Here is a 72,089-nt window from a genome sequence, read left to right on the forward strand (position 1 = left end):
CGGGGCCATCCCTTGGCAACTTGGGTTACGTCGGTTCCTATATGCTTCGCTTATCTGGTGTTGCCCTGAGAACGAGATATGTGCAGCTCCTATCGGGATTGTTGGCGCATAGGGCGGTCTTGCTGGTCTTGTTTTACCATTGTCGAAATGTCTAGTAAACCGGGATTCCGAGTCTGATCGGGTCTTCCTAGGAGAAGGTATATCCTTCGTTGATCGCGAGAGCTTATCATGGGCTAAGTTGGGACACCCCTGCAGGGTATAATCTTTCGAAAGCCGTGCCTGCGGTTATTGGTAGATAGGAATTTGTTAATGTCTGGTTGTAGATAACTTAACACCAGATCTGAATTAAAACGCATCAACCGTGTGTGTAGTCGTGATGGTCTCTTTTCGGCGGAGCCCGAGAAGTGAACACGGTTTCTGGGTTATGTTTGACGTAAGTAGGAGTTTAGGATCACTTCTTCATCATTGCTAGTTGACGACCATTTCGTTTGCTCTCTTCTCGCTCTTATTTGCGTATGTTAGCCACCATATATGCTTAGTCGCTGCTACAGCCTCACCACTTTACCCCTTCCATTCCCTTTAAGCTTTGCTAGTCTTGATACCCATGGTAATGGGATTGCTGAGTCCTCGTGGCTCACAGATTACTATAACAACAGTTGCAGGTACAGGTTCATGGGATGATCTTGACGCGAGAGCGATGTTTGCGTGTTTTGGAGTTCTTCTTCTGCTTCTTCTTCGATCAGGGGATAGGTTCCAGGTCGGCAGCCTGGGCTAGCAGGGTGGATGTCGTTTGAGCTTCTGTTTGTGTTTCATCCGTAGTCGGATGTTGCTCTCATGTATTGTGATGCTGTATTCGTGTGGCATTGTATGCCTCTTGTATGTATCCCCATCTATTATGTAATGTTGATGTAATGATATCCACCTTGCAAAAGCGTTTCAATATGCAGGTCTATCCTTGGTGGGACCTTCGCGTTCCTTTTGTATAGGGTCGCATATTGGGCGTGATAAGTTGGTATCAGAGCCTCGACCGACCTTAGGAGCCCCCTTGATTGATCGTGTAGTTTGGCCGTTGTCGAGTCTAGAAGAAAACTGTTTTTCGGAGTCTAGTTATATCGGAGAGTAGGAATTCTTTTTACTCCTCAGCCCCTTCATCGCTCTGGTAAGGAATCTTGACGTAGGTGTTTTGGATTAATCCTCTTCCCCTTCAAATTTTTCGTTAGTTTCACGCAATTGGTTTTCCGATCGTTGGTTCTCAGCTCTTTTCATCCGGTGCATTTCTCGTCAAGTCGACTCGAGCCTCTTCGCCTTTGCCAAGTTCAATCCTCAGTTCGCTCTCAACGAAGTTGTTTCTCTATCCTCAGTTGTTTTCTTTCCCACCCGCCCTCCCTGTTCTTCTTCTCGGAATCGGAGTCCGTAATCGAGTATCCATCCTACTCGTGCGAAGTATTGCCTTCTTTCCTCAATGATTTCAACCGTTGCTTTCTCTTCAAGATATTCGTTGGTTCTCCCTTCCAAGTTGCCTTTGTTTTCCCGCCCTCCCACCCTCTTCTTCCCGGAGCTTGAATCTCTTTCGACCATCTATCTCATTAGTGCGGAACCTCTTCAGTCTTTCGTAAATCATTTCAACCGGTGAATTCTCGTCTAGTTCATCATTCTCCATCTCTTTTTTTTCCGGTGGATTCAATTCAAGTTTTTCGGTGTTGATCGTATTTTTTCCCTCAGCTCAAGTGTTTTCCGTGCTCGTTCGCCTCTCGCCAGTTTATCCTTCCAGAGTGTTCAAGACATCTCAGGAGATTCTTCTGTGTTCGAATTAATTCGAGGTTGTCACCTCATTCAAACATTTCAATTGTTCTGTAGATTTATCTATCTGTTCAACAATTCTTTCCAACGGTGTTATCTCTTCAGTGGGCCCTAACCCACAGGTCTTTTCCCAGGATCATACCTGACTCTTTTAATTCCCCCGGAGTTATTCTCAATTCTTTTCAAGTGTGGCGTAAGAATGGATTCCATCAGTCAGATGCCTTTCCAAGATCGTTCTCAAATTCTTTTCATGGTTGCCTCAACCTCTTCGTTTTTTTTCATTCTCCCGGAGTATCTCAGCAATTTTGGTGGTGTTTCTCATTGTCAGTTGAAGACCGAAGAAGAGTTTTCCTCTAAATCTTGCCCATTATCTCGATGATTCGTGGTTCTAGCTTCAGGTTATCCTCTCGAATTATTCCATTCATCAGATATTCTTTTCTTACCCATCCGGAGTATGTCAGAAGTTGTTTTCCCGTTTCGTTTCACCGGAGGCCATCATTCCAGCTATCATTCTCTAATTTATCCCGGTGCTTCGTTCAAGTGTTCTTTAATTAGCTCATGATCTCTTTGTTCTTCTGAATCTATATCCTCTCTAGCATATTGGTTCTTCTAATTATTCGATATGATTAAGTCTCTTTCATCAGTCATTTTTGAATTCTAACGGTGGTTCGTTCAAGATTCGTTTTCTTTGATTATCATTTTAATTCATTCGTTCTTTCCAATCCTACCGGTGGTTCATGAAGACTTTCTCAAGTTTTGCGTCATATTCCTTCTCAATCCTTTTTTCAAGAAGAATAAGTAGTATGAAAAATCCATGGTTGGTCATCAATTTAATTTGATGACGGATAAGCATCAATAAATCTTATTCTTTTTTTCCTCAAGGTGATTCAATCCTTTTCTTCGGAGTTTGTTCTTAATGAATAAATTCTAGTTCCAAGTGTTTTCATCTTTTTCTTTTCCGGAGTTCAATTTCCTCGGTCATTTCGTCAGAACCTCCATCTAAATCATCGCAATGCTCATCTTATTCTTTCATCCTTCAATTTTATCTCATCATCCTTTTGTCACCGGAGTTCTTCACGGTGGTTCTTCATGATTCAATTCATTTTTCAAGTGTTCATCAAGATTCTTGTTGGTGGAGTTCAAGTATGTTTTCTTCTCATCTCGAAGTGCAATTAAGTCTCCGTATTCTTTTGAAGTGGAGTTTTGCATTTCTTCTTTCTTCCCAGTTATCCAATCTTTTCCGTTTGCGGCTGGTTATCACCTCATAATTTCTGAGATGTTGTCCATAAGTCCACAACAAGCTTATTCTTTTCGTCGTTGATTCTCTCAACAACTTCGTTCAACCCTTCCTTCTAAGCTCATTTCATTCCATTCTTTTAATTCTTCCAGAGGCTTTGCGTTGTTCATCTCATCAAGTGCCATCCCATCGTGTGAAGTTCTTGATCTATTAGTTCCTTTTTCAGCCGGAGTGCTGCCTAAATCCATTCAGTGTTATTCGTTTCGTATTTCGTTCTAACCGGAGTGGTTTCATAGTCTATCTGATTCCGTGAGCTTTTGATTCTCGTCATTCTCGTCATTCCTCTCTTCTTCTCGAGTGCTCTCGATTCTTTGCTTCTTCTCTTGAGTTCTTGCTTCACCTATTCCTTTTTCTCTTCCGTCTCGGTCCTAAGATCTCGGGACGAGATCTCTTATTAGTGGAGGAGTGTTGTAACGCCCCGGATTCGTTGCGCCAGGTGTCCGCCAGTTATTCGCTGTCTTTTCCATGTCATTTGATTGCGTGTTGCATTTTATCATGTCATCATGTGCATTGCATTGCATCGCATACGTGTTCGTCTCATGCGTTCGAGCCTTTTCCCCGTTGTCCGTTTTGCAATCCGGCACTCCTATGCCCTCCGGCGTCCCCCTCTTCTCTCTTTTCGTGAGTGGCTGTTAAACTTTCTCGGAATGGACCGAGTCTTGCCAAGCGGCCTTGGTATAGCACCGGTAGACTGTCTGTCAAGTTTAGTGCCATTTGGAGGTCGTGTGGCCCGAAACCCCTCTTTCTCTTTGCAGCCCAACATCCTTCCAAACTGGCCCAAAACCCATCTAACTCCCCTCCATGCTCTCGGTCGTTCGATCACGATCGTGTGGGTGAAAATTGCTCCTCATTTGGACTCTCCTAGCTCCCAGAATCTATATATATGTGCCTCCCGTCCAAATTCGCGGACAGAATCCCCCCTAACCCTAAAAAAATATCCTCCCCGCGCCGCCGGACACGTCCACGTCGCACCGGGCGTGTCCGACCTGCGCCGCCGCCGCCGCCCGTCCAATCCAGAGCCGCCACCTGTCCGCCGCCGTCGTCCCCGCGGCCGCGGCCCACTGAGCCCATCGCGGGCCCGTGCGAGCCCGACCGCGCCCGCCGCCGCGCCCCGCGGGCCCGAGCGCCCCACCGCCGCTGCTCGGGTGCCCCGCCGCCTCGCGCCTCCCGCCGGCCGCCCCCGAGGGCGCCGCCCCGGCCGCGCGCCCGCGGCCGCGCGCCCCTCGCGGGCGCCCCTTGCCGCCCAGCTCTGCCGCCGCCTCCTCGCCCATCTCGCGGCGCCGCCCGTCGCCCGCCTCCCGCTGGAGGAGCCCGGCGCGCCCACCCCCGGCCGCCGCGGATCTAGCGCCTCCGGCCGCCAGCCTCGTTCTCCGCGCCGCCGGAGGAGGAAGAGGCGGAGGACGATGGGACGACCGAGGCCCTTGCCAGGAGTGGCGTGACCGACCTCGCAAGGATCGCTGGCAGGACCAGCCTCGTGAGGGAGCCTGGAGGGATCAACCTCGCGAGGACCGCCTGCAGGGCAACGCATGCATTCCTCCTTTGCCACCACCGCCAAGGAGGAAAGATGAGCACCAACAGGATGAGGAGGCTGGGGGCTTCCAGGAGCCGCGTGCTATTGCTTGCATCCTGGGCGGTGCCCAGGCCCCAGCCTATCAGCACATCTTCAAGCAGTTCGCTCGCGAGATGAATGCAGTCCTCCCCAAGCTCGAGTCCACGCGCCCTCTCAGGTGGTCCACGTGCGCCATCACTTTCAGCTCGGCAGATCAAATCAAGTGTGCGGCTACAGCTGGCATCCTCCCAATGCTTTGTTCCCCAGTCATCAGCAAAGTGCAAGTCACCAGGACCCTCATCGCTGGCAGCGCAGGACTCAACGTTCTGTCCGTTGAGATGTTCAACAACCTTCAAGTGCCATATGACCAACTTCAGCCTACCAAGCCTTTCTCGGGAGTCACTAACGGCTCCACTACCCCAATAGGGCAGGTCCGCCTCCCTGTCCTGTTCGGACAGCTTAACAACTACCACACCGAGCTCATCGACTTCGACGTCGCCCACATTCGCCTGCCACACAATGCCATCCTCGGGTATCCAGCCCTTGCCAAGTTCATGGCGGTGACCCACCATGGCTACAATGTCCTCAAGATGCCAGGAAGCGGCAGAATCATCATAGTCCCCTGCGAAGAGAAGGATGTGATGTGCTCACTCGAGCGCGCCTTCTAAGCTGCATTAATCGAGGACTCAGACAGCAAGGGCGAGAACCCTCCTGAGGCAGTTCCCAAGAAGAAGAAGACATCGCCTAGCTCAAGGCCTCAGGAGGTTGGTGTCGCATCAGGATCTCCGCCCGTGCAAGGGGCGCCTCCCTCCATCGCATAGGAAGGCGCGCCCTGTAACACCTCGGATGTAACTTTCCATATTTGTAACTCCAACGCTTGCCATTCTCGGCTATGTGATATATTATTTCCTTCATGGTTGGGTTTTTGTCTTTTGTTTTGCATTTTGTTCATGTCATGCGTCTCATCTCGTAGCATCAGGTGCATTGCATCGACATTGTTTTCCTAAAACTTGCATCCGCTTGTATTTGTCGCTCTGCGCTTCTCTCTATTGCGTTCATTGACCGTTTCGAGACCAACCGTGTGTTTTGTTTCCCTCTTGTCAAACCACCTAACCTCTCTACAACCACCGACCCCCTCTTCAGTGCGTCCGAAAACTTCCCCGAACCCGACACGGGCTTTCATTACCGATGGGTTCATATCATCCCCAAACATCTATAGAACATCTCCGTTTTCTTATTTGAACTCCCTACGTATTTATTCTTGACCGCCCGATTACGATCCGACGGACCCAGTAAGCCCTCACCTACTATATAAGCAGCCTAACCCTAGATTTTAGGCAGGCTGTCCCATCCATCTCATCGCCACCGCCACTCCACCAAATCCCCTCGAGATCCCCCTTCTCCTCATTTTCCTCCACCTACCAACCAGCCTCCACCATCCCCTCGATCCATTCCACGCCCGAGCTCGCAACCTCCTCTGATTCCCGTGCGCCTGCTGCAAGCAGCAGCACCACCAGGCCACCGTTTCCATGAACGCCCGCAGGAGCGCCAATGCCACCAAGCCGCTGTCCATCGTCCTTTGCTTCACGCTGCCTTCGGCGAGCAGAAGCCTCGTGCCTGCAGCCTCTCGTCCCGCAGCACGCCCGTCCTCAGAGCCCCATGCTAGGAGCTTCTCAACTTTGCTCTCTTCGACCCCGGGTTGCCGGAGACACCAGGGGATCTCCTCTGCCTCGCCCCGTTCGCCCGCAAGTTCCACAGCGCCACTGGAGCTCCCTCCATCAACGAGAACCACCTATAGATGAGCCTCACGCCACCCGTTCCTTCCTTTCCCGCTTTCTCTCTTCTCCCTCTCACATCTCTATCTCGTTTCCCTATTCCGTTAGAGAACCAAAGCCGGAGCTTGCCGCTGCCTCGTCCAAGCCGCGTCCTAGCCGGATCTCGCTGTCGTTGCTGCACCTCGACGACGGTGTGCTTCCGTGGTCAGACCTCGCCGGATCCACCTCGGGTGCCCGCTGTCGGGCCTCCCTGTGCCGACTCCCTCGCCGGAGTGAGCTCGTCCCGGAGTCCCTCGTCGTGCCGCTCCTCTGTTTTGTTGGAGCAGAGACGAGACGACTATGTCAGCCGCTGCCTTGCTTCCATTGACCGTGCGTTCGCCAAGTCCCGCTACTGCCTTCTTCGTCCACAGACGCACGCACCTGGGCCGCCTCCCCTTCACCTGTTCACTGCGGCCCAGCCCACACCTTCCCACCGCCCTGGGCCAGGCCCAGCTGGGTGAGCCTCCAGCGCCCATGCTCCCATCGGGCTAGTCAGATTCGGCCTGATGTAGTTTTTTCCATGTCTACAATTTTAGCTATTTTCCAGCGAGTGTTGTTTTACAGAAAAACCCTCATGCTTCATACATTTAATAACTCACAAATCGTGCATCATATGTAAATAATTTATATATGTAAAATGCTTAGTTTTTCATCTAGTATCATAATATTCCACTTTCATCCATGTTAAAAATATTTAAAATGATGTTTGTTTAAATTTTCTTAAATGCCATGTTAAAATGATTTATTTCATAACTAAATAACCGTGGCTCCAATTTTAATAAACTTCATATGTAATTGGGGTGGAATAATGCATAGTTTAACATGGTGGCATTACTTTTGCATGTTTAAAACATTAAAATTGTGTATAGGGCAGAACAGTACTAAATTCATAATATGCATATGAGGATTTTCCAGAATTGTTGTTTGTTGTTTTTGGCCTCATTTAAACTTGCCTAGCTAGGTAGTTTTATTATGCTTCACCCTTTGCCATGTTTAATAACATTTAATGTTGTTGGGTACATAAACGAGAGCGAACTAATTAATTGATTGTGGTGCTCTACCATGTCAATATGCAACTCGTTGCATATTGAGCTCCAATTAACTTGTAGTATTCTTTGTTGCACTTTGCCATGTCATGCCTCATTAAACCGGACATGCATCATACTTGGTTGTGCATCATGCCATGCTTATGTGATGGTTGTTTACCATGTTGTTTGCCACTTTCTGGTTTGCTTCTCTCGTTAGCTTCGGTTTCGTTCCGGAGTTGTGAGGATTTGTTCGACTACGTTGGTTCGTCTACTTCATGGACTCATTCTTCTTCCTTGCGCGATCTCAGGCAAGATGACCATTACCCTCGATATCACTTCTATCTTTGCTTGCTAGTTGCTTCGTTCTATCGCTATGGTGCGCTACCTATCACTTGTATACAATGCCTCCCATATTGCCATGTCAAGCCTCTAACCCACCTCCCATATTTTGGGGCTGTCGCTTTGTTCAACAATGCTGGGACTTCATCTGTCCAACAAGAACACCAAACCTGTCTGTTCTAGAAGCTTTCCAGGATCTGAAAGACAAGCTCAGATATCCATTCTACATGGAGATCATCATACTTGGAGCATGGGCTATTTGGATAACTAAAACAATAAGATTTTTGAAAACATTACACCATCATTTCAAGGCTGGAAGTACATTTTCATGGAGGAACTGTAACTACTAAAGTTCAGAATGAAGAAAAAGCATGAGAGACAATTTTCTGTTTGGCTTGAAGGCCTCCTGTAATCTTTTAGTTTTTGATTTATAGGTGTTTTTTTTTCTCTTCTTTTTCTTCTCTATTCCTTATTTTCTTTTTAGCTCTTTTTTCTGTTTTGGGCTTATCTCAAGGCCATAAAGACTAATTGGTACCTTGTTCCTTTAATTTTATAAAAATTGCAGTGGGGTCTTACCCTACTGTTTATAGTAAAAAAACACCTTTCTAGCAAACCGTTGTTTGGCTATGTTACCGCTTTTGCTCAGCCCCTCTTATAGCGTTGCTAGTTGCATGTGAAGTTGAAGATTGCTCCATCTTGGAACATGGTTATGTTGGGATATCACAATATCTCTTATGTTAATTAATGCATCTATATATTTGGCAAAGCGTGGAAGGCTTGGCCTTATGCCTGGTATTTGGTTCCACTCTTGCTGCCTTAGTTTCCGTCATACCGGTGTTATGTTCCTTGATTTTGTGTTCCTCACGCGGTGTGGTTTATGGGAACCCCTTGACAGTTCGCCTTGAATAAAACTCCTCCACCAAGGCCCAACATTGGTTTTCCATTTGCCTAACAACCTATAACCTCCCTTGGGGTCTGCAGCCCCGAGGGTCATCTTTATTTTAACCCCCCCCCCCCGGGCCAGTGCTTCTCTAAGTGTTGGTCCGAATTAGAGCCACTTGCAGCGCCACCTCGGGGAAACTTGAGGGTTGGTTTTAGCTGTACGTAGTGTTCATCCGGTGTGCCCTGAGAACAAGATATGTGCAGCTCCTATCGGGATTTTTCGGCACAGTCGGGTGGTCTTGCTGGTCTTGTTTTACCATTGTCGAAATGTCGTTTAACCGGGATTCCGAGACTGACTGGGTCTTCCCGGGAGAAGGAATATCCTTCACTGATTGTGGGACCTTGTGATGGGCTAAGTTGGGACACCCCTGCAGGGTATAAACTTTCGAGAGCCATGCCCGCGGTTATGTGGCAGATGGGAAGTTGTTAATATCCGGTTGTAGAGAACTTGACACTTGACTTAATTAAAATGCATCAACCGCATGTGTAGCTGTGATGGTCTCTTTTTGGCAGAGTCCGGGAAGTGAACACGGTCTTGGTGTTATGATTGTGCATAAGAAGTTTCAGGATCACTTCTTGATCACTTCTAGCTTTTCGACCATTCTGTTGCTTCTCTTCTCGCTCTTATTTGCGTATGTTAGCCACCATATTTGCTTAGTGCTTGCTGCAACTCCACCTCATTACCACTTCCTATCCACAAGCTTAAATAGTCTTGATCTCGCGGGTTTTGAGATTGCTAAGTCCTCGTGACCCACCAGATACTATCACAACGGTTGCAGGTGCCGACGATGCCAGTGCAGGTGATGCAACCGAGCTCATATGGGTGCTCATCGAAGATCTTGGTCGTTTCTATGTTTCGTTTCATGTTGATCAGTAGTGGAGCCCAGTTGGGATGATCGGGGATCTAGCAGTTGGGTTATCTTCTTTTCTTTTGGCTTTGTCCGTAGTCGGACTATGTGTGTGCTCTGAATGATGTATGAATTATATGTTCATTGTCTAAAGTGGCGTTTGTAAGCCAACTCTTTATCCCTTTCTTGTTCATTACATGGGATTGCGTGAAGATGATCCTACTTGCGACAAAACCACAATGCGGTTATGCCTCTAAGTCGTGCTTCGATACGTGGGAGATATAGCCGCATTGTCGGTGTTACAAGTTGGTAATCAGAGCCATCCCCGACTTAGGAGCCCCCTGCTTGATAGAATCGCTGACGTTGTTGAGTCTAGAACAAATGTTTTGAGTCTTAGGATTATATATATCGGAGAGTAGGATTCTTTTTACTCCTCACTCCCTTCGTCCATCTAGTGAGGCCTCCTGACGTAGATGTTTTGTCTTTCCTCTCCTCAATTTCACTAAAAAAATTTAGGATCACGCGGTATCTTGGAATCGTTCCGATAGTTTTGTGACGAGAACATTGTTCTTGGTGCTTCCTGACATTTAGGGGTTGTGGCTGTGTCCCGAGGAGTTGAGCTCCGAGGTGTTGTCGTCACAATTTTATCGTTGCAGTTCTGGAATACCTGAGTTTCGCCAACATCGAAAATCTCTTTTATGCAGCTAGTGGTAAGATAACCTCGACGCCACCCAGTACTGGGGAGTTCGGGAGTATTGCCATAGCTCGTATAATGGATGCTTTTCGAAGGTTGAGGTACACGATTTCCGGAGTTTTCTTGGTTATGTGTTGACGGGTCAATACAGCTAGATGTAGGGATTGTTAGTTTTGGGTGAGATATAAATTGCTTCCCCTATATCCCTAACACCAGATTGCATAACCAGAAAGTTTCAGGAGTTTATAGGTGGGAATTCAAGTAGCTCTTAGAATATCTTTCCGACAAATGCATGACATGGGAATGGGTAAATATCTATGATATGTATTTGTTCCGGCTTATTCTGCAAGACAAATCCTTTGTTTTGTTTTATTTGTGGTATTCAAGTTGCTTCGAAGTCAAATGTTGATTCCATACCTTCCCTAAATGGTGTTCTCATATTTCTATGGGAGTGCTAATCCTTCTTGATCACTGAGGTTGTTATGTTAATTCTTTCCCAACCGGTGTGCTTCTCTTCAAGTGGATACGATCATTTCAACATTCGCGAGATCAATTCTAAGTTTTATCAACGGTATCCACTCCATCTGCCCAAGTTGCCATTGTTTTCCCACCCTCTGTCGGAGTAATGGGCCACGGGTAGGCTAACCCGAGCCCCAGAACCTTTCAAAACATCGGGGCAGACTGCGCCCCTCAAGACCCCACGATGAAGAGCCGCCTCCTGGGAGTCGGCGGCAACTGCCCCTCACGGCCGAGTCCCAGGGACGACTTCGAGTTAAGCCGACTCTTGGCTGACGGCTTCGAGTTAAGCCGACTCTTGGCTGACGACTTCGGCATGAGCCGACTCTTGGCTGGCGACTCTGAGATAAGACGACTATGGGAGTCGGCCCACAACTCGAACCCTCCCCCCAGCCTTCGCCCTGATGGACGGGGCGATGTATGGTCACTGTGTGGTCGTCCCTGCCCCGCTTACGAAGGGCTGGCATGGCTACAGTGCGTCGTATCGCTGGAGATCTCCATCGTGGCACGGCACTGTTACCATGCCCGCCCTGACCTCAGCCCCCGTGGGCGGCGCACTGTACCCACGATGGCTTACCTGTACGGCCCGGAGACGGCGGGACCCGCCCGTCAGCGGGGGTACAGAAGAGAGCGAGAGCGCTACAAAGACAGACCCGTGGGAGTCGGCCCCTGGAGTCGGCCGGCCCCTCCCACGGGCCCCGCAGGCCATTAACCAGACAAGACAAGGAATGGCGACAGTGATCGTCCGCCAGGCGGCGGCACTGTTGCCACGACCCCATGACCGAGCCCGCGTCATTGGAAGCACGGCTACAGTACCAGGCCTGTCGGCGGGGCCCACCAGCCGGTGGGCCCCAGCAGTCGGCGGAGAAGACGGTGGCCTGAGAGACAGACGGCTGGGTCCCGCGCCCAGCCGGATTACCATTGTATCCCTGAGGGGTAGGCCTATATAAGCCCCCTGGGGCACCCATGCAAGGGGGATAGCTTCTTTAGCATTAGACCCGATCATATAGGAAGGAGGGAGCTAGCCTTGCCCTCTACTACCTCCAGAAAACAGCTCTAGGAGCAACCTTGTATTCACTTTGCCATAGTGATCATGCGGAGCCCCCACAGAGTAGCAGTAGGGGTGTTATCTCCTTGGAGAGCCATGAAGCTGGGTAAGATCCGCCGGCGTGCATGTCTTCGCCTCATCCCGTTTCCAGGCACCAGTGACGTTCTACTCGCTCCCACCATGATAAGCCATCCTTTGGCATATGTCGCACCCAACCCCCGACATTTGGCGCCCACCATGGGGCGAGGTGCACCGTCGTCCGGAGACCTGCTCTGGACGGGAACCCTATTCCTCCCTGGCGAGCACAGCTAGCCCGACACGCCAGACGGAGTCTGCGCCGACGTGCTGAACGGCGCTGAGATCGCCTGCATGGCCAGCTGCCTCGCCGAACTTGTTGGCGAGGTTCGCCTCTCCGACGAGTCTGCATCCGACGCAGGCACGAGCGGCCCCGAGAGCCTCCTCGCGGGTATCCTTGACCAACTCCACGTCGCCGGCGAGCCTGCCGTGGACCTGGAGTCCATAGGCTCCACTGACCCGATGCTGGTCGACTCCAACACCGCGTCGCTTGATGCATTCCCCACCAACGTGGTGGTCTACGACGAGCCGCTCCCTTGCGCAGAGAGCGGCGGAAGCACCATCACGGAGGTCCTCATCCTCGATCACGGCGAGCGTTCCAGCGAAGGAGCTCATGATCCACTCGACGCGGCCCTGCAAGACCTGACTGCGCCCATTCCGGGAGACGCTGACGCTGAGACGCTGGAGGCGCGCCGCCTCCAGCTCGTCGAGGGCGCGAAGAAGCTGGCAAGCATGAGACGCTTGTCAGAAGCCTAACAGCGTGAGATGGATTGCGCTGTGGGCGGCTCGCCGGCTCCAACTGGGACTAGCCGCCTAGGCGCGGTCCGGCAGCGTGGCGCGGCCATCGCCAACCTTTTCGGGGCCAATCGCCCTGTGTACGCCATGCCTGCGGAGAACATCCACGCCGCCCAGGCGGCGGCGGACGAGCTCGACAACTTTGAAGGTGAAGAGCGCCGCCTGATGACAGAGTGAGTTCAGCAGCTCCTCGATGCGGCTGCCGTGCAGAACGAAGCCGGCTGCTGCACGGAGGCGCCGCAACGACAAAATGACGACTTGCCTCCCCGCCGAGATCAAGGCGCGATGTCTCGGACACCAACCGGCGGTGTCCGCGGATGGAAAGACAAGGATCCGGCTGTCAGCCACAGTCGGACTCGCATCACCATCGAGCGCGACCAAGACGGCCGCCCCAAAGCAGTAGAACGGCGGGACGACTATCTGCCTCCTCCTCCTTGCAAAGAAAGGTGAGTCTCCCTGCCACCCGTTGAGCATCCGACTCTCGGCGACCGCCTTGGCAGCCAAGAGGGAGTCGGAGAAAATGATGCCCGCCACCGGATCGACTGACTCCACCGATCCCTGGCGCTGGAAGAAGAAGACGAGTTTGGTCCTCCCTGTTTCGGACCTCGCATCTGAGACGAGCCCTTTCCCAAAGGGTTCACGCTCCCCCGAGATACGCCCAAGTACACCGGCTCCGTGAAGCCGGAAGACTGGCTAGTTGACTACTCCACGGCCGTCAACATAGCAAACGGCAACAAGCGTGTTGCCGTAAAGTACGTTCCACTCATGCTCCAGGGCACGGCCCGGACATGGTTGAACAGCCTGAAGCCCCGCAGCATCAACAGCTGGGTCGACTTCAACGAAGCCTTCGTCCGCAACTTCACGAGCACATACAAGCGGCCTCCCAAGCCTCGCCAACTCTCCTTGTGCATGCAAGGCCCCAATGAGTTGACTCGCGACTACCTCACGCGCTGGGCTGAGCTTCGGAACTCCTGCGAGGGCGTGCACGAGGTGCTGGCTATCGAGTACTTCACTACCGCGTGCAGAGAAGGCACCCTCCTCAAGCACAAGCACCTCTACGACGACCCAGAGACCCTCGACGAGATGCTGATCATAGCAGACAAATACGCCAAGGCCGACTCCTCCATGAAGGCGGAGATTCAAGTTAGCGCGACTGGCAAAGTCGCCCCTCAGGCTCCCCGAACTCCGGCTGGGGACGCCAGTCGACGACCACAAGCGCAAAGCCCCACAGCCGGCTTCTAGCAGCCGCCAAGTTGCGGCGGTCGAAGATCAGCAGCCGGAGGAGCAGCCTCCGGCCAAGCGGCAGAAAGGCGGCAAGTCCAACTGGTTGCCGGCCTTCTCCTATGAGCAGACCCTAGATGGCCCCTGGAAGTTCCATAGCAGCACGAAGCCGTCGAACCACACCACCCGGAAATGCCACTAGCTCACCAGAATCACCAAGGGAGACGGCCTCCTACCTCCCCCCGCATGCTGGGCCGCCGCCTCCACCGCCGCCCCAGCAGCCGGCTGTCAGGCCAGTCGGCGCAATACAAGACGAGTACCCAGAAGAGCACGGAGCCTATGTGGTGTTCACCAGTGTGGCTGACGATCGATGCAGCAGGCGGCTGCAGCAGCAAGAGGTGAACGCAGTCGCGTCAAGCACTCCAGAGTTCATGCACTGGTCCGAGAAGCCTATCAGTTGGAGCAGAGCTGATCACCCAAAGGTGATGCCCAGTCCAGGGTCCTATGCACTGGTTCTGGGCGCCACACTCGCCACGGATAGGCGTGCCGCTCGTGTCTCGCGAGTGCTGATAGACGGAGGCAGTAGTATCAACATCATGTACAAGGATACCATGGAGAAGTTAGGAATCAAGCAAAGATAGCTTCAGACTAGCCGGACTGTGTTCCACGACATTGTTCCTGGCCTTTCCTGCTCGCCAATCGGCAAGATCCTGATAGACGTCCTCTTTGGGGACAAAGATCATTTCCGCTGAGAGCCAGTTTGGTTTGAAGTGGTGGACCTCGAAAGCCCGTACCATGCATTGCTTGGCCGACCTGCTTTGGCCAAGTTCATGGTGGTCCCTCACTACGCCTACCTCAAGATGAAGATGCCGAGTTCCAAGGGGATTCTAACCGTAGCCGGCGACTACAGAAAGTCGTCCGCTTGCACGGCTGAAAGCAGTCAGCTGGCCGAGTCCTTGGTGATCGCGGCTGAGAAGCGGCTTCTTGATCGGGTTGTGGCGATGGCCGGCAAGCAGCCCGAGATGTCGCCCGACTCCAAGGAGTCGGAAGCTGAAGGATCGTTCAAGCCGGCCAAAGAAACGAAGAAGATACCCTTGGACCCGGAGCACCCAGAGAGGTACGCTGTCATAGGTGCAAACCTTGACAGCAAATAGGAAGGCGAGCTCGTCGATTTCCTCCGTGAGAATCGAGACATCTTCGCATGGTCCCCTAAAGACATGCCAGGTGTACCGACGGAATTCGCCGAGCACAAGTTACATGTCCGGTCTGATGTGAAGCCCGTCAGGCAGCCCTTGCGCCGCCTGTCAGAAGAGAAGAGAAGAGTTGTTGGAGAAGAGATAGCCCGGCTCCTGGCAGCCGGCTTCATTATGGAAGTGTTTTTCCCAGAGTGGCTAGCAAACCCGGTCCTGGTGCTGAAGAAGAACAAGCAGTGGCGGATGTGTATCGACTACACAAGCCTCAACAAAGCTTGCCCCAAGGACCCATTCGCTCTGCCGAGAATTGATCAGGTGATAGACTCCACAGCCGGATGCGAGCTGTTGAGTTTCTTAGATGCATATTCTGGATATCACCAGATCAAGCTGAACCCAGCTGACAGACTGAAGACCGCCTTCATCACGCCGTTTGGAGCCTTCTGCTACCTGACCATGACGTTCGGCTTGAGGAATGCCGGCGCCACCTTTCAGCGTTGCATGCAGAAGTGCCTCCTCAAGCAACTCGGCAGAAACGCCCACGTCTACGTGGACGATGTGGTGGTGAAGACAGAAAAGCGCGGAACATTGCTGGAAGACCTCAAGGAAACCTTTGAGAACCTGCGCCGATTCCAGATCAAGCTCAACCCTGAGAAATGCGTCTTCGGAGTACCAGCCGGCCAACTCCTTGGCTTCCTGGTCTCTGAACGCGGCATAGAGTGCAACCCTGTAAAGATCAAGGCCATCGAGAGGATGGAGGTACCCCGCCAACTGCTAGATGTGCAAAAGTTCACCGGCTGCTTGGCGTCCATCAGCCGTTTCATCAGTCGGCTGGGCGAGAAGGCTCTCCCTTTATACCAGCTCATGAAGAAGACGACCTTTTTTGAGTGGAACCCCAAGGCGGACGAAGCTTTTCTCCAGTTGAAGAAAATGCTGACTACTCCCCCTGTGCTGGCGGCTCCGACTCCTAAAGAGCCCATGCTCCTATACATTGCCGCCACCAGTCGGGTAGTCAGCACAGTTATTGTAGTTGAGCGCAAGGAGGAAGGCAAGGCGCTACCTGTCCAGAGACCGGTATATTACCTGAGCGAAGTACTGTCGGCCTCCAAGCAGAACTACCCCCACTACCAGAAGATGTGCTACGGCGTGCACTTTGCCGCCAAGAAATTGAAGCCTTACTTCCAGGAGCATCCAATCACTGTGGTCTGCACAGCCCCACTTGCCGAGATCATCGGAAGCCGAGATGCTTCTGGCCGAGTGGCCAAATGGGCCATCGATCTGGCTCCCTACACCATCTACTACCAGCCCCGCACCGCCATCAAGTCGCAAGCACTGGCCGACTTCCTCGTCGACTGGGCCGAGACCCAGTACCTGCCGCGAGTGCCCGACTCCACCCATTGGCAGATGCATTTCGACGGCTCGAAGATGCGCACCGGCTTGGGAGCCGGCATCGTCCTCACTTCCCCCAAAGGCGACAAGCACAGATATGCGCTGCAGATCCATTTTGCCGCCTCCAACAATGTCGCTGAGTACGAGGCGCTCATTCACGGGCTCCGGCTTGCCAAAGAACTCGGCATTCGCCGGATCCTGTGTTATGGCGACTCTGACTTGGTGGTCCAGCAGTCATCTGGCGATTGGGACGCCAAGGATGCAAACATGGCGAGCTACCGCTTCCTTGTGCAGCAACTCAGAGGATACTTCGAGGGGTGCGAGTTCCTCCACGTGCCAAGGAATGACAACGACCAAGCAGACGCCTTGGCACGAATCGGCTCCACCCGCCAAGCAATACCATCTGGCGTCGCCCTTCGGCGCCTCCTCAAGCCGTCTGTCAAGCCTTCACCAGAATCAGACTCCATCTTCGTGCCAGCTCCACCCAAAGAAGTCGGATCCGACTCCAAGAACGCCGCAGTCGAAGCCGGCCCGGGGACTTCAGAACCCGGCCCGGGGACTGCGGTGACCAGTCCGAAGACTCTAGAACTCGGCCCGGGGACTGCTCCAGTCAGCCCGGGGACTTTGTCAATCCAGCAAGCGGCCGCGGACTCCAACCCGCCGCCTCCCAGCCCAGCCGCCCTCGTCCAAGTCGCAGTACTGGCAGTCGAAGAAATAGCAGCACCCTCATGGGCCCAGCCCATCCTCAAGTTCCTGGTGAGCAAAGAACTGCCAATTGATGAAATCTTGGCTCGGGAAGTACAACGCCGAGCGGCAGCCTACACCATAGTCAACAGAGAGATGGTCAGGCGCAGCGTCACTGGTGTCTACCAGCGTTGCGTCGAGCCAGAGCAAGGCCAAGCAATTCTCAGAGACATCCATGAAGGCGAGTGCGGCCACCATGCGGCTTCAAGAGCACTCGTCGCCAAAGCCTTCCGACACGGTTTCTTCTGGCCAACTGCCCTAGAAGAGGCCAAAGAATTAGTCCAAAAGTGCAAAGGGTGCCAGATGTTCCGCTCCAAACCACATCAGCCGGCTTCCGCACTCAAGACTATCCCCATCGCCTGGCCCTTTGCGGTTTGGGGCCTGGACATGGTGGGACCATTCAAAACAGCACGAGGCGGCCTAACTCACTTACTTGTCGCGGTGGACAAGTTCACCAAGTGGATAGAAGTAAAACCCATCAAGAAGTTGAATGGTCCGACTGCAGTAACTTTCATCGCCGACATCACGACTCGGTACGGCATACCGCACAACATCATCACCGACAACGGCACAAATTTTGCGAAGGTGCCTTGACCCGTTTCTGCGCGACTCAGGGCATCCGACTAGACTTAGCGTCCGTTTCCCATCCGCAGTCAAACGGCCAGGTAGAGCGAGCAAACGACCTCATCCTGTCTGGCATCAAGCCTCGACTGGTCGAACCACTGGAGCGTTCGGCCGGCTGTTGGCTTGACGAGTTGCCAGCCGTCCTCTGGAGTCTGCGCACGACTCCAAACAAGTCAACCGGCTTCACACCCTTCTTCCTCGTCTACGGTGCTGAAGCCGTCATCCCGACGGACATAGAGTTTGACTCTCCGCGAGTCACCATGTACACCGAGGAAGAAGCAGAAGAAGCACGTCAAGACGACATCGATCTGCTGGAAGAGGGCCGGCTGTTGGCACTCAGCCGGTCCAGCATCTACCAGCAGAGCCTGCGCCGATACTACAACAGGAAGGTCAGGCCGAGATCTTTCCAAGAGGGCGACCTTGTGCTCCGGCTGATCCAGCAAACAGCCGGCCAGCACAAGCTGTCGACGCCTTGGGAAGGCCCCTTCATTATCAGCAAGGTGCTGGGAAACGACTCCTACTGCCTGATCGACGCTCAGAAGCCCCGAGCACGCAAGAGGGACGACTCTGGCAAAGAGACGGAGCGCCCATGGAATGCAAATCTTCTCCGAAGATTTTACAGTTGATGCAGTATGTATCCACTACCCTTTGTATTAAAGTACCAAGACTTCGGGCCCCCCGAGACGAGCTCGGGGACTGCCCTTTTTGTTATCTGTATGATAAGAATTATGCCTTCGAGTATACTACTCCCTGTTATGCTGCTTGGCACCGGGCTCGACTAATCAGCCCGGGGACTCGCCGCCTTGCGCTATGAAATGCTTCCTGTAGTCGGACAAGTAGTGCGTGGCGCCTAAGCCGTCTCCTGTCAGAAGCCGCAGCTCGCATAGCGACTGATTGGTGGACAGGAGTAAGGAAGAATGGGTGTCCACACGAAAAATGGCTAAGGACTCAAAGCATAAGCATAGCTTAAGCCGGTTTCCTGCCTCTCTTACCAAAACCGACTCTTTAGTAGTCGGCCTGCCGCTTTCTATCCAACTTGTTAAGAAGGCTCTAAAAAATGGCCAAGTACTTGCCTTCCCAAAGTAACCAAGCACTTGATCTAGTGGCAGCCGCAGAACGGTTGTCCGACTGGCAAGGCAACAACTAAGGGAAGGCGGCAAAGGAAAAAGCCAGAGGAGCAATGAGCAAGGAAAGATAGAGCTCTGATAAATATTTACATAGCATAGGCCCTTGGCCGAATCTTCAAGAAGAAGTTCAAAATACACCCCGCGGGTGGAATTGTTCAAATTAACAAGTTCTTCAAAGACTACTAAAGAAGATAAAATGAAGGCAAGACGGCAGCCTAGGAGGTGGCAGACGGGTTCGGAGGGTCGGAAGAGACGGCGGTGTCGGGCGTCGGGAGGGTCGGCCGGACAGTCTCGGCTTGATCATCTTCGGTGGCGGTCGGCTCGGTCGGGCGCGGCTCATTGCTGGAGGCACTGTCGAGCTGAGGCTGGTCGCCCGCTCCACCTTATGGCGCCTCCGTCCTCCGCCTCGCCTTCCTCCTCAGCGCTGGAACCGATCACCTCCGCCGAGTCCTCGTCGTAGACCGGGTTCATCCCAAACCACTCCGGCGGTGCCTCCCTGCCGTCTTCAGCCCGATCAGGGATGAAGATGCTGGTGTCGGCATAGTCGGCGATCGCCGCGGCACGAGCGACGAGGGCGTCTTCCACAGCTACCAGCTCCGCCTGGGCCTCTGACCGGAACGCGGGCAGACGGTCCAGGTCCAGCCCTGGATACCACGCCTTGACGAATTCCAAGGCCTAGCGCGCTCCAGCCCGGGCCGAGGAACCCTTCCAAGCCTCAAGACGACCAGCTGTGACCTCCAGCCAGTCCGCAGTCCGACTGGCAGTGTGCAGAACTGGCATGTCTGGCCACAGGGCGGCAATGGCCTGGGCGCCGGCACCTTGAAGCCGGCGTAGCATCCGATGGGTCGGCCGCAGACGAGCCTCGATGCTCAGAAGCTGCTCGTCAAGGGTCCGGGGGGCATTGGCGGCAACCTCCGCACCATCTTCCCTCCGCGCCTCGCGATCTGCCTCGATGGCTTGAGTGGCCTCCTGCGAGTGACCAGGGAAGAAGTATGCCAAGACAAAAAAGAAGCAAGTCAGAATCAGGAGTCGGCCCGACCCACAGCCGGCGGCTCAAAGGAAACCAAGAAACTCACCGTCGATGATGTCCTCGATCTCATGGAAGCCGGAGGTCAGCTGCGCCTCCTTGTCGGTCCAGGAGGAGTGCCCGCTTTCGAACTCGGCCAGGAGGGCAGTCTCTCTCTTCTCTGCCTCGTCCTGCGTCTTCTTGAGCAGCTCCCTCTGCTCCGCCAGCTATGCGGCCAGCAGGTCGCGCTCTGCGGCGAGTTTGCTGCACTCCTCCCCCTTGGCACGCAAGGCGGTGTTGGCCTCGCCCAGATGCTACTGAAGAGTGGCGTTGGCCCCTGAAGAACAAAGGAAAAAGATGATAAAGTCGTCAGCAAAGAAGGTCGTCGGGAAGATCCGACCCGAGTGCTCAGCAGTTGGCCTGAATCTCGGGGACTACCGCCCGCGGGTGCGCCAGCGCGCCCCTGCGAAGAAGGAGGACTCACTCCGGCTCTCCGACAAGTCGGCAGTCCGCCTGCCCAGCTCCTCGACATTGCGGTTAAAGGCAGTGGCGTGGAGGTTGTGATACTCCTGAAATAAGAATTTTAGACAAGGAAACTCGGCAGAAGGATTTCCGGGCCTCCTGCTCAGCAGCCGGCCCGAAACTCGGGGACTACGCCCAGTGGGTGCGCTGGCGCGCCCGCACAGAGAAGAACAAGGAAAAAACAAAGTCAAAAAAGAAATCATACCCGGACGGCTAGTCGCGATGCCAGATGCGCCTTGGTGCAGGCCTGGATGGCATCGCCCTCGGCTCGCAGCTTCTCCTGAACATCCAGAAGCGCCTGGTTCAGCGGGCCCGTGCCGCCTCCTCGCACCCACCCAACGGGCGCGGCACTCGTCGCCTCGGCGTCTGGGATGGCCGACTGGCGGCGCCGGTCTCTAACGGGCGTGGCACCGAAGTCGCCTTCTCGATGCGGCGGCGCGCTGGCGAGGCGACTTGAAGGAGCAGCCTCGCCTCGGACTCGTCCGCAGTCGGCGGCACCGGCGGGCCCGCCGGCTGTTTACCTCGTGCGCTCGCAGACGGCAGCGGAGGCGGCGGACGCGGCGGAGGCGATGCGGCCATGTCCGACATGGATGCCTTGCCGCTTTCCTTCTCCATGATAGGGTGCTCGCCGCCGGCTTCCCCAGTCTGCCCCGTGAACTCTGGGCGCGGCGGCGCGGAGTTCAGCGGTACGACAAGCAATACTGATTGGCGGCGCGCGGCCTCCTTTTCTTGCCGCCTGGCCACATCGGCGCCTTCGGCCTCGTCCAGCTTCCTCTGGGCAGAGGCCGCCGCCTTCTCGGCCTCCGCCTTCTCCAGACGGGCGGCCTCGTCCTCATCGCGCTTCTCCAGCGCATTCCGCACCGTCGCCTCCCGGAGGTCGGCGGCGGGGTCAATCCACCGAGTAGTGGCGGACGTCTCTGCCGACCCCATGACGAAGGCGGTGGCGACCCTCTCAAAATTAAGGGGAGCCCTGAAGCGAGGAAGGCATGTAAATTATTTGAGCAAAATTCATTAGTAAAGGACAAGACAAAGGCGGAGGCACTTACGCGGAGACCAGTGGCGGCTTCTTCACTTCCTTACGGAAGCGGTTGGCCTTCACGATCGCCTCTTCCCGCTTGGTCGCGGCGGCCTCCCCATTGAACTTCTTCGACCGGCCGCGAAGCAAGCTCGGCCCGGCCTGACGCCACTTCGCACCGCCTTGACCATCCAAGCTGGCAGAGGAACCCGCGCCCGGATGGCCAACCCTTGGTTGGCGGCGCGGGACGACTTACCCCTCGGTGTCATCATCAGGCCAGTCGGCAAAGTTGGCCGACGGCCTGAAGCCTCCTCCTCCTCCTCCTCCGCCTCCTTCGACGTCGGCCTCCATCGCCGCGGCCCCCAAGTCAAGTTCGTCGACGTCGCTCTCCGCCCGATCGGAGACAAACTGATGGGTCAGGCCCGTGGTGCCGGTTGAGGGCTAGATGAGGGGGTTCTGACTCAAGAAAAACCAAAAAGATCAGAAGTCGTATTCGGCTGCAAAAGAAGACAGAAGAAAAAGAAATACGACTTACAGCAGGCGGGGGGTTGGCGCGCGAGTACGGCTCCTTGCCGAACTGCCAATCCGCCGTGAGACTGCAGTTCACGATGTAGTTCACCGTGTCCGCCACCTCCGTGTGGGGCATGTCCTTGGAGCACATCCGACTCGGGTCTCGGTGGCCGCTCATCTGACAGATCAGATGAGGTTGGCCTTGGAGTGGGAGGACTCGGCGCGCCACGAAGGCGGCCAGCAGGTCGGCCCCAGTCAGACCCTCCGATTGCGTCAGCACTCGGAGTCGTGCGACGGCGGCGGATCCAGCGGGAGTCAGCGTTTTAACTTGGTGGGACTAGCTGGGGAGCCTCCCAGCCGGAGCGCCGGCCTCGTAAGGCGGCAGATTGACCTAGTCGCCGTCTGGGGCGACGTTCTTCACGAAGTACGACCGCTGCCACATTTTCATCGACTTGATCAGCGGAATGGTGGGAAATGGGTTGTCGGCCGTCGATCTCCGCATCGCGATGAAGGCGCCACACTGGGCCGGCACACCGGCGACGTGCATGCCGAGCTTGGACTGGAAGAATTCCCCCTACAGCTTGATGGTGGGGAGAATGCCGAGGAAGCCTTCGCACAGGGTGGCGAAGGCAGCCAGCAGCACCACCGTGTTCGGGGTGAGGTGGTGTGGCTGGAGCCCGTGAAACTCCAAGAAGGAGCGGAAGAAGCCGCTCGCCGGCAGCCCCAGGCCGCGCATGAGGTGCGAGCGGAATACGACCCGCTCGCCCTCCTCCGGCACCGGCGATATTTCCCTTTCCGGCGCGGCGCGGGCTCGCACTAGGCCCACGCCGGGGAGGCGGCGCCTCTTGCGGAGAAACTCGATGTGGTCATTGTCCACCTCGGAGCCATCCCATACGCCGGAGTGCACGGCGGGAGGTGCGGCGGTGGAGGAAGAACTCATTGTCACAAGCGTGGCGTGGCTCGGTGCGGCGGCAGCAAGAGGAAGAAGAAGCGAGAAGAAAGCAAGGGGAGTAGGGAGATGGGCGCGCGTGCTTCGCCGCCGCCTTCCTCCCACCTACTTATAGGCTCACAGGCTAAGAAGCCGATGGGGCGGGCATGGGATTAACTGCGCCCCGGCCCCCACGCCCCCCCACGATTTACCACACGCAGTAACTGCGTGCAGTTACAGTGTGGGAAACCCAACCGTCCGCACGGCCGCAACAAATCCGCTCGCGTGCTGAGGCACGGTAGTGGCGGGCCCTGCCTGAGGTCCTGTCCCGTCGCGTGCGTGGGTGGGCAGACTGACCCCGCCACGCGGCGCCACGCGACGGACCCGCAACTGGCGGCTGCTCGGAAGCTTATCAGACACGCTGCATGGACCCCGCCGTGACGTTCAACCTCTCTAAGAGGCAAGACGGCTTTCTGCGAGTCCGACTCCAGCTAGTCGGCATGGAGGTAGAAGGCGAGCGAGGCCGAGATTCCACCCCCAGAGAGATCAAACTGTTGAGGCTCCCCGACATGTCTCCAGCGGCGCCTCACCAGCTTCGGGGACTACTATCAGAGTAATGGGCCATGAGTAGGCTAACCCGAGCCCCAGAACCTTTCAAAACATCGGGGCAGACGGCGCCCCTCAAGACCACACGATGAAGAGCCGCCTCCTGGGAGTCAGCGGCAACTGCCCCTCACGGCCGAGTCCCAGGGACGACTTCGAGTTAAGCCGACTCTCGGCTAACAGCTTCGAGTTAAGCCGACTCTTGGCTGACGACTTCGGGATGAGCTGACTCTTGGCTGGCGACTCCGAGATAAGACGACTATGGGAGTCGGCCCGCAACTCGAACCCTCCCCCCAGCCTTCTCCCCGATGGAAGTGGCGAGGTATGGTCACTGCGTGGCCGTCCTTTCCCCGCTTACAAAGGGCTGGCATGGCTATAATGCGCCGTATCGCTGGAGATCTCCATCGTGGCATGGCACTGTTGCCATGCCCTCCCTGAACTCAGCCCCCATGGGCGGTGCACTGTACCCACGATGGCTTACCTGTACGGCCCGGAGACGGATTGACCCGCCCGTCAGCGGGGGTACAGAAGACGGCGAGAGCGCCACAAAGACGGACCCGTGGGAGTCGGCTCCCTGGAGTCGGCCGGCCCCTTCCACGGGCCCCGCACGCCATTAACCAGACAAGACAGGGAATGGCGACAGTGATTGTCCGCCAGGCGGCGGCACTATTGCCACGACCCCATGACCGAGCCCGCGTCATTGGAAGCACGACTACAGTACCTGTCCTGTTGGCGGGGCCCACCAGCCGGTGGGCCCCAGCAGTCGGCGGAGAAGACAGCGGCCTGAGAGACAGACGGCTGGGTCCTGTGCCCAGCCGGATTACCATTGTATCCCTAGGGGGGAGGCCTATATAAGCCCCCCGGGGCACCCATGCAAGGGGGATAGCTTCTTTAGCATTAGAATCGATCATATAGGAAGGAGGGAGCTAGCCTTACCCTCTCCTACCTCCAGAAAACAGCTCTAGGAGCAACCTTGTATTCACTTTGCCATAGTGATCATGTGGAGCCCCCGTAGAGCAGCAGTAGGGGTGTTATCTCCTCGGAGAGCCCTGAAGCTGGGTAAGATCCACCGGCGTGCATGTCTTCGCCTCATCCCGTTTCCAGGCACCGGTGACGTTCTACTCGCTCCCACCATGATAAGCCATCCTTTGGCATATGTGGCACCCAACCCCCGACACCCTCCCACCATTTTCTTCAAGGACTCAGATTTCTTAAGCGGGTATCCATTTTATTGATGGGAAGTCTCTCCATTCTTTTTTGTCAATGTTCTTGTCCTGTGATTCTCAGGAAGATACTAACGGAGCTTCAAGTTTATTATTCTTTGTTCTATTTTCTTCACCGGTGGATTCAATTCAAGTTTTGTCGATCATATCCTTTCCCCGTTTCAAATGTTTTCCCATGCCGGTGCACCTCGTAATCTTTCACTTCTTGTTATTCATTTGTTCCGGAGTGCTTAAGATTTTCTCAGGAAGATTCGTGTTTCCATTCTCAATCCGTTCAAGTTATTTCGAGGTTGATATCTTGTTTAAGCCATCTAAATCAACCGGTGCAATCTCTCCTTAAGATTCAACGGTGTTTTCTCTTGAGTGGGCCCTAACCCATAGGTGTTTTCCAGGATCTTACCTGAATCTCCTAATTTTCCCGGAGCTATTCCCAAATTCATTTCAAAATTTGATGTAAGAATGAATTATCATCAGTCAAATGTCTTTCTCCAAGATCTTTCAAATTCTTTCGTCGTTGGTTCAACCTTTCTAATTTTCGTTCTGGAGTGTCTCAATAATTCATGGTGGTGTTTATTGTCGTCATTCTCGGATTTTGAAGACCGAAGAAGAGTTCCTCTTAAATCCTTACCCGTTCTTCCAGAGATTCATGGTTCTAGCTTCACGCCATCCTCATAATTGTTTTTGATTGTGACAATTCTTTTCTTACCATCTGGAGCATTTCATGAGTTATTTCCAATTCTTTCCTCCGAAGGCCATCATGTCATAATTACTAATTCTCAGCGTTCAACTCTCGTTCATCAAATCTCACCGGTGGATTGTTCAAGTATACTATTTAGTCAGATCATGATCTCTTCGTTCTCATGTACCTAAATCCCCTCAAGTATCTTCATTCGTTTTCCAATTCTTCCCGATGAATTGTGCCTTTTCTACTTTCATTTTCAATTCTTACGGTGGTTCGTTCAAGATTTCACTTCCTTCATTATCGTATCAGTTTATTCGTTGTTTCCAAATCCCACCGGTGGTTCCATCTATACCTTCGCAAGTTTACACTATATCCCTCTTAATCCTTTCTACGAGAATAAGTAGTATACCAAATCCGTTGCTTGTCATCAATTTAAATTGGTGAAGGATATGCATAACGTAATTCTTATTATTGTTTCATCCAAGTGATCTAGTTTCTTCTTTCCAGGGTTGTTCATCATGTCACATTTCTCGGTTCGAGATGCTTCATCTTTTCTTTTCCAGAGGTCCATGTTTTCCGCATTATCTCGTCGCGAAGCTCCATCTAAATCATCGCAAGGCTTCATCCTGTGTTTTCAACTTCTCTTTCTTTTTTATCATCCTTTTATTACCGGAGTTCTTCATGGAGGCTCTACATGGTGGTTCGTCAAGGATTCTTTTCATTCTTCAATTGTCCTTCAAGATTTCTCTTGAAGTTATGATCCGCCAAGCTTTACTCAAAAATTAAAAAGGGTGCTCACCACATGTTTTGATTTGAGGAGTTCAAGTATTCTTCATCTTGCATTCTAAAGTGCAATTCCTCCTACCTTTGTCAGGGCCTCGATCCTAAGTCACACCGATCTAGCATGTAACACATCATATCACTTTGCGGCCTCACGCACGGTATTCCCACGGGTGCCACCTTACCTGGCCCGGGACCATTTGCGCCTTTTGGCTCACGTATATGATAGTGCCGCTAGCATCCATATGACAAAGAACCCAGGCTGACATGGCTAGTCGTGAACCCAAAGTGGCACTAACTTACAGGGACAGGCATACATGACCCAGCAACGAACGTGTCGGTCATCAGCGAGTGAATCCGGGCTATACCAACTGGGCTAGCTGGACTCCGGTAAACACCGCGTGACATTTCCCTGAAGGCACAGACACAGGAATGAAGAAGGACACATGCCGGCCAGCCTAAGTGTTCCGGAGCAGTAGCAAGCTACCAAGGCTCAGTGGAAGCATTAGGAGACATTTCTCGGTAAGAGAGGCTACCAAGGATAAACAACTAGATAGTCAGATCCCACACATACCAACCATTTCAATATCATTCACACAATATGCTCGATATGTGTAAATACAACATGGCATCACAACATGACTCTACAACTCAAGTATTTTATTCAATAGGCTCCGAGGAGCGAGATATTACAAACATGGGTCTCATGACCCAACATTCAGAGCATACAAGTCAAAGCACAACCGGAAGCTTAACATGTCTGAGTACAGACATCTAGAAATGAAAAAGGCTGAGAAGCCTAACTATCTACCAAATCATGTTGAGGGCACACGATCGTAGCTGAGGTAATAAGCTAAACGTCGAAGTCCATGTGGAACTACTAGCGAGACTGAAGTCTCTCTGCAAAAACATAAATTAAGCAACGTGAGTACAAATGTACCCAGCAAGACTTACATCAGAACTAACTACATATGCACCATTATCAAAAAAGGGTTGGTGGGGTTTAACTGCAGCAAGCCAGCTTTGACTCAGTGGTTATCCTGAACTACGACTACAAGTAACTCTTTTGGGGTGGCGCACACGAGTCCACATATTCACCATATCAATACACCACTATGGATCCGCTCCCGTCTCCCTACGAGAACGCCATCCATAGCACTCACACTTATCTTGCATATTTTAGAGTATCCACTTTCACTTGTCTATGAACTGTACAGGCAACCCAGAAGTCCTTTTCCGCGGACACGACTATTCGAATAGATCATATTAACCCTGCAGGGGTGTACTTCTTCACACACGCTCTCACCACTTACCGTCGTTTACACAACATGTACTCGGCAACCTTCAAGCGGAAGCCCAGCGAGGGTGTCGGCCACGACCTGACTAACCACACAAGTCTCTCGTCCATGTTTATCGCCTATTCGGGTTCAATCCGCAAGGAGATCTGGTCGGGGTGTCGCTCACGGCCCGAAACTATGTGAGCAGGGTTCCCAAGCCCACCATCCGGGTGCCACTTGGTACACCGTGCCACTGTGCCTAGTCTGTCCCAAGCCCACCTGTACCGGGTGCCACTTGGTAGACTACTAGCACTACCTACAAACACCAGAAACTAGTTGCAACTCCTGTACAGAGATCGAGTTGATTAATAAGTCGAGAGGGGCACTTAAGCATTCCAATGCGTGGTAGTAGCTGTTCATGGATCACAAACACAGAACTCAGTTCCTGAGTATGGCTTCAATGAGACAACCCACCATGTACTCCTACATGGCCTCTCATCGCTACCTTTACCAAATCGTGTTCACTCACTTAGCTCACACACAGTAGGACAAGTTCAACACCATTCCAATTCATCCCCGATGAATCAGACCTGACTCAACTCTAAGAAGTAGCAGGCATGACAAGAAACATGAATGAGTAGGCACATCAGGGCTCAAACAACTCCTACTCATGCTAGTGAGTTTCATCTATTTACTGTGGCAATGACAGGTCATGCAGAGGAAAAGGGGTTCAACTACCGCGACAAGTAACACATGAGTCATTGTTGTCCTAATGCAGTAAAAGAGAGCAGGAGCGAGAGAGTGGGATTGTATCGGAATGAACAAGGGGGTTTTGCTTGCCTGGCACTTCTGAAGATAATATAGTTCTTCATCGGTGTCATCGAACTCATCAACGGAACGTCGTCTATTGAGAGGGGACAAATACCAGCAAACAAGGAAGAACACAATCAATGCAATGCACAATATGATGCATGAATGTGACATGGCAATATGCCGTGGTTTGTGCTAATGCAACTAAAACTAGATTAAATGAAGTTGGTTTGAATCCAAGATTCAAATTCAAACTCCACATGTGGTTATTTAAATGCCATTTAATTGAATTGTCCTAACAGTAGTCATTAGTTGTTCTACCATGCATGGAAATGGTACAGATAGATAGATTGGATTTTTCTGATCATTTTTTATATATAAATTATTTAATTTGGAGTTACGGTTGAATTTCTATGATTTTTAGAAGTTTTTACTATTTTCTGGAATTTCCTGAATAAGATTAAATCCAGAAAATACATATTGCGTCAGCATGACATCACTCTGATGTCAGCAGGTCAACAGAGGTCAGCCGGGTCAAATATGACCAGTGGGTCCCACTGGTCAGTGACACGGTGCTGCCCCGGGTCACTTGCAGGTGGGGTCGGTCAATGGCCACGTCAGCAAGGTCAGTGCTGACGCATGGGCCACTGTGATTAGTTAAAACTAAACAAAAATTAAACTATGGTTAATTAAGGGCGTGAGGCCCATATGTAAGTGGGTCAGGGTTTCAATTAGTAGGGTCATTAGTGACTAATGGTGGCGCCACGTCAGCGGCCACCGGGGTTACTCGCCGACGACTACATTCCGCGGCGGTGGCTCGCCGGAGAGGCTCGGGTTTCACATACAGGGGGCTGTTTGGGGCGCGGTCGGTCTCGTTGGAAAGCTGGCAGTGCAGCGCATCTAGGGGTGGTGTCGGTTGGTGCTGGAGTCGCCGGAAGGGTGGCCGGCGACGAGGTTCGGCGGCAGCAGCGGCTCGGGTTAGTTTGGGCTCGGCGTTAGGGTGCTCGGGAGGAGGAGCTGGTGGGAGCCGTGTGCTCCTGGGAAGGCACCGAACGCGTTGACGCGCTCAGGCACGAGCTATGGTGGCTAAAACGACGGCGGCATCATAGCCGACGGCGATGAGCTCTCGGCTCCGGCGGAATCCAGCTAGCGGAGAGAAACGGAGGGGAGGCGAGCATAGGGGAAGGTGCAGGAGCTTACAAGGGGTCGTAAGAGAAGCTCGGAGGGCTCGGGGAAGCTTCTGCGATGGCGAATTGACGGCGGCGATCTCCGGGCACCGGAGATGAAGACGACGACGCTCCGATCGACTGGGGCCTCCTCTGGTCGCGTACGTCGGGTGTGTAGCTCCACGGGGTCGGGTCAGAGCTCATGGATGCGGCGGCGGGTGTGTTCGGTGGTGTCGCGCAGAGAGAGTAGAGGAGGGGAAGAGGTCCAGGGGGAGAGGGGAGAGGCACCAGAGTGTTGGGGAAGTCAGGGCGAAGGTGTTGGGCGTCTCCGTGGCGCCGATTAGGATGAAGGGGCGGCCTCCAGCGCGAAGCAGGAGGTGGAGAGCTGCGCTGGTGCGCGCGTGTTCGCTCCTGCCTACTGGCAGGAGGAAGACGACGAGCGAGGAGGTAAGTGGGCTGGGCCAGCCACGTGGGCCGCCAGGTGGGCCAGGTGGGTTCCTTTCTCCTTTTCAGTTTTTCTTTCTGTTTTCTATTTTGTTTCTCTGTTTTGATTTAGTAATAATGCTAAACCATTTTGTAAACTCCTGAAATAATTTGTGGACTCTCTCTGGATTATTCCAGTGACCCACATTTAGTTTCAGAATTATTTGAGCAATTAAATTATTTATAGTATTTAAATGCCCAAACTCAAATACAATATGATTTAATTCAAAAATCCAAATATGATCTAAGAATATATTCATCATTTTTGGCAGAGGTTTCCACCTTAACCAGAAATCATGAACTTTTCTTAGGGACATTTTGGGTTTATGGAAAAAGATTTTTATCCATCCTAGTTGAGTTGATTTAATGCTAGGGTTTGGACATCCCCATTTCAATCTTAAATAAAATTTAGACATGATGCAACAACCAAGCTAGTCCAAGTGCATAGCTAGGCTAGGGATGTGACAACTCACCCCCACTAAACAAGAATCTCGTCCCGAGATTCAAGACGTGAGGTAAGAGGACAAAGGGGACACAAACTAACACAATCTTCATGATCCAATTGCTCTTCTCGAAAATGTTGATTCATTGCTTCATATTGAGCTTGACGTCTTTGCTTTCTAGATCTTCATCCAACTTGATGAAGTCAGAAGGAAACTCTATCGGAAAGGATCATTGAAACTCTCCATACCAGGCTAATGGCAATTCACAAACGATCATTTAAAAGAGTTTGAAGAAATGGCATACTCTGATCAGAAAGGAAACTATGGTTATAGAACAACTCGGCAAATGGAAGGCACATTCCAATTGATATCGAGGATATAACCCAGTGACTGAGCGTGCTCTCAAGAACTTGAGCATTTCCATAATCATCAAGGTCTTGCCAACATCTGTGACAAGGATCCCGGCGACACAACATACTACCATGATGAACAGTGATGGACAATGCATATGCAAAGGAGGATAACACTTTCTCAGATTTCACCTTAGCGAGGCCAAGGAATCAAAATCTAGAAGATCGATCGAGAGACATTTAGCACTCCGCTTATAATGTTCTCCTTGATGTACTAGCGTAACCCATTCATAGATATGGTTTGGTATCTAGAACATCAAGTAAAAGGTCAGACTTCGGAAACACAAAATCCATAAAGAGTAACTACTGGAGTAAATCCTACGAAATCCTTATGGGGAGGTGGCCACTTCCTCAATCAAGATACGACAACAATAGGTCTTCCTGCTGGGTGTGTTGGCCACGACATCCACTTTACTGGGTTACAGAGAGACCAATATAATAGTTCTTGGGAATTGTTCCAACCATCATATCTGCCTGAGATTCAGATTTGATTGGTGTTAGGATATTCCTGACTCATCGAGTCTAGAAAGAAAAATAAAAGTTTGCAACACAAATCGACGAGATGGCGTTGCGGGATTCTCGGGAATAAACTACGATATCAAGCTCCAAAACATGAGCTGGTCCTGCTACATACATGTGAACACGCTGTCCCAGACAAGCATGACCACATAGTAGTCTTATAATAAAACGCTATCGAGTTCAGGTGGGGAACCATCATTGCGGATAACGAAGTCCTTGATTAAGCCCGGGTTAGCTCTTAAAAGGAACTCCTTCTCCTGGAACAAATCAGTCAGTGGCTTGGTGTGCTAGGAACACATGTAGGATGAAGGTTGCAAGTCTCCAAACCACAGAATACTTCGCACGTATGCATGACTGATTTGGAATGATTCCAAAGGAAGCAACACTGACTTTCTCGAATGCACGGTGGCAACTTGCACCAATTGCACATGAACTGGAGGGAGTCACTTCTTACATCCGAGCATATGCTTCAGGAGCGGGTCATGAAGATAATGCTTATAAAAATTTCCAATACTAGCTGGACGTTCAACATGATTCATGGAGAAGATAGGAATGTTGTTGATGGGCTCAACAACAATTCATCCAGGTGTCCATATAAATGGAGTTCCACAATCATGTGAACAAGGTGATAGCATTGGTCAGACTCAAAGATATAATGGTGTATGCTCGAGGAAACAACCATGAGTAAGACAACATTACGAATATCTTTGGTTCTTATTTGACTTGACGATAGCGCATACTCAAATCAAGGTTTTGACGTGACAATAGACATATCAATTGATCACAAGGATCAACCAATGAATATATCATATTTCTTCAACACACACACACACAAAAGATATCCCTTACAATGAACTAAGTTGGGCAAGCTTTTATCTTCCAACTCTCCAAGTCGTTGTTTAGCTTAACCAACTAGCTCGGGGTATCTGACACAGATTCTTGGAGAAGGGGAGGTTCATAGAGAAACCACCTTGATCACGAACTCAACATAGCGGTTAGGTGACAACCTGGTGATACTTCCGAGAAGATATTCAGAAAATCACGAACCACCGATATGCCACCAAGCTCGAGAACAATCTTGTTTTACAGGACAAGACGATATGATCAAAAGAGCGAGGGATTGGCACAATCCTAACTCATTGATCGAAGGGTGCACCGAAAATAAGGACTAGGTAGCACGATCAGTCTTAGAATGATGATTCAAGAAGAAACACGCTAAGCATGAAATTATTGTCCTTTAACTACCAAGCAACAAGGTTCCTAGTAGTATTGATTTCACACATCATAGTTCACATGTCGACATTCCGGTTGCAACAACAAAGGGACCGAGGAGTGAATAATGATGGCGAGCAGTATCACCGCATCAAGAATTCATAAGAGGGTGTGCAATTCCCATGATATTCCTGATATAAGGATGGTAATACTTCAAGGTAGAACAGACCAGAAGCTGGATTGCAACTTGATCTGCGGAACACAACTGCTTTGACCCAATCCTGGAAATGGAAAAGGGTACTGGAGTTTGTTTCTCCTAGTCACTATGGAATAGAATGGCTTGATGGACCACAAGAATAATAAGCATCGATGAACATGAATGCACGACTACTCCTAACTATCAATTGATAGATGAGGCCTAGAAAACAACTAAAGAGGGACAACTCAAGGAACATGTAACTTTCTGAGTTGTGGATGCATAGACTAGTATGTAGAACCAAGTTCAACAAGTTTCTTCCGGATAACCCATGCAGAAAGGTAGTAGTGGCAAAACAACAACATAGAATCGAGAACTCATCAAGAGCACCTTTGTTGTGATTCTTTGGTTCAACGAGGAACTGCTGCCATAAGTAGTTCATTGTATTTGGAAGAACGATATACCATGAACCTCGAGGGCTATCTCAAGGTTACTAATAACCTAAAGGAACTAGCAAACACTATCGACATGAGGTAGGGTGAATCTTGGGCTCAGAAACCCAGAAGTAGAATACCTACTACTAACTGGCATCACGGGATGCTTTCGAGAATGATGGCCAGAATCATCACACCGAGAACACAAAATATGGCTAGATTACTAGATGGTACTCTAAGACACCTAGGGTCATAATAGTAGCTCCAACATATATGTCAAGGCAACAGAGTACCTCAACTCACCAATTAGTGTGGTTAATCTGGCCCAAAGGAACATCGAAACGGAAGGAAGGGATTTTGCAAATGCTTCAGACTATTTAGAAACCTAGGATGACTCGGACAGCATAACTGCTGTAAATGCTCAAAAATTTTTTGAGACATGCTACAAAAATGGTGGCAAACCACTCGATAATCATAATATCAAGGTTCTGAGGTCAACTGTGAACATACAGAACATAGTAGGAACTGAACTCAAGCTTAGAACCATCAATCCTATAGGTCTACGGATTAGTAACACGTGATCCTGATAGAAAGAAGAGATAGCCTAGTTCCTTAACCCCGTAGGAAAGATATGATGACTCAGATCAGAAGGGCATAAGGTAAAGGAGTAAAAAGAGCCTTACGTTCCATCCCACAATCAATTCCCTTATATAACTAAAGAATTTCTAGACTCAACTTCGACCAGTTTGGCTTGGTAATCCTACAAGTAGTCAAGCTCTGATACCAAAGCTGTCAGGACCTCAATCCTAAATCACACCGATCTAGCATGTAACACATCATATCACTTTGTGGCCTCACGCACGGTATTCCCACGGGTGCCACCTTACCTGGCCCGGGACCGTTTGCGCCTTTTGGCTCACATATATGATAGTGCCGCTAGCATCCATATGACAAAGAACCCAGGCTGACATGGCTAGTCGTGAACCCAAAGTGGCACTAACTTACAGGGACATGCATACATGACCCAACAACGAACGTGTCGGTCATCAGCGAGTGAATCCGGGCTGTAGCAACTGGGCTAGCAGGACTTCGGTAAACACCGCGTGACATTTCCCCGAAGGGACAGACACAGGAACAAAGAAGGACACATGCCGGCCAGCCTAAGTGTTTTGGAGCAGTAGCAAGCTACCAAGGCTCAGTGCAAGCACTAGGAGACATTTCCCGGTAAGAGAGGCTACCAAGGATAAACAACTAGATAGTCAGATCCCACACATACCAAGAATTTCAATAACATTCACACAATATGCCCAATATGTGTAAATACAACATGGCATCACAACATGACTCTACAACTCAAGTATTTTATTCAATAGGCTCCGAGGAGCGAGATATTACAAACATGGGTCTCATGACCCAACATTCAGAGCATACAAGTCAAAGCACAAGCGGAAGCTTAACATGTCTGAGTATAGACATCTAGAAATGAAAAAGGCTGAGAAGCCTGACTATCTACCAAATCCTGTTGAGGGCACAAGATCGTAGCTGAGGTAACAAGCTAAACGTCGAAGTCCATGTGGAACTACTAGCGAGACTGAAGTCTCTCTGCAAAAACATAAATTAAGCAACGTGAGTACAAATGTACCCAGCAAGACTTACATCAGAACTAACTACATATGCACCATTATCAACAAAGGGGTGGTGGGGTTTAACTGCAGCAAGCCATCTTTCACTCAGTGGCTATCTTGAACTACGACTGCAAGTAACTCTTTTGGGGTGGCGCACACGAGTCCACATATTCACCATATCAATACACCACTATGGATCTGCTCCCGTCTCCCTACGAGAATGCCATCCATAGCACTCACACTTATCTTGCGTATTTTAGAGTGTCCACTTTCACTTGTCTATGAACTGTACAGGCAACCCAGAAGTCCTTTTCCGCGGACACGGCTATTCGAATAGATCATATTATCCCTGCAGGGGTGTACTTCTTCACACATGCTCTCACCACTTACCGTCGTTTACACGACATGTACTCGGCAACCTTCAAGTGGAAGCCCAGCAAGGGTGTCGGCCACACAAGTCTCTCGTCAAGGTTTATCGCCTATTCGGGTTCCATCCGCAAGGAGATCCGGCCGGGGTGTCGCTCACGGCCCCAAACGATGTGAGCAGGGTTCCCAAGCCCACCATCCGGGTGCCACTTGGTACACCGTGCCACTGTGCCTAGTCTGTCCGAAGCCCACCTGTACCGGGTGCCACTTGGTAGACTACTAGCACTACCTACAAACACCAGAAACTAGTTGCAACTCCTGGACAGAGATCGAGTTGATTAATAACTCGAGAGGGGCACTTAAGCATTCCAATGCGTGGTAATAGTTGTTCATGGATCACAAACACGAAACTCAGTTCCTGAGGACAAGTTCAACACCATTCCAATTCATCCCCGATGAATCAGACCAGACTCAACTCTAAGAAGTAGCAGGCATGACAACAAACATGAATGAGTAGGCACATCAGGGCTCAAACAACTCCTACTCATGCTAGTGGGTTTCATCTATTTACTGTGGCAATGACAGGTCATGCAGAGGAAAAGGGGTTCAACTACCACAGCAAGTAATACATGAGTCCTTGTTGTCCTAATGCAGTAAAAGAGAGCAGGAGCGAGAGAGTGAGATTGTATCGGAATGAACAAGGGGGTTTTGCTTGCCTGGCACTTCTCAAGATAATATAGTTCTTCATCGGTGTCATCGAACTCATCGTCGGAACGTTGTCTACTGAGAGGGGACAAATACCGGCAAACAAGGAAGAACACAATCAATGCAATGCACAATATGATGCATGAATGTGACATGGCAATATGCTGTTGTTTGTGCTAAAGCAACTAAAACCAGATTAAATGAAGTTGGTTTGAATCCAAGATTCAAATTCAAACTCCACATGTGGTTATTTAAATGCCATTTAATTGAATTGTCCTAATAGTAGTCATTAGTTGTTCTACCATGCATGAAAATGGTACAGATAGATAGATTGGATTTTTCTGATCATTTTATATATATATAAATTATTTAATTTGGAGTTACTGTTGAATTTCTATGATTTTTAGAAGTTTTTACTATTTTCTAGAATTTCCTGAATAAGAATAAATCCAGAAAATAGATATTGCGTCAGCATGACATCACTTTGATGTCAGCAGGTCAACAGAGGTCAGCCGGGTCAAATATGACCAGTGGGTCCCACTGGTCAGTGACGCAGTGCTGCCCGGGGTCACTGGCAGGTGGGGTCGGTCAATGGCCACGTAAGCAAGGTCAGTGCTGACGCGTGGGCCACTGTGATTAGTTAAATCTTGTTAGGAATTAATTAGTAGATTAATTAGCACATGCTAATTAATGAATAGTTATTAGGAAAGGGGCGTGTCCAACCCCAAATAGTTATGTCCCTTCTTTCTATTGTCAATAGGCACCTGTTCTGGAGGGATGCCTCCCACCTCTTCTTTCCACCTCTTCCAAATGTATATATACTTGATAATCAATGGAAACCAGGACTGACTATCCTTTCGCTTTCAATCTCGTTTTACTCTAACACGTTATCAGCACGCTCCGACTGAGCGATTCCAGTGTGGAGAGCCTTTCCCGGGCGGCGGCGGCCGAGCCCACGGCTCTCATCTCTTATCCGCCCCTCTGCAACTACTCCATCGGTGCGCGCCCGGTGAGAAAATAGGCCAGAACGCAACTCTCCAAGAGAGGCCACGGGAGAAGAACAGGCGAATAAGAACTTCCCCGATGGAGAGCGGGAACAGCTCCGGCGATTTTAAACTCCAAGAGAGGAATACCCAAAGGGGAAGAAGAAATGAAGCAAAGACTTCGAGTCAAGCACCAACTTCATCTAATTACCACAGAAAAACAAGGTGTTACTTTTCCAATTTTCATCATGGCTACACAAATTTGCTTTAACACGAACACATCGACGGGATGAGGCATCGCCTGGCTTCAGTCCTGTACTGGACCAAGTTGCCGGCTCCGGCGGCATCGTCCAGATCGACGGGATGGCCTAGCCCTCCCGTATGGAGGCGCCTTTCCCACGCGCGATCCGCGACACCTGCGCCCGGCGTCCAGAAGGCGAAGCCATGCACGACGCGACCACCTTCCGGTGGCGGCGGGCAACGCGGTGCTCCTCCCTCCGGAAGAGTAAGACGACGCTATGTGCTGCCCCTGGAGAGGCCTCTCACTCCGCCAACGGCGGCGCCCGTATCCACGGTCTTCGTCGGCACGGTTGTCGACATCATTGCCGTCCCTATCACCGACCACACCTCCGCCTTTGCTGCGTGCGGGGGTTCTTCCCCGCCTCTTGGCTCTCAGCGTGCCGCTCCCCAGCCCGCCGTCGAGCAGCCATGGCCGCCGCACCGGCGCATGGAGCCCGGCCACGCTCGGACTCGCAAACGGCGCGGTTTCAAGCTCCGGCCTTCTCGGTGGTTCCTCCTTAGAGGAGGATGAGGGAGCGCCTGGTCCCTTCCCCCCGTCGCCGGTGATGCATCTGCCATGGCGGCCTTCGCTTGTGTTGGTCTTGGTCGCATCGCGCGCACTTTGGTACAAATACATTTGCATGTATTCTATATATCTGATAAAGATTTTCATACTGGGAATCTTCAAGTCTATATATAGATTTCTACGGGGATCAATCTGATGAAAGATAATATGTGACTGCCACCAACTCTATACTTAGGGAAGTGAAATGTTTCCATTCTTGTTGAGTGAAAAGGAGATATTTTAAAATCGCTAGACACGATGATATTGTTGGCTCAACTCGAGCCTTATTTACTATCCCTATGGGTACTCGAGTAGGATCAAGGATGCATTATCGTGTCTGGGTCAACCCGTATCCTACTAAACTATAGAGATATCCGTCAGAATAGTTTCCATAACGAAACTTATGATGACAACAAAGAGGAATATCTTCTCTTTACCATATGCAACGGATATGGCAAACACATTATCTATGTATCATCATGATTGCACTACACATACTACAAAACCCGTAGCACATGTTGCGTACAGGATAGTTTTCTAGAATGTCTTTTACATGACAAACTTGGCATGCTCGCCTTGGTCATCCAGACATTGGGTTGAAATAGAATCTATCAGCAATTCCATTGGTTTATGATTATTATGATGCTAAATTCTAAACATTTTTGGATTTTATGTGCCCTACATGTGAATCAGGGAAGCTAATTTTATGGCTCGCGCACCTTAACGTCTACACTGAACCACTCAGTCTCCTTGAACACATCAAGTCAAGGTAAGTGGCTCTTCCTAACCATTGACTAGACTATCCAAGTATTCGATGGTTCTAAAAGACACATCTATACGATGGTATCAAGTGTGCTTTATCCACATGAAACCATTGGCTCATTATCCTGAACATCAATTACAGTCAAAATTGAATGGACAACATTGTAGAATTCTCCTTGTGTGCCTTCACTATGGCCCTAGGATTGAAGTTTAGCACTTTGTCCTATATGTCTAGACTCAAACTGGTTTAGTAGAATCCTTTATCCAAAGAATTAAGCTCATTCCATGATCTTAACCTCATCTCTACTCCTAATGTCTCAGTTGGTAGGTCGCGTTCCGGGTTTAATTTTCGTCCCACCTACCATGGTTTTTTTTGGTACCGAGTCACCACGAACCGAAAAAACTCCTAGCGACGCCCCACCCAGTCCACACGCAAACCTCCCTCGCACCAGAGAAAAACGGACGAAAAAAACCTACGAAAGAAAACCAGCGAAAAAAAATCAGAGAATAAATCGCACGAGCGAGGCCTCCTGCCCTCGAGCGACCAGTCGCACGCCCGACTCGCACACCAGATCCCTTCACCGCTGCCCTCCATCCTTCGCCACCGCAGATCCATCTCGCCGCCGCCGCCCTCCATTCCTCTCTTCCCTTCAAGCTTGTCAACGGCGAAGCATACGGCGCTCCATCCCTTCGCCTCCAGGAACCTACCACGTGCGCCGAGGCGAGGGTCTCATGGACTCCGTCCGTCGCCGCTTGGCTGACGACCCCGCCGCCGGGCAGGAGGAGTGTTCCGCGCCGTGAGGAACCCGCCACGCGCGTCAAGGCGAGGCGCCTCCTGGGCTCCGTCCGTTTCCAGAGCGAGCGCCCGCGAATACCTAGCTAGCCGCCGCCGTCGTGACCGTTCTAGCCACCGCCAAGGTAAGATGCTTTCTCCATCTCAATTTCCTTCCTTCCCCATCAAGGTTAATTTGGATGCGTACTTAAGTGATTTTGGTGTTGCTCATTGGATTTGTATATGTACGTGCGTGTGTCTTCGATCTGCTTCGTTTGGATACGTTGTTAAGTAATTCACATCTTCCCCGTTACAATACGTGCATGATCTTGTCTTGTGCTCTCGGGTTTATATATCTGCTTGCTTAACATCTATCCTACTGCCTGAAATCAGCAGTCAATTTGTTCAGGAAAAGAAATCCACTTATTAGGAAGTAAAATGAAGCAACCATATCGGTCCATAAATTTGTTCATTGTATTTTGTTCATAATAGCACACACAACCTGTCATGTTGTTAGTCAAATATATAGAGGTAAAGTGCTCACTTGGGGAAGTTTCTGCTATTGTTAAGCCTGATGTCGAAGAGTTGGACATGATTTGTGAATCTATGTGCAGGTAAATGGAACACTGGATTGCTTGTGATTGGCCTAATAGGGAGTCTGCAAGACGTGATTTCTATTCAAAGCATCTCATCCAGATCACTTTACAATACTTTTCATCATATTTAGAAAATGCGTGTATGCATATAAGTTTCGTGAACATTTTTTTTTGAATATCCAGGTCAATTTATGCATATCCAGATTACTTTACAAACAGAACAAATATGTGTATTCCTTTTTCTAAATATCTAGAAAAGCATTCCTCCATGTAATAGGGTTTTTGAAAGCAGTATGCATATAAGTTTCGTGAACAATTTTATTTTGTTATTGCAACCATAAGAAAGGATCTTACTGGATTGTCCTGGAAAACATTACTCTTCTATTGCCGATAACTGGATCTGTGTTAACTCAATAGGGTGATCTAGCGAGTTATCTTGAGACAAAAGGTCGCCTGCAATCTTATAAAGTGATCAGACTTGCCCTGAGACTGCAAGGTATGTTAGGATTCATGACATATGTATCTTCTTTTCCTATTTTTTTCCTTTTAACTACCATTTGAAGTATTGACTGAAGCTGCTCGCCTTAGTGCATAATTTTGTAGTCACCTGAAAATAATGTAGCATTGACTGAAATTGCTCACCATTTGAAGTATTGACTAAAGCATTAACTACCATTGAAGTATTTTCTTTAATTTTTGACCAGAAAAGCATGAAGATGAATTAATTTGATTCATGTAGATGAAATGGTTTTCAATTTCCATTTGTGTTGTTTCAGTGAAACAAAATGATATTGAAACTATTTTCATTTATGTGTTGTTTCAGTGCATTATTATCTTCCATGATTTGTTTTTCACTGTTACATTTTGTTGCATATATGCAGGCCATCTACCATTCTGCTGCTATTTGTTATTATATCATCTTGTTTGTGAACTTAAAAAGGTCCCTCAAAGAGAAGTGTTTTTCATATGCTCCTGAATCTGGTGTGCGGTATGATGGAGTTTACAAAATTGAGAACTGTTGGAGGAAGATTGGTGTTCAGGTAATTTTACTTCCTGTACAGAGGTTCCACATGCTGCTCCCTACTTTGTGCCACCGAATCGAAGATCAATGTATATTCGTTTGATTTCTTTCTCAGGATACGTACAAGGTCTTAATGTTAAACTGAAGTATTTTTTATTGCTTACTAAACCCTCCTAACTCAACTGACTTGATGTTAAACAGAAGTATTAATCAAGCTTGTTTGCTTTTTTGTACGTATATGCCTACTTACCTCGCTGTATATGTTGTTCGATGGCCAGCCATAGAAGGTTCTGATTTTTACAGAATGGTGTCAAGTTGAGTTCATATTTTAATTTTTATCCATGTGGTGTTTAAACGATGACTATGTACAGTTCATAGAAATTGCGAGGCATAGAAATGATTCAATCTTGATTTTTTCCAGTTTGATTCAGAGCTATTACCTGCTGCACCTACCTATGCGAAAATCTTACTCCAAGCAATCCAAAATTAAGCAGCATAATTTCTCACAGATTTATATAAATTCAGCGACAACTGCTGGGACATGAGCTTCTTTCATATTATCCTGCTTTTTTTCATGATTAATTGGAGGTCCGTAAGGCAGTTCTACCTCTCTCTCGCTACCACAAAAACTTTCTCTTCAACAAAAAAAACACAGACAAGAGCATAGAAAGTACACAGGAGAGCTGCATTGTTATTGATAGAGGAAGGGCATGAGCACACTAATTGTGCGGGGAAGAGAAGTAAAATGGAAACGATAATGAGAAACAAAAAAATTGTTAAGATCTCATAATAAGATCGGGCACCAGCCACCACCCACAGGAGTATACCTATAGGAGGTCCTAAGGTACTAGCATGCATGCCAATGAATGGCTCATGCTCTGCCTAATCTGCAATGCTTGGTTCGTCATTCTTTTTTTCTTATAGTTCATGATTTGTTTTCAATTATGCAATTTAGAAAATAAGTATGTTTATTATGCCATTATACCATATCAGTATATAGGTTATGTAAAGAGAAGTCTGGTACAGAGTGGACTGTTCTGAATGGCTTATCGGAAGTGAGGTCTGCTCATACTCAAGGAAGATGATGTGCAACCAGTGGAGAAGATTAGGATGAGAATTCCAGTGATACTATGGATTAGTGTCTAAATACAAAATTCCATGATTTGCTACTTATATATTTAGATTCCACTATAACGTTGCTGGTGATAGATTAGTGCAACATATTCTTGTTAGTGCTACATGGCTTTGAACTATTTGGCTAAAATTATGTATCCTTAGCGTCTTTCCGTTTTGCCCAAACAATAATGATGAAGCATTTTCAATTTTTGTGATACCCAGGTGCCAACAACAAGTGGGGAGAGAATCAATGCAACCCTTGCTGAGGATCTCCAATTCTTCAAAAGGTGATCTTGAGATCCACTGTTGTTGGTGGTGCCAATTTACTCAACATCACTCCTTAGTACATAGTTGGATATGTTGGGAAAAGTGTTATTCTTTTCATTTTTTTCGTGCATGTTTAGGTTCTAATGTTGATGTAGGCAAGCATCACCACTGTTTTTGTTCCTGTGGGTATGTTTCTTGTACTCTTGCTGAATTGTTTGGTGGTGATGACCGGCTGGAAATATCATTCTCTTTCGATCCATATGTATTACTGGTTCTGGCAAACAATTGGTGCTTCATTAGTTTCGGTTTGATATACGTACGTATATTCCTTGAATAAACACTAATGCATGAGTGTTAACTTTTAGTTTTGTGTACAAGCATAGTACATGAAAAGCAATTAGTAGATGACATTTCTGTTGAAAAGCTGCTAAGTCATGATGTGCCGGTTGATATTATCTGCTCCCCAACTCAGGCCATCTTGAAAAATACTAAGAACCCAAGCCACAAGGTTTGACTTATTCATCTCACTTGGTAAACTTGCAAATAGACCTTCCACCACTAGATATCAAGGTATCTATTAGATGTCAAGATATTACCTGTTTAATAATCAAGAAAAATGGAGCAGTTGCAAGAAGAGGCAATGGTCAACCACATCCCAATGTCCTAAGCCTTTTTTGGATAGTGCTTGATATTATTTTAGAAGATTTTCCCATGTGACTTATGAAGAAGTTAAAAAGTTGTCCAAGTGTATGAAATCATACAGATGTATGTTCAATAAGATTTTTATTAAACCATTAGAATATGTATGCCCCCATTAAATAAAATTAGTGTTAAACCTTAGTGACGATCTTAATCATTTGTTTTATTCATTTATAAGCATTGTAGCCTGAAGCTTCATACTAACCTGGTCATGCAAATGTTTTAAGAACCTCACGTGATTCACCGAGTATGCGGGTTTCAGGAACCTCACTTCATACTAACCAACCTTGGAAGTTCAATCGATCTAATTTTTGTCCTTATTACCCTCCCAGGAGAGAAGGATCGTCGGACATGAGCGGCGGCATCCGGCGCCAGTTCTTAAACCTGGGGCTGTTTGATGGGCGCAAACGCGCATATTCACTGCGCCGCTTGGACCTCTCCAAGATGGACTTTTTTCATCGGACCGCACAAGAGGCGCCCACACATGGCAAGGTGGTGCCAACACTGACGCCCGCCAAGGCATGTGCGCCCAACAGGAGAAGGATCTGCAAGACCGACTTGGCGACGGCAGAGGCCGCGGCACCCAAGCCAGTTCTTAAACCTGGGGCTGTTTGACGGGTGCAAACGCGCGTATTCGCTGCGCCGCTTGGACCTCTCCAAGATGGACTTTTTTCACCGGACCGCACAAGAGGCGCCCACACATGGCAAGGTGTTGCCAACACTGACACCCGCCAAGGCATGTGCGCCCAAGAGGAGATGGATCTGCAAGACCGACTTGGCGACGGCAGAGGCCGCGGCACCCAAGATCAATCCGCCAAAAAGCGAGCTGCTCGTGAGGCCACCGGAAGTCTCCTACTCCATCAGGTCTCCTCGTTGTCTTCATTTCTTGCCCACGACCTCGGAGAGCAAGGTCATCTTGGCCGATCGCGCGAACCGCATGTTACGCTTCGACACCATTGACGGTTGCAGCTACATTGATACAATGCCTAGCCTCAACGGGTACAAGCACTCGCCGCTGGCCATCTCTGTCCCTCCGACGGACTTGCACCTCCATGGACGGCGAAGACACCGGCAACCTCTACATCATTGACGCTCACCTGCAAGGTCAACCCCTCCCCCCGGTCCTTCCCCGACATCATCAGTACGTTATCCTCCCTGCTGCACCATTTCTCTTTCGGTTGGGAGAGTAGTTCTTGACATTGCCACATGTTTGATCAGGCGAGTACCTCGGGGCAGAGCCCGCGCTACCGTACCTGAGCCCCTACATGCGCGGCGAGAACCTGCTCGTCGGTGCCAACTTCGCGTCCGCCGGCGTCGGCATCCTCAACGACACAGGCGTGCAATTCTCAAGCTCCACGCGCACGAACACACACATGCTCGAATCATGTATATGTATCTACAATAATGCAATGTTGATCCTACTTGTTTTCAGGTTACAATTTCTGTATATATACTACAATGTTGATCCAACTTTTCGGCCCTCGTTCTCCTATCGTATAAATATTTCGGTGAGAATCTGGGTCCACTTAGCATGGAGGAGCTTGAGTAAATTGAGAACCAAATAGAAATATCCCTCAAGTTGTGAAGCATATCAGGTCAAGAATAATCTCAGGTTCATCAGCTTTAGATATTTTTCTGTTATACATGACTTCTCCCATGTAAATTGGGTACATGTCTTTCTACTTGATATTAGTGTAACCTGCCATATCTCTCCCATGTAAATAGACTACCAGATTTACTTCATCTCAGTTGTTACTATCTCTTAGAAATTCTTTCTGCATTCATCATAGAAGCAATTAAATTCACTATCAGCGAAGTTCACTGCAAGTTTGCTGCACAATTTTTATTTGATAGATACACGTGAGATTATTATTTTTCTTTACGTTTGTTCAATATATGAATAATTCATTTGAGAACAGAGACAAAACATGACAAGAAAGGGGAAGAACTAACCTACATGGAGCTTGGTCAAGATCGCCACTCATGTTTGATGGTATTGTTTCTGGTTCCACCGACATTGTTGATGCCTGTTACCTATGGCCCTGTTGCTACTTTCCTCGGTCGGTGTCCACCAGCCACTGCATGCAGACAATAGAATTTAGGCCAGCAATTGTCGCTGATCTACGCTACAGGTCGACCCATAGACAGGGAAAGGAGGCGATGGCTGGTGGGGAGAGGAGCCGAGGGATGTGTTGTGGCGGGACAAGAGGCGCAGTGGCAGGGAGAGAAGGTGAAGACTACGCCATGTGAGTTGCTGAAGTTGTGACTTACGCGGTGGGGATAAGGGACGTGTGATGTGCTTGTGTGGTGAGAGGCGAGGAGTGGCTTTTCCTTTTTGTGGGAGGCTGTTCATATTTGTCTATTCTATTTTTATATTAAAGATACATACAATTATCTATCATCATTATAATCAAGATAATAAATATTTATTTATTCCAGTATGTGTTGAATTATTTTGTTTTTGATTTTAATATGCTCTCATGGAATGGTAAAAAATTGGTTCATCCAATTTACAAGTTGAGTACTCTATGTTTGCACGTTCTTACGTTTTCGTGTGAAATCTTCATGCTAACTGTATGAAGTACTCATGCAGGATGGTTACAAGTCAATGAAGATTTTTTTACTATAATTGCTCAAGTACTGTGCGAAGGAAGCTGAAGACAATATTTCTGATATTTTAGGAGATGCAAGTGAGGTGGAATAATGAAAATACATTGCATCAAGTACATTTTTCAGTTGTTGCTGTAATTTTTTTCTATACATGTGAAATTGGAAGTGCATTATGTTTATGTATGCAATCAGAAAAAATTAAAAGGCCCGTGGCAACGCACGGGCATTGTACTAGTAATTGTAACTTACCAACTTTACGTTGGAGTCATGTATTTACACGCTCATGACCAAACTTCATAATGTCATTCCCCTCTATCTTTGATACGTGATAATCTACCAAGTATTTCCCATCTGCGGTAATTCGGTTGAATACCGATATCACCACCCCGACATACATCATTGGCCCCTCAACATATATTTGGGATCTATGTGAGGAATAACTGTATAACCGTCAATACCTCAAGCCCCTCACATGGGTAGTTATTCAAGGTCAGTATGTTGATTCAATGAGGAACATTTCCAGGCATTAGGGGGAGATTTCAAGTACCATACATAATGCCAGGAAATTAGTGAAATGCTCAACACATTTTTGCCTCAAGTCCACGTACTCAAAGATCTGAACCATGCGTGCAAAAGATTTGCAACACATTGCAAATAACCTGTCAGATTCATTTGCTGAAAATAAAGGTGTCACATAATCATACAATCCTGCAAAAATATGCCCGAAAGAGTGGAGGTACCAACAAAACCACTCAACTCCCCGTTCACAGCAACATGGGGAGAAGTATGGCAATAGTACATTAGGATTCGGCTTCTCGCAAGCAAGGATACCGAGGCCTCTGAATTAGTAAATGCAAGTCAACTTCACGTTGGCAGACACCTAATGGGTAGTATACACCTAGTGGACGGGCAACCTCCACCAACCCAGGTCATAGTACACACAATGACCAGGACATCGGGATACCCGACTCAACCGCATTGGAAATCGCGAACAGTCACCATGGGTAACGATATTTCCATCAACTCTGTTGATATATAGATTCTGGAGAAACATATAATCAGAAGTCTACAATTGTCGACATACATTTCTCAACTAGATTGATAAAAACTTTCACATGATTCAGGTCCAAAGACCATGGCCATGGCAAAGTGTGAACAACACTCGGACTGAACTCGAGCAAAGGGTATAATCTAGGTAGAAAATTTTTTGCTCAATAAAGGGAAAGGTATTCACATAAGCAATACCTACACCAGTTTTCTTATGAAAACAGAATTGGGAACAACGAGGTGGTGAAACATAGAGCAAGTCTTGTAGCACAAGGGTTCACGCAGATACCCAACTTTTCTCCAGAGGTGAAATCTCATTCCGATAACTTATATCATTGGCAGTACAAAATCATCTATTTATGCAGTTGATAGATGTAGTGATAACATATCCATGTTGATCACTAGATTTAGACATATATGGTTCCCAATGGAATCTCACTTCTGAATCAAAATGCAAAATGCAACATACACTTTTTAAAAACTAGTAAGTGACCATATGACTTATTGTTGTCGGTACATTTTGGTACACAAGGATTACTCCTACAATGATGATTACCCATGCTTGTCTGTCATACACAGGGATTACTCCTGCAATGACGAAGCACATGATCATATTAATGGCGGGTTTTGAGATGAAGGATTGGGTAAAACCTCGAGCACCTTCACTCATACATTATGGTACACTATGTTGTCTATATCCAAAATATATTGGAGAAATTCATTGTGGGCAAATCTTATACACCCATAACTCACATGGCTTCATTCTCTAGACATAGAGAAAGATCCATTAAAACCATGAGTTGATGGGAATGAGATATTGGGACACAAAGTTCCATATCCTTGTGCCATTGGACCCACCAAACACAATTGGTTGGGAGTCAAGAATATCTTTTGATATCTCCATGGCATCAAACATTTTGTCCGAGTCTTTCAGTTTCAGAGAAATGTAGACACCAATATCATTGGATCCATTGATCAGATCCCTACCATGCTAGACCATAGACAAGCTTTGTGTTCCAGCTAGGTGTGGTATCCATCCCATGAAGGTCTTCGAAACAGACCTCGTGGCTACATCCACCAACTATTATCTCAAAGATAATTTGCTTGTGTTGTCTGGATGCAAACAAGTTACATAGTAAGCAATATCACTATATTGCTCATCTTGCAAATCAAGTCACGTGACAATCTCATTGATTTGTCTATGAAGTCTCTACCAACTTGAACATTTCAGAAAGATGTTCATGGAATTGGTATTCGATGACTTCAGGATTTGCAAGTATCAGGGGGAGTATCTTCCCGAATTACTCCTATTCAAAGCATCATATTATACTCATTTTCCCTTTATGAGTTTACTTTTACAGGTTCTCATCAAGGTATTTAATGAGGTAATATCAACATGAGATCATATGTCATACTTTCTGTTTTCTCCATTGGAGTTTTTAGGAAAGTATACATGGCATATTTATTGTCCTCTAAACTCTATGGATTTTCTCATATCGAGTTAAAAGAGACAATTATTATGACATGTCATATCATTTTCTCCTTATATTTTCCCACTTGGTTTTAAAGGAGTTTTCAATGATATATCAGATCGCACTCTTTTCCCTTATGAGCTTTCCCTCAAAGTTTCTCATAAAAGGTTTTAACGAGGGGACATATGCAATACTTTCTATTTTTCCCCACTGGGTTTTTTTAAAGGAAAGTATACAAAGCATATTTATTTTTCTCCAAACTCACCAATGAGTTTTCTCCTTTCTCAAAGGTTTTCTCATATGAGTTATCAAGGAGACAATAATTATTATATGTTGCACTTTTTCTCCTTATTATTTTTCCCATTGGGTTTAAAGGAGTTTTAGCAACATATCTGCTCTATTCTCCTCATATTTTTCCCACATGGTTTTTGGAGGAGACTCTCAAGATTATACGGAAGATTTCTCAAGATGGAAGATCTCTGTACAAGAAGTTTTCAATGATGAAACATTCAAGGAGCGGTGTTGTACAAGGGGGTGTGTTAGGAATTAATTAGTATATTAATTAGCACATGCTAATTAATGAATAGTTATTAGGAAAGGGGTGTGTCCAACCCCGAACAGTCATGTCCCTTCTTTCTATTGCCAATAGGCACCTGTTCTAGAGGGATGCCTCCGGAACAGACACCTCTTCTTCCCACCTCTTCCAGATGTATATATACTTGAGAATCAATGGAAACCAGGACTGATTGTCCTTTCGCTTTCAATCTCGTTTTACTCTAACAAAACTAAACAAAAATTAAACTATGGTTAATTAAGGGCGTGGGGCCCATATGTAAGTGGGTCAGGGTTTCAATTAGTAGGGTCATTAGTGACTAATGGTGGCGCCACGTCAGCGGCCACCGGGGTTACTCGCCGGCGACCACATTCCGCGGCGGTGGCTCGCTGGAGAGGCTCGGGTTTCACATACAGGGGGCTGTTCGAGGCGCGGTCGGTCCCGTTGGAAAGCTGACAGTGCAGCGCATCTAGGGGTGGTGGCGGTTGGTGCTGGAGTCGCCGGAAGGGTGGCCGGCGATGAGGTTCGGCAGCGACAGCGGCTCGGGATAGTTTGGGCTCGACGTTAGGGTGCTCGGGAGGAGGAGCTGGTGGGAGCCGTGTGCTCCTGGGAAGGCACCGAACGCGTTGACGCGCTCAGGCGCGAGCTATGGTGGCTAAAACGACGACGGCATCATAGCCGGCGGCGATGAGCTCTCAGCTCCGGCGGAATCGAGCTAGCGGAGAGAAACGGATGGGAGGCGAGCATAGGGGAAGGTGCAGGAGCTCACAAGGGGTTGTAAGAGAAGCTCGGAGGGCTCGGGGAAGCTTCTGCGATGGCGAATTGACGGCAGTGATCTCCGGGCACCGAAGATGAAGACGACGATGCTCCGGTCGACTGGGGCCTCTTCTGGTCGCGTACGTCGGGTGTGTAGCTCCACGGGGTCGGGTCAGAGCTCATGGATGCGGAGAGGGAGCGAGGGGGTGGCTGTGGCCGTGGTGTAGCTCGTCGACGGCGGCGGGTGTGTTCGGTGGTGCCGCGTGGAGAGAGTAGAGGAGGGGAAGAGGTCCAGGGGGAGAGGGGAGAGGCACCAGAGAGTTGGGGAATTGAGGGAGAAGGTGTTGGGCGTCTCCGTGGCGCCGATTAGGACGAAGGGGCGGCCTCCAGCGCGAAGCAGGAGGTGGAGAGCTGTGCGGGTGCGCGCGTGTTCGCTCCTGCCTACTGGCAGGAGGAAGACGACGAGCGAGGAGGTAAGTGGGCTGGGCCGGCCAGGTGGGCCAGGTGGGTTCCTTTCTCCTTTTCAGTTTTTCTTTCTGTTTTCTATTTTGTTTCTCTGTTTTGATTTAGTAATAATGCTAAACCATTTTGTAAACTCCTGAAATAATTTCTGGACTCTCTCTGGATTATTCTAGTGACCCACATTTAGTTTCAGAATTATTTGAGCAATTAAATTATTTATAGTATTTAAATCCAAAACTCAAATACAATATGATTTAATTCAAAAATCCAAAAATGATCTAAGAATATATTCATCATTTTTGGCAGAGGTTTCCACCTTAACCAGAAATCATGAACTTTTCTTAGGGACATTTTGGGTTTATTGAAAAAGATTTTAATCCATCCTAGTTGAGTTGATTTAATGCTAGGGTTTGGACATCCCCATTTCAATCTTAAATAAAATTTAGACATGATGCAACAACCAAGCTAGTCCAAGTGCATAGCCAGGCTAGGGATGTGACAACCTTATCTTTTTAGATGGTGTTATATCATTCTTTGCAATTTCCATTCATGTTTCGTGATTCACATGTTGTCAAGAATGAGGTATTTTAAATCCAACAATCTCATCGTTGGAGTTATCTTGGTAAAAATTTCACCTAAAGCCTTCCCAAAGGAAAGTTGCTATTGTGGTGATTATCAATGGTCCAAGTTATCTCTCTATGATCCTGGTGGACGAAGTTTTTCATCTCGTTGGTGTTATCAATTATATTATTTGTTTCCGTAGTGGCAAAATTTCGCCTCAATTTTGAGAAGTTTTCCATAAACCCACTACAAGCTTCATTTCGTTGTTGGTTTTCCAACAACTCAGTTATAACCTTCTAGGAAGGGTGCTTTCCAAGCTCATTTGTGGCAGAAGTTGGCATTTTCTTCTCCATTCTTTTATTCCAATGATCTTTCTTCTATTATTTCTTCCGGGGGCATTGTGATATTGGTCTCTTCACCCATCATATCGTTTTTTCAAGATCATGTTCTCTTCTTGCTTACCCATCTAACCGGAGTGTTGCGTCCTATTTTCAAGCTATTTCCATCTTATCATTTTCCTTCCCTTTTCAACCGGAGTGCTGTCCGAATTTGATCTTCCTTGTTCCTTGTTTATCTCATTTCAACCAGAGTGGTTCCAATTCCTTGTTGTCCATTGTACTTGTCATTCATAGCTTTGCAGCCTCCAAGGTTCACATGGTGTTCCTTCTTTCTATTCTCTACCGCAACGCTCTCAATTGTGTTCAACTCTGTTGTGTTCTCTCTTTCAACTTTTCATCCTCTCAAGGTTCTTTGGTTTCACTCATTGGTCGAAGAAGCAACTTAGTTTTACCTCTTCTCTTCCTCTTCCTCTTCTCTCCGGTGCCATCCTAGATCTCGGGACGAGATCCTCTTATAGTGGTGGAGTGTTGTAACACCCCGGATGTAACTTTCCATATTTGTAACTCCAACTCTTTCCATTTCCTGCTATGTGATATATTATTTCCTTCATGGTTGGGTTTTTGTCTTTTGTTTTGCATTTTGTTCATGTCATGCATCTCATCTCGTAGCATCATGCGCATTGCATTGACATTGTTTTCCTAAAACTTGCATCCGCTCGTAGTTGTCGCTCCTCGCTTCTCTCCATTGCGTTCATTGACCATTCCGAGACCAACCGTGTTTTTGTTTCCCTCTTGTCAAACCACCTAACCTCTCTACAACCACCGACCCACTCTTCAGTGCGTCCGAAAACTTCCCCGAACACGACCCGGGCTTTCATTACCGATGGGTTCAGATGATCCCCAAACATCTATAAAATATCTATGTTTTCTTATTTGAACTCCCTACCTATTTATTCTTGACCGCCCGATTACGATCGGACGGACCGAGTTAGCCCCCACCAGCTATATAAGCAGCCTAACCCTAGATTTTAGGCAGGCTGTCCCATCCATCTCATCGTCGCCACCACTCCACCAAATCCCCTCGGGATCCCCCTTCTCCTTGTTTTCCTCCACCCACCAACTAGCCTCCACCTTCCCCTCGATCCATTCCACGCCCGAGCTCGCAACCTCCTCTAATTCCCACGCGCCGGCTGCAAGCAGTAGCACCACCAGGCCACGTTGCCATGAACGCCCGCAGGAGCGCCAACGCCACCAAGCCGTTGTCCATTGTCCTCTGCTTCACACTGCATCTGGCAAGCAGAAGCCCCGCGCCTGCAGCCTCTCGTCCCGCAGCACGCCCATCCTCAGAGCCCCACGCCAGGAGCTCCTTCCCTTTGCTTGCTTCGACCCCGGGTCGCCGGAGACACCAGGGGATCTCCTCTGCCTCGCCCCGTTCGCTCGCAAGTTCCGCAGCACCACCGGAGCTCCCTCTGCCGATGAGAATCACCTGCAGATGATCCTCACGCCGCCCGTTCCTTCCTTTCCCTCTTTCTCTCTTCTCCCTCTCACATCTCTATCTCGTTTCCCTTTTCCGTCAGAGAACGAGAGATAGAGCTTGCCGCTGCCTCGTCCAAGCCGGATCTTGCCGTCGTCGCTGCACCTCGACGCCGGCGCGCCTCCGCGGTCATACCTCGCCGGATCCACCTGGGGTGCCCGCTATCAGGCCTCCCTGCACCGAGTACCTCGCCGGAGTGAGCTCGTCCCCGAGTCCCTCGGCACGCCGCTCCTCTGTTTTGTTGGAGCAGAGACGAGACAACCGCGTCAGCCGCTGCCCCGCTTCCTTTGACCGCGCCTTTGCCAAGTCCTGCTGCTGCCTTCTTCGTCCACAGACGCACAAACTTGGGCCGCCTCCCCTTCACCCGTTGACTGCGGCCCAGCCCACACCTTCCCACCTTCCTGGGCCAGGCCTAGCTGGGTGAGCCTCCAGCGCCCATGATCCCATTGGGCCAGTCAGATTCGGCCGGATGTAGTTTTTTTCCATGTCTGCGATTTTAGCTATTTTTCCAGAGAGTGTTGTTTTACAGAAAAACCATCATGCTTCATACATTTAATAACTTAGAAACCGTGCAACATATGTAAATAATTTATGTATGTAAAATTCTTAGTTTCTCATCTAGTTTCATAATATTCCACTTTCACCCATGTTAAAATGTTTAAAATGTTGTTTGTTTAAATTTGCTTAAATGCCATGTTAAAATGATTTATTTCATAACTAAATAACTGTGGCTCCAATTTTAATAAACTTTATATGTAATTGGGGTGGAATAATGCATAGTTTAACATGGTGGCATTACTTTTGCATGTTTAACAACATTAAAATTGTGTATAGGGCAGAACAGTACCAAATTCATAATATGCATATGAGGATTTTCTGGAATTGTTGTTTGTTGTTTTCGAACTCATTTAAACTTTCCTAGCTAGGTAGTTTTCTGATGCTTTACCCCTTGCCAAGTTTAATAACATTTAATGTTGTTGGGTACACAAACGAGAGCAAACTAATTAATTGATTGTGGTGCTCTACCATGTCAATATGCAACTCGTTGCATATTGAGCTCCACTTAACTTGTAGTATTCTTTGTTGCACTCTGCCATGTCATGCCTCATTAATTCGGACATGCATCATACTTGGTTGTGCATCATGCCATGCTTATGTGATGGTTGTTTACCATGTCGTTTGCTTCTTTCCGGTTTGCTTCTCTCATTAGCTTCGATTTCGTTCCGGAGTTGTGAGGATTCGTTCGACTACGTTGGTTCGTCTACTTCATGGACTCATTCTTCTTCGTTGCGGGATCTCAGGCAAGATGACCATTACCCTCAATATCACTTCTATCTTTGCTTGCTAGTTGCTTCGTTCTATCACTATGCTGCGCTACCTATCACTTGTATACAATGCCTCCCATACTGCCATGTCAAGCCTCTAACCCACCTTCCTAGCAAACCATTGTTTGGCTATGTTACCGCTTTTGCTTAGCCTCTCTTATAGCGTTTCTAGTTGCAGGTGAAGTTGAAGATTGCTCCATGTTGGAACATGGTTATGTTGGGATATTGCTACGTCTTGAGCTTGCGTTGGTTTTCCTTCAAGAGGAAAGGGTGATGCAGCAATAATAGCGTAAGTATTTCCCTCAGTTTTTGAAAACCAAGGTATCAATCCAGTAGGAGGCTCCTCAAAAGTCCCACGCACCTACACAAACAAACAAAGAACTCGCAACCAACACAATAAAGGGGTTGTCAATCCCTTCACGGCCACTTGCGAAAGTGAGATCTGATAGAGATAATATGATAAGATAAATATATTTTTGGTATTTTATAATATAGATGCAAAAAGGAAAGATGCAAATAAAAGTAGATTGAAAGCTTATATGATAAAAGATAGACCCGGGGGCCATAGGTTTCACTAGTGGCTTCTCTCAAGATACCATAAGTATTACGGTGGGTGAACAAATTACTGTCGAGCAATTGATAGAAAAGCGAATAATTATGAGATTATCTAGGCATGATCATGTATATAGGCATCACGTCCGCAACAAGTAGACCGACTCCTGCCTGTATCTACTACTATTACTCCACACATCGACCGACTCCTGCCTGCATCTAGAGTATTAAGTTCATAAAGAACAGAGTAACGCATTAAGAAAGATGACATGATGTAGAGGGATAAACTCAAGCAATATGATATAAACCCCATCTTTTTATCCTCGATGGCAACAATACAATACGTGCCTTGCTGCCCTTGCTATCATTGGGAAAGGACACCGCAATATTGAACCCAAAGCTAAGCACTTCTCCCATGGCAAGAAAGATCAATCTAGTAGGCCAAACCAAACTGATAATTCGAAGAGACTTCCAAAGATAACTCAATCATACATAAAAGAATTAAGAGGAGAATCAAATATTTCTCATAGATAAACTTGATTATAAACCCACAATTCATCGGATCTCGACAAACACACCGCAAAAGGAGTTTACATCGAATAGATCTCCACAAGAGAGGGGGAGAACGTTGTATCGAGATCCAAAAAGAGAGAAGAAGCCATCTAGCTAATAACTATGGACCTGAAGGTCTATGGTAAACTACTCACAACTCATCGGAGGGGCTATGGTGTTGATGTAGAAGCCCTCCGTGATTGATTCCCCCTCCGGCGGAGCACCGACGAAGGCTCCAAGATGGGATCTCGCGGATACAGAAGGTTATGGTGGTGGAAATTGTGTTTCGTTGGCTCCCTGGATGTTTTCGGGGTACGTAGGTATATATAGGAGGAAGAAGTACGTCGGTGGCCGCCTATGGGGCCCAGGGGATAGGGGGGCGCCCAGAGGGGGTGGGCGCGCCCTCCTGTCTCCTGGCCGCCTCACAAGCTTCTTGACTTGCACTCCATGTTCTCTGGATCACGTTCGTTCCAAAAATCACGCTCCCGAAGGTTTCATTCCGTTTTGACTCCGTTTGATTTCCTTTTCTTAGAAATACTGAAATAGGCAAAAAAAACAGCAATACGGGCTGGGCCTCCGGTTAGTAGGTTAGTCCCAAAAATGATATAAATGTGTAAATTAAAGCCCATAAACATCCAAAAGGGGTAATATAATAGCATGGAACAATAAAAAATTATAGATACGTTGGAGACATATGAAGCATCCCCAAGCTTAATTCCTGCTCGTCCTCGAGTAGGTAAATGATAAAAACAATTTTTTTGATGTGAATGCTACCTAGCATAATTCTCAATGTAATTTTCTTTATTGTGGCATGAATGTTCAGATCCAAATGATTCAAGATAAAATCTTATAAAACATAAAAATAATAATGCTTCGAACAATACTAACAAATAATCATGTCCTATCAAAATAGCATAGCCAAAGAAAGCTTATCCCTACAAAATCATATAGTTAGGCCATGCTTCATTTTTGTTACACAAAATACTCCCATCATGCACAACCCCGGTTTCAGCCAAGCAATTGGTTCATACTTTTTAAGGCGCTTCAGCTTTTTCAACTCTTACGCAATACATGAGCGCAAGCCATGGACATAGCACTATGGTGGTAAATGGTGGTGGTTGTGAGGACAAAAAGAGGGAGATGATAGTCTCACATCAACTAGGCGTATCAACGGGCTATGGAGATGCCCATTAATAGATATCAATGTGAGTGAGTAGGGATTTCCATGCAACGGATGCACTAGAGCTATAAATATATGAAAGCTCAACAAAATAAACTAAGTGGGTGTGCATCCAACTTGCTTGCTCATGAAAACCTAGGGCATTTTGAGGAATCCCATCATTGGAATATACAAGCCAAGTTCTATAATGAAAAATTCCCACTTAGTATATGAAAGTGACAACATAGGAGACTCTCTATCATGAAGATCATGGTGCTATTTTGAAGCACAAGTGTAGGTAAAGAGATAGTAGCATTGTCCCATCTCTCTTTTTCTCTCATTTTTTTATTTTTTTTTCTTAGGCCTTTTTTTTGGCCTTTCTCTTTTTTCTATTTTCTTTTTATTTTTAAAGTCCGAAGTCTCATCCCGACTTGTGGGGGAATCATAGTCTTCATCACCCTTTCCTCACTGAGACAATGCTCTAATAATGAAGATCATCACACTTTTTTGATTTACAACTCAAGAATTACAACTCAAAGCTAGAACAAGATATGACTCTATATGAATGCCTCCGGCGGTGTACCAGGATATGCAATGAATCAAGAGCGACATGTATGAAATTTATGAAGGTGGCCTTGCCACAAATACGATGTCAACTACATGATCATGCAAAGAGCAATATGACAACGATGGAACGTGTCATAATAAATGGATCGGTGGAAAGTTGCATGGCAATATATCTCGAAATGGCTATGGAAATGGCATAATAGGTAGGTATGGTGGCTGTTTTGAGGAAGGTAAATAATGGGTGCATGATACCGGCGAAAGTTGCGCGGTATAATAGAGGCTAGCAAAGTGGAAGGATGAGTGTGTGTATATCCATGGACTCACATTAGTCATAAATAACTCATATACTTATTTCAAAAGTCTACTTGCCCTCAAAGCAAAGTACTACTACGCATGCTCCTAGGGGAAGGGTTGGTAGGAGTTAACCATCGCGCTATCCCGACCTCCACTCATAAGGCAATTAAAAGAGCACCTCATGCAACAAATTTGTCACACAACTTTTACCATACGTGCATGCTACAGGACTTGCCAACTTCAACACATGTATTTCTCAATTTCATAATTACCCACTAGCATGACCCTAACATTACTACATTTATATCTCAAAACAATTATCAAGCATCAAATTGATCATAACATCCAATTCACTTCCTATGATAGTTTTTATTATACCCAACTTGGATGCTCATAATTCTAGGACCAAATTTGTAACCAAAGCAAATACCATGCTGTTCTAAAAGACTCTCAAAATAATATAAGTGAAGCATGAGAGACTAGCAATTTCTTCAAAATTAACCACCGCCGTGCTCTAAAAGATATAAGTGAAGCACTAGAGCAAAAACTATCAAGCTCAAAAGATATAAGTGAAGCACATAGAGTATTCTAGCAAATTCTAATCAAGTGGTCTTCTCCCAAAAGGTGTGTACAGAAAGGATGATTCTGGTAAACTAAAAAGCAGAGACTAATATAATACACGACGCTCCAAGCAAAACACATATCATGTGGCGAATAAAAATATAGCTCCAAGTAAAGTTATCAATGAACGAAGACGAAAGAGGGGATGCCTTCCCGGGGCATCCCCAAGCTTAGGAATTTGGCTATCCTTGAATATCTTGGGGTGCCATGGGCTCCCCAAGCTTAGGCTCTTGCCACTCCTTATTCCATAGTCCATCAAAGCTTTGCCCAAAACTTGAAAACTTCACAACACAAAACTCAACAGGAAATCTTATAAGCTCTGTTAGTGAAAGAAAACAAAACCACCACATAAGGTACTGTAATGAACTCATTCTTTATTTTTTTGTGTTAAACCTGCTGTATTCCAACTTCTCTATGGTTTATAAACTATTTTACTAGCCATAGATGCATCAAAATAAGCAAACAACACACAAAAAATAGAATCTGTCAAAAACAGAACAGTCTGTAGCAATCTGTAACTAACGCAAACTTCTGGAACTCTACAAATCCTACCAAAATAGGAAGTGCTGTACAATTTGTCTATTAATCAGCAGCAAAAAGAATCAACGCAAAAGAATGTTTCTGTGATTTAACAAAACTAATTTCGTGCGCGCAAAGTTTCTGTTTTTCAGCAGAATCAAATCAACTATCATCATAGGTTATCCTATAGGTTACTTGGCACAAACAATAATTAAAAGATAAAAACACATCTAAACAGAAGGTAGATGCAAAATTTCTTACTAAACAGGAACAAAAACAAAAAACAAAAATAAAATTGGGTTGCCTCCCAACTAGCGCTATCGTTTAATGCCCCTAGCTAGGCATAAAAGCGAAGATAGATCTAAGTAGCGCCATCTTTAGCACTCAATTCATAAGTAGCTCGCATGATAGATTCATAAGGTAATTTGACTTTCTTTCTTGGAAACTGCTCCATGCCTTTCTTTAATGGAAATTGGAATATAATATTCCCTTCCTTCATATCAATAATCGCACCAATCGTTCTAAGGAAAGGTCTACCAAGAATAATAGGGCAAGAAAGATTGCAATCTATATCAAGAACGATAAAATCTACGAGCACCAAATTTCTATTTGCAACAATGAGAACATCATTGATTCTTCCCATTGGCTTTTTAATGGTGTAATTTGCAGGGTGCAAATTTAAAGTGCAATCATCAAGATCATGGAAACCTAGAATATCACATAAAGTGTTCGGAATCATGGAAACACTAGAACCCAAATCACACAAAGCAAACCACTCATGATCTTTAATTCTAATCTTTATAGTAGGTTCCCACTCATCATTAAGTTTTCTAGGTATAGAAACTTCCAAATTGAGTTTTTCATCATAAGATTGCATCAAGGCATCAACGATATGTTTGGTAAAAGCTTTATTTTGACTATAAGCATGAGGAGAATTAACAACGGATTGCAACAAGGAAATACAACCTTCTAAAGAACAATTATCATAATCAAATTCCTTGAAATCCGAGATAGTGGGTTCAATACTATTTAAAGCCATGACCTCTCCAATCCCACTTTTACCAAATTTAGCATCAAGATCTAAAAACTCCAAATTATTGGGACGCCTTCTAACTAAAGTTGACTCATCTCCAGTCCAATTATTATCAAGATTCATATTGCAAAACAAAGATCTAATAGGAGACACATCAATAACTTTAAGATCATCATTATTTTATTGAAACTAGAAGAACACGCCTTTACAAAGCAATCTTTCTTAGCATGGAATCTAGCGGTTCTTTCCTTGCACTCATCAATGAAAATTCTCATTGCTTTGATGTAACGCCCCGGATACAACTTTCCATATTCGTAACTCCAACTCTGGCCATTTTCGGCTATGTGATATATTATTTTCTCCGTGGTTGGGTTTTTGTCTTTTGTTATGCAGTTTGTTCATGTCATGTATTTCATCTCATGTCATCTTTCACTTTGCATCCGCATGTTTTCATAAAACTTGCATCCGCTCGTAGTTGCCGCATCCCCCTTGCTTTCGTTGACCGCTCCGAGACCAGCCAGATTTTGTTTCCCTCTTGCTTGGCTTCCTAACCTCTTTGCGCATCCCGCAAACCCCTCGTGTGCGCGTCCGAAACTTCCCGAACCCGACCCGCTCGGTCATGACCATTGGGTCCGGATCATCCCCAAATATCTATAAAACATCTCTGTTTTCTTATTTGAACTCCCTAACCCATTTATCATGGACCGCCCGATCGTGATCGGAGGATCCAAATCATCCCCTTTCGTATATATATATAAACCACCTACTTACTAAATCAAATCAAACCCTAGCCTAACCCTATTCCCCTCCTTGCGCCGCCACCCAGTCTCCTCCTTCCTCGGGATCCTCCCCGACCAGCCGAGCCAACCGACAGCCTCCCTCCATCCTCGCGATCCCTCCCGATCCAGCCACCATTTCTCCTTCATTTTCAGCACCACCCCAACCGGCAGCCACCACCTTGCCCCGATCCAAATCCACCAGAGCTCCCTCCACCATGGAGCACCACCAGCAGATGAGTTGCCGCCCATCTCCTCTTTCTCTCCCCTGTTTCCCTCTCCTTCCTTCTCTATTATCTCTCCCTTCCTCATTTGAATTCCTATCTGCCAGGAAACGAACGGGGCTCGCCCCTGCTGCCATGGCCGCCGGCGACCGGAGCCGCCGTGTGTGTCCTTCCCGTCCATGCCGTTCATGCCGCTCGATCGGGTCGCCTCTGCCCGGCTCCTCTCGCCCCGATTGCCCATGCTCGCCTGCCGCCGCATGGCCTCGTGTCTGCTTCGATCAGACAAACGAAGTTGTCACCGCCAGCTTCGTCAGTTTCAGGATGTGAGCGCTGCTTGTGTTGACCATGCCCTGAACCACCCAAGGCCTCCTGCCTCCCTGATGCTCGTCACCGAGCACCAGTGCTCCAAGGCAGGCCCTTCTGCAGCTCCTCGCCACCTCCCTCTCCTTCCCTGGTTCTTCCTTCTTCCTAACCTTGTGGTCTCTCTCTGGTGGATCACAGGAACCCCGCCATCGCCGTTCGAGCTCCCCGGCCGGATCTCCCTCTCCGCCGCCGGGAACGAGCTCCCAACGCCCAGATCCGCTCCTCCTCGCCTCGTCCATGTTGCCGGAAGCCGCACCTTGGACCTCTGCACCCTCACCGGAGCAAGCTCGTCCCAAGTCCCGCCAAGTCCCCTACCACGCCGGAGCCAGCTGCAGCTCCGTCCCCGCCGCTGTTTGCCTCGCCACCGTCTAGGACCCTGTGCCGCCCCACTTCCTCCACTCTCGGCCTCGCCTGGTTCATCTCCGCCGGAGTCCCGCTGGTGTTGCTGCTCTGAATCGTCCCAGGGCGCTCGAACCTGTCTGCTTCCGGCCCTGCTTCCTCTGCATCAAGGACGAGGCCAACGCCAAGTCCAGCTCGATCCCCTGCCCGCGTTGACCCGCTCAAGCGCCAGCGTGGACCAGCTCCAGTCGGCCTGACTCCCTCCACAGATCCAGCCAGCCCAGCTTGCTCTGCCCCAGCCGAGCACCAAGCCGGCCCAAGTGCCGTGGTGAGAAACCAAGCCCACTCGAGATTCAGCCCCTTGTGTTTTTTCTGGTTCTGTGATCTTTGCATTTATCCAGTGAATTATAGTTTTACAGAAAAGACCCTCATGTTCATGCATTTAATATCTCACAAAACGTGCATCAGATTAAAATGATTTAAACATGTAAAATGCATAGAATTTTGTGTAGATTAATAATATGCCACTTTCATCCATGTTTAAAATGTTTAAAATGCTGTTTGTTTAAATTTGCTCAAATGCCATGCTAAAATGATTTATTTCAGAACTAAATAACCGTTGCTCCAATTTTAATAAACCTTATATGTAAATGGGGTGAAAAAGTGCCTAGTTTAACATGGTCCACTTTATTTTCCTGTTTAACAACCTTAAAATATGGTTTAGGTCAGAATAGTACCGAATCTAAAATATGCACATGGGGATTTTCTAGAATTGTTGTTTGTTGCTCTGGCCTCATATAAACTTGCCTAGATAGGTAGTTTTCTTATGCTTCATCCCTTGCCATGTTTAACAACATTTAATATTGTTGGGTACATAAACAAGAGAGAACTAAATAGTTGATGTGGTGTTTTGTCAATATGCAACTCATTGCATATTGAGCTCCACTTAATTTGTAGTATTGTGTGTTGCAGTTTGCCATGCCATGCCTTATTAAACCGGACATGCATCATACTTGTTGTGCATCATGCCATGTTTATTCTTGTGCATTTACCATACTGTTTGTTTCTTTTCGGTGTTGCTTCTTAGTTCTGGTAATGTTGCGATTGTGAGGATTCGTTTGATTACTCCCGTTCGTCTTCTTTCATGGACTCGTTCTTCTTACTAACAGGATTTCAGGCAAGATGACCGTCAGCTTGGATCTCATTACTATCATTGCTATGCTAGTTGCTTCGTTCTATCGCTTTGCTGTGCTACCTATCACTTGTTCTTCAAGCCTCCCCAAATTGCCATGTCAGCCTCTAACCTTTTCACCCTTCCTAGTGAACCGTTTGTTTGGCTATGTTACCGCTTTGCTCAGCCCCTCTTATAGCATTGTTAATTGCACGTGAAGTTGAAGATTGCTCCATGGTGGACAGGATTATGTTGGGATATCACAATATCTCTTATTTAATTAATGCATCTATATACTTGGTAAAGGGTGGAAGGCTCGGCCTTATGCCTGGTGTTTTGTTCCACTGTTGCTGCCCTAGTTTCTGTCATACCGGTGTTATGTTCCTCGATTTTGCGTTCCTTACGCGGTTGGTTGATTTATGGGACCCCCTTGACAGTTCGCTTTGAATAAAACTCCTGCAGCAAGGCCCAATATTGGTTTTACCATTTGCCTCACCACCACCTATACCCTTCCCTTGGGTCGGCCAACCCGAGGGTCATCTTTATTTTAGCCCCCCCTGGGCCAGTGCTTCTCTAAGTGCTGGCCCGAAACGAGCAGGCTACGGGGCCGCCTTGGGGAAACTTGAGTGCTGGTTTTACTTGTAGCTTGACTTATTCGGTGTTGCCCTGAGAACGAGATATGTGCAGGTCCTATTGGGATTGTCGGCACATCGGGCGGCTTTTCTGGTCTTGTTTTACCATTGTCGAAATGTCTTGTAAACCAGGATTTCGAGACTGATCGGGTCTTCCTGGGAGAAGGAATATCCTTCGTTGACCGTGAGAGCTTGTGATGGGCTAAGTTGGGACACCCCTGTAGGGTATAAACTTTCGAGAGCCGTGCCCGCGGTTATGTGGCATATGGGAATTTGTTAATGTCCGATTGTAGATAACTTGACACCAGATTCAAATTAAAACACATCAACCACGTGTGTAGCCGTGATGGTCTCTTCTCAGTGGAGTCCGGGAAGTGAACACGGTTTTAGCTTATGTTTGACGTAAGTAGGACTTCAGGATCACCTCTTGATCATTGCTAGCTTCACGACCAATCCGTTTGCTTCTCTTCTAGCTCTCATTTGCGTATGTTAGCCACCATATATGCTTAGTTGTTGCTGCAACCTCACCACTTTACCCCTTCCTTTCCTATTGAGCTTTGCTAGTCTTGATACCCATGGTAATGGGATTGCTGAGTCCTCGTGGCTCAAAGATTACTACAACAACAGTTGCAGGTACAGGTTATGCGATGATCATGACGCGAGAGCGATGTTTGCTTGTGTTGGAGTTCTTCTTCTGCTTCTTCTTCGATCAGGGGATAGGTTCCAGGTCGGTAGCCTCGGCTAGCAGGGTGGATATTGTTTGAGCTTTTGTTTGTGTTTCATCCATAGTCGGATGTTGATCTTATGTATGTTGTATTGATTTACTCTTGTGGCATTTATATGCCTTGTATGTATCCCCATCTTTTATGTAATGTTGATGTAATGATATCCTCCTTGCAAAAGCATTTCAATATGCGGTTATATACTTGGTGAGACCTTCAAGTCTCTTTAGGGTAATATCGCATATTGGGCGTGACAAGTTGGTATCAGAGCCTCGACCGACCATAGGAGCCCCCTTGTTTGTTGGCTGTTGTTGAGTCTAGAAGAAAACTATTTTGAGTCTTAGGATTATATATATCGAAGAGTAGGATTCTTTTTACTCCTCAGCCCCATCGTGGCTCTGGTGAGGACTCTTGACGTAGATGTTTTATCTTTCCTCTCCTCAAATTTCACTAAATTTTTTTAGGATCACGCGGGTATCTTGGGATCATTCCTATAGTATTGTGACGAGAACATTGTTCTTGGTGCCTCCTGACATTTAGGGGTTGTGGCAGTGTCCCGGGGAGTTGAGCTCTGAGGTGTTGTCGTCACAATTTTATCGTTGTAGTTCTGGAATACCTGAGTTTTGCCGACATAAAAAATCTCTTTTATGCAGTTGTTGGTGAGATAACCTCGACGCCACCTAGTACTGGGGAGTTCTGAAGTATTGCCATAGCTCATATAACAGATGCTTTTCGAAGGTTGAGGTACACAATTTCCGGAGTTTTCTTGGTTATGTGTTGACGGATGGATACAGCTGGATGTAGGGATTGTTAGTTTGGGTGTGATATATTGCTTCCCCTGTATCCCCAACATCAGATTGCATAACCAGAAAGTTTCGGGAGTTTTATAGGTGGGAATTCTAGTAGCTCCTAGAATATCTTTCCGACAGATGCCTGATATGGGATTGGGTAAATCTCTATCATATGTATTTGTTCCGGCTTATTCTGCCAGCCAAATACTTTGTTTTGTTTTATTTGTGGTATTCGAGTTGCTTCAATGTCAAGTGTTGATTCCATACCTTTTCTGAACGGTGTTCTCATATTTCTATGGGAGTCCTAATCCCTCTTGATCATTGAGGTTGTCATGTTAATTCTTTCCAACCGGTGTGCTTCTTTTCAAGTGGATCCGACCATTTCAACATTCGTAAGACCAATTCTAAGTTTTCTCAACGGTATTTGTTTCATCCGTCCCAAGTTGTCTTTATTTTCCTGCCCTCCCACCCTTTTCTTCAAGGACTCATATATGTTAATTAAGTATCCATTTATTCATGTGAAGTCTCTTCACTCTTTTCAATCAATGTCCTTACCCGGTGATTATCATGAAGTTGGCCAGGAGTTTCAAGTTTGTCATTCTTTGTTATTTTTCTTCTCCGGTGGATTTAATTCAAGCTTTCGGTGTTGATCATATCCCTTTCCTCGTTTCAAATGTTTTCCCATGCCGGTGCACCTCTTAATTGTTCACCTCTCTGTATTCTTATCTGGAGTGCTCAAGATATCTTGGAAGATTCATGTTTCCATTCTCAATCCGTTCAATTATTTTGAGGTTGTTATCTTATTCAAGTCATTTAATTCAACCAGTGCAATCTCTCTTTTAAATTGTTCAACGGTGTTTCTTTTGAGTGGGCCCTAACCCACAGGTCTTTTCCCAGGATCTTACCTGACTCTTCTAATTTTCCTGGAGCTTCTAAAATTCTTTTCAAAGTTTGACGTAATAATGGGTTATCATCAGTCATATGTCTTTCTCCAAGATCTTTCAAATTCTTTTCATCCTTGGTTCAACCTTTCCAATTTTCATTCCGGAGAGCCTCAACAATTGTCATGGTGGTTCTCATCATCATTTTCAACATGTGAAGACCGAAGAAGAGTTTCTCTTAAATCTTGCTCCATACTCTTCAAGATTCATGGTTCTAGCTTGATGCCATCCTCTCATAATTGTTTTCGATTGTGAGAATTTTTTTCATCCATCCAGAGCAATTCAGGAGTCTTTTCAGTTTGATTCTCTGGAGCCCATCACCTCATAATTATTCATTCCAGCTTTCAGCCCTCTTCTCCAAATCTTATAGGTGCATCGTTTGAATATCCTCTAATCAGTTCATGATCTCTTCGTTCTCATGTATCTAAATCCCCTCAAGTATCTTCATTCATTTTCCAATTCTTCCTAGTGAATTGTGCCTTTGCTACTTTCATTTTCAATTCTTACAGTGGTTCGTTCAAGAGTTCTCTTCCTTGGTTATCATATCAATTCATTCATTCTTTCCAATCCTACCGGTGGTTCTTTGAAGACCTTCTCAAGTTTGCACTTTGTCTATCCTTAATCCTCCAGGAAGAATAAGTAGTATGCCAAATCCGTTGCTTGTCATCAATTTAAATTGGTGAAGGATACACATACCATAATTATTATTATTGTTTCATCCAAGTGATCTAGTTTCTTCTTTCCATAGCTGTTCACCATGACACATTTCTCGGTTCGAGATGTTTCATCTTTTCTTTTTTGGAGTTCCAAGTTTTCCGCATTATCTCGTCGCGAAGCTCCTTCTAAATCATCGGAAGGCTTCACCTTGTGTTTTCAAGTTCTCTTTCTTTTTATCATCCTTTTATTACCAGAGTTCTTCGTGGAAGCTCTACATGGTGGTTCATCAAGGATTCTTTTCATTCTTCAATTGTTCTTCAAGATTTCTCTCGAAAGTTATGACCCGCCAAGCTATACTCAAAATTAAACATGGTGCTCAACACATGTTTTGTTTTGAGGAGTTCAAGTAATCTTCATCTTGCATTCCAAAGTGCAATTCTTCCTACCTTATCTTTTGAGGTGGTGTTATGTCATCCTTGACAATTTCTCTTCATGTTTCATGATTCACAAGTTTTCAAGAATGAGATATTTTAAAACAATCATTTTCTCTTTGATCATGAGTTGTTTCAACCCATCATAATTGCTTCGTTGGAAGTTATCTTGGGTCATATTTCACCTTAAGCCTTCTCTAAGGAATGCTGCTATTTGTGGTGCTTATCAATGATCCGAGTTTTCACCTCAAGTGTTGAGATGTTTCCATAAGCCCACTACAAGCTTATTCTTTTCATTGTTGGTTTTCCAACAACTCTGTTATATCCTTCTCGGAAGGGTGCTTTCCAAGCTCATTTGTGGCAGAAGTTGGCATTTTCTCCTACATTCTGTTATTCCATTGATCTATCTTCTATTCTTTCTCCGGAGGCATTGTGATGTTGCTATTTTCACTCATCATCTTGAATTGTGAGGATCGTGTTCTTTTCGTGCTTATCCTTTTAACATGAGTGTTGTGTCTATCATTCCTCTTTTAACAGGAGTCTCATCCAAGTGCTTTCATTTAGCCAAGTTCATATTCTATCCCTTCCATTTTCCAACCAGAGCGTTATCGTAATTGATCATTATCGTTCCTTGTACATCTCGTTTCAACCGGAGTGCTTGCATGTACTTCTCGTCCATTGTTCTCGTCATTCATAGCTTTGCAAACTCCAAGGTTCACATGGTGTTCCTTGTTTCTCTTTTCTACCGGTGTGCTTTCATATTCCTTTTGATCCGTTAAGCTCTTGTTTCATATTCTTCAACCTATAAAGGTTCTCACAATGTTCCTTGTTCCTCTTTGATAACAGGGTGTTTTCAATCTTGTTCATCTCCCTTGTATTCTCTCTTTTCGTTCGATCAATCTCTCAAGGTTCGTGGTTTCACTCGTTTGTCAAAGAAGCAACTTAGCTTTACCTCTTCTCTTCCTCTTCCGCTTTTCTCCGGTGCCGATCGGGCAATGGTGGAGTGTTGCCATTTCCGTAGTGGTGGAGTGTTGTAACTGCCCGATCGCGATTGGAGGATCCAACTCATCCCCTTTCGTATATATATAAACCACCTACTTACTAAATCAGATCAAACCCTAGCCTAACCCTATTCCCTTCCTTGTGCCGCCACCGAGTCTCCTCCTTCCTCGGGATCCTCCCCGACCAGCCGAGCCAACCGACAGCCTCCCTCCATCCTCGGGATCCCTCCCGATCCAGCCACCATTTCTCCTTCGTTTTCAGCACCACCCCAACCGGCAGCCTCCACCTTGCCCCGATCCAAATCCACCGGAGCTCCCTCCGCTGTGGAGCACCACCAGCAGATGAGTTGCCGCCCGTCTCCTCTTTCTCTCCCCTGTTTCCCTCTCCTTCCTTCTCTAATCTCTCTCCCTTCCTCGTTTGAATTCTTATCTGCCAGGAAACGAACGGGGCTCGCCCTACTGCCATGGCCGCCGGCGACCGGAGTCGTCGTGTGTGTCCTTCCCGTCCCTGCCATTCGTGCCGCTCGATCGGGTCGCCTCCGCCCGGCTCCTCTCGCCCCGACTGCCCGTGCTCGCCTCCCTCCGCAGGGCCTCGTCTCTGCTTCGATCAGTAGAACGAAGCTGTCGCCGCTCGCTTCGTCAGTTTTAGGACGTGAGCGCTGCTCGTGTTGACCATGCCCTGAACCGCCCGAGGCCTCCTGCCTCCCTGATGCTCGTCGCCGAGCACCAGTGCTCCAAGGCAGGCCCTTCTGCAGCTCCTCGTCGCCTCCATCTCTTTCCCTAGTTCTTCCTTCTTCCTAACCTTGTGGTCTCTCTCCCGTGGATCACAGGAACCCCGCCGCCGCCGTTCGAGGTCTTTTGCCGGATCTCCCTCTCTGCCGTCGGGAACAAGCTCCCAACACCCGGATCCGCTCCTCCTCGCCTCGTCCATGTTGGCGGAAGCCGCACCTTGGACCTCTGCACCCTCACCGGAGCAAGCTCGTCCAAAGTCCCACTAAGTACCCTACCACGCCGGAGCCAGCTGCAGCTCTGTCCCCGCCGCTGTTTGCCTCGCCGCTGTCTAGGATCCTGTCCCGCCCCGCTTCCTCCACTCTCAGCCTCGCCTGGTTCATCTCCGCCGAAGTCCTGCGGCGCTGCTCCTCTGCATCATCCCAGGGCGCTCGAACCTGTCTGCTTCCAGCCCTACTTCCTCTGCATCAAGGGCGAGGCCAATGCCAAGTCCAGCTCGATCCCCTGCCTGTGTTGACCCGCTCCAGCGCTAGCGTGGACCAGCTCCAGTCGGCCCAACTCCCTCCACAGATCCAGCCAGCCCAGCTTCCTCTGCCCTAGCCTAGCACCGAGCCGGCCCAAGTGCCGTGGTGAGAAACCAAGCCCACTCGAGATTCAGCCCCTTGTGTTTTTTTCTGGTTCTGCGATTTTCGCATTTATCCAGTGAATTACAGTTTTACAAAAAAGACCCTCATGTTCATGCATTTAATATCTCACAAACCGTGCATCGGATTAAAATGATTTAAACATGTAAAATGCTTAGAATGTTGTGTAGACTAATAATATGCCACTTTCATCCATGTTTAAAATGTTTAAAATGTTGTTTGTTTAAATTTGCTCAAATGCCATGCTAAAATGATTTATTTCATAACTAAATAATCGTAGCTCCAATTTTAATAAACCTTATATCTAAATGGGGTGAAAAAATGCCTAGTTTAACATGGTCCACTTTATTTTCCTGTTTAACAACCTTTAAATATGGTTTAGGGTAGAACAGTACCAAATCTAAAATATGCACATGGGGATTTTCCGGAATTGTTGTTTGTTGCTCCGGCCTCATATAAACTTGCCTAGATAGGTAGTTTTCTTATGCTTCATACCTTGCCATGTTTAACAACATTTAATATTGTTGGGTACATAAACAAGAGAGAACTAAATAATTGATGTGGTGTTTTGTCAATAAGCAACTCGTTGCATATTGAGCTCCACTGAATTTGTAGTATTGTGTGTTGCAGTTTGCCATGCCATGCCTTATTAAACCGGACATGCATCATACTTGTTGTGTATCATGCCATGTTTATGCTTTTGGTTTTACCAGGTTGTTTGTTTCTTTCTGGTGTTGCTTCTTAGTTCCGCTAATGTTGCGATTGTGAGGATTCGTTTGACTACTCCCGTTCGTCTTCTTCATGGACTCGTTCTTCTTCCTTGCAGGATTTCAGGCAAGATGACCGTCTCCTTGGATCTCATTACTATCATTGCTATGCTAGTTGCTTCGTTCTATCGCTTTGCTGTGCTACCTATCACTTGTTCTTCAAGCCTCCCCAAATTTCCATGTCAGCCTCTAACCTTTTCACCCTTCCTAGCGAACCGTTGTTTGGCTATGTTACCGCTTTGCTCAGCCCCTCTTATAGCGTTGTTAGTTGCAGGTGAAGTTGAAGATTGCTCCATGGTGGACGGGATTATGTTGGGATATCACAATATCTCTTATTTAATTAATGCATCTATATACTTGGTAAAGCGTGGAAGGCTCAGCCTTATGCCTGGTGTTTTGTTCCACTCTTGCCGCCCTAGTTTCCGTCATACCGGTGTTATGTTCCTTGATTTTGCGTTCCTTACGCGGTTTGGTGATTTATGGGACCCCCTTGACAGTTCGCTTTGAATAAAACTCCTCCAGCAAGGCCCAACCTTGGTTTTACCATTTGCCTGACCACCACCTATACCCTTCCCTTGGGTCGGCCAACCCGAGGGTCATCTTTATTTTAGCCCCCCCGGGCCAGTGCTTCTCTAAGTGCTGGTCTGAACCGAGCAGCCTGCGGGGCCACCTCGGGGAAACTTGAGGGCTGGTTTTACTCGTAGCTTGACTTATCCGGTGTTGCCCTGAGAATGAGATATGTGCAGCTCCTATCGGGATTGTCGGCACATCGGGCGGCTTTGCTGGTCTTATTTTACCTTTGTAGAAATGTCTTGTAAACCAGGATTCCGAGACTGATCGGGTCTTCCTGGGAGAAGGAATATCCTTCGTTGACCGTGAGAGCTTGTCATGGGCTAAGCTGGGACACCCCTGCAGGGTATAAGCTTTCGAGAGCCTTGCCCACGGTTATGTGGCAGATGGGAATTTGTTAATGTCCAGTTGTAGATAACTTGACACCAGATTCGAATTAAAACGCATCAACCGTCTGTGTAGCCGTGATGGTCTCTTCTCGGCGGAGTCCGGGAAGTGAACACGGTTTTGGGTTATGTTTGACATAAGTAGGAGTTCAGGATCACCTTTTGATCATTGCTAGCTTCATGACCGTTCTGTTTGCTTCTCTTCTCACTCTCATTTGCGTATGTTAGCCACCATATATGCTTAGTCGCTGCTGCAACCTCACCACTTTACCCCTTCCTTTCTCATTGAGCTTTGCTAGTCTTGATACCCATGGTAATGGGATCGCTGAGTCCTCATGGCTCGCAGATTACTACAACAACAGTTTTAGGTACAGGTTATGCGATGATCATGATGCGAGAGCGATGTTTGCTTGTGTTGGAGTTCTTCTTCTGATTCTTCTTCGATTAGGGGATAGGTTCCAGGTCGGCAGCCTGGGCTAGCAGGGTGGATATTGTTTGAGCTTCTGTTTGTGTTTCATCCGTAGTCGGATGTTGATCTTATGTATGTTGTATTGATTTACTCTTGTGGCATTTGTATGCCTTGTATGTATCCCCATCTATTATGTAATGTTGATGTAATGATATCCACCTTGCAAAAGCGTTTCAATATGCGGTTCTATCCTTGGTGAGACCTTCGAGTCTCTTTAGGATAGTATCGCATATTGGGCGTGACATTTGACAGACTAATTGTTAGCATGATTAGGAGAAGAAGATCTAATTTTAAGAGAATCAACATCAAGCGAAAGTCTATCAACGTTCCTAGCCAAATCATCAACTTTGAGCAATTTTTCTTCAAGCAAGGCATTAAAATTCTTTTGAGAAATCATAAATTTTTCACACTATTCTCAAAATCAGAGGGCATCTTATTAAAATTACCATAAGAATTATTGTAGTAATTTCCATAATTATTAGAGGAATTGCTAGGGAACGGTCTAGAATTAAAGCTTCCTCTATAAGCATTGATACCGAATTCCTACCAACAAAATTCACATCCATAGATCCATTATTATTCTCAATCAAAGTAAACAAAGGCATATCATTGGGATCAAGAGGAGTATTTTTAGTAGCAAACAACTTCATAAGTTCATCCATCTTTCCACTCAAAACATTGATTTCTTCTATAGCATGCACTTTTTTACTAGAAGATCTTTCGGTGTGCCATTGAGAATAATTATCCATAATATTATCAAGAAGTTTTGTAGCATCTCCTAACGTGATTTCCATAAACGTGCCTCCCGTGGCCTAATCTGAATGATTTCTAGAAGCAAAGTTCAAACTGGCATAATTTTTTTGTATGATCATCCATAAATTCAAACCATGAGTAGGGTAATTGCGAATCATCAATTTCATTCTTTCCCAAGATTGGGCAACATGCTCATGATCAAGTTGTTTAAAATTCATAATATCGTTCCTAAGAATGATAATCTTAGCGGGAGGAAAATACTTAGAGATAAAAGCATCTTTGCACTTGATCCAAGAATCAATACTATTTTTAGGCAAAGACGAAAACCAAACTTTAGCACGATCTCTAAGTGAAAACGGAAATAACTTCAATTTAACAATATCATTATCCGTATCTTTCTTCTTTTGCATATCACACAAATCAACAAACTTGTTTAGATGAGTAGCGGCATCTTCACTAGGAAGGCCGGCGAATTGATCTTTCATAACAAGATTGAACAAAGCAGTATTGATTTCACAAGACTCAACATCATTAAGAGGAGCAATCCGAGTACTAAGGAAATCATTATTATTGGTATTAGAGAAATCAAACAATTTGGTATTATCTTGCGCCATGGCAACAAGTAATCCAACACACAAGCAAACAGAAAAAGGCAAGCGAAAGAGAGAGAGAGAGAAGATTGGGAAAGAGAGGGCGAATAAAATGGCAAGGGTGAAGTGGGGGAGAGGAAAACGAGAGGCAAATGGCAAATAA

At 47.5% G+C, this 72,089-nt stretch overlaps 1 long non-coding RNA gene across 3 annotated transcripts; it reads left to right on the forward strand.

Annotated features, from left to right (window-relative positions):
- Nucleotides 1-39,097: 39,097 nt before the first annotated feature.
- Nucleotides 39,098-45,925, forward strand: LOC123044873 (uncharacterized). 3 transcript variants are annotated; one of them, XR_006420647.1, is made up of 7 exons: nucleotides 39,098-39,462; nucleotides 40,330-40,408; nucleotides 40,794-40,952; nucleotides 42,272-42,336; nucleotides 43,348-44,156; nucleotides 44,234-45,261; nucleotides 45,609-45,925. It is a non-coding gene; the product is annotated as an uncharacterized lncRNA (long non-coding RNA). The 3 variants fall into 3 exon arrangements; XR_006420646.1 differs by having other exon boundaries at nucleotides 39,931-40,408; nucleotides 44,234-45,925; XR_006420645.1 differs by having other exon boundaries at nucleotides 44,234-45,925.
- Nucleotides 45,926-72,089: the final 26,164 nt, after the last annotated feature.

The sequence above is a fragment of the Triticum aestivum genome, chromosome 2B (genome assembly GCF_018294505.1).
Source record: "Triticum aestivum cultivar Chinese Spring chromosome 2B, IWGSC CS RefSeq v2.1, whole genome shotgun sequence".
In the NCBI taxonomy this organism is placed as follows: domain Eukaryota; kingdom Viridiplantae; phylum Streptophyta; class Magnoliopsida; order Poales; family Poaceae; genus Triticum; species Triticum aestivum.